At 41.3% G+C, this 51,818-nt stretch overlaps 1 protein-coding gene across 3 annotated transcripts; it reads right to left on the bottom strand.

The window, feature by feature from the left end:
- Positions 1-23,163: 23,163 nt before the first annotated feature.
- On the bottom strand, positions 23,164-49,237 carry SOX30 (SRY-box transcription factor 30). Of its 3 annotated transcripts, XM_033180467.1 has the most exons (5): positions 47,907-49,237; positions 45,489-45,728; positions 43,479-43,658; positions 35,023-35,515; positions 23,164-24,207 (listed from the first exon to the last, which is right to left on the bottom strand). In XM_033180467.1, the coding sequence occupies exons 1-5, from the start codon at positions 48,871-48,873 to the stop codon at positions 23,826-23,828; spliced, it is 2,262 nt and encodes a 753-aa protein (XP_033036358.1). In that variant the 5' UTR covers positions 48,874-49,237; the 3' UTR covers positions 23,164-23,825. The 3 variants fall into 3 exon arrangements, with proteins under 3 accessions (XP_033036358.1, XP_033036360.1, XP_033036361.1); XM_033180469.1 differs by lacking the exon at positions 43,479-43,658 and having other exon boundaries at positions 23,783-24,207; positions 47,907-49,231; XM_033180470.1 differs by lacking the exon at positions 35,023-35,515 and having other exon boundaries at positions 24,089-24,207; positions 47,907-49,231.
- Positions 49,238-51,818: the final 2,581 nt, after the last annotated feature.

Raw genomic sequence — 51,818 nt, 5'->3', positions numbered from 1 at the left:
TCAAACCGATATTGATGAGCCTGTATGTTAGACCAATTGCCAGAGCAGACAGCAGGAGGTGATGCTGAGGGCAGAGGAAGCGGGTAGAGGGAATTTACTGTCCGTGGTGGGTGGTTCTCCATGCACCACATTTCAATGATTCATACTACTGCCTGGGCCACGGTTCTCCTCCATAACCACACATCCTTTTTCACAGACTGTGAGTGATTTCAATAGTATACGAAAACCATGACTCAGAGGCTGGAAATCAGAGGGTTTTCTTTGAAAGCCCGAAAAATTTCATCTGAAAGAGAGTGCAACAAATGCACAAGGTAGTCTTTTTCTCTGAAGAGAGACATGGGTTTAAAATTAGGAACAGTAGGCCGGGTGCAGTGGCTCACGCCTGTAATCCCAGCACTTTGGGAGGCCGAGGTGGGAGGATCACGAGGTCAGGAGTTCGAGACCATCCTGGTCAACACGGTGAAACCCCGTCTCTACTAAAAATACAAAAAATTAGCCGGGCGTGGTGGCGGGCACCTGTAGTCCCAGCTACTCAGGAGGCTGAGGCAGGAGAATGGCGTGAACCCGGGAGGCGGAGCTTGCAGTGAGCCGAGATGGCGCCACTGCACTCCAGCCTGGGTGACAGAGTGAGACTCCGTCTCAAAAAAAAAAAAAAAAAAAAAAAAAAAAAAACTAGGAACAGTAAATGACACAGGCACAGAGAGGGGGAAAAAGCCACTTCGTAGATATCTTGAAAGTGCATTTGGCTCACGGAGGGTCTCCAGGGACCACTTAAGCCCATCATTTCCATCCCACCTCTTGAAGCTTGTTGATCAGTACAGTTGCAAAACCCTTCCCATGTGTTCTCTGTAACCAAAGTTCTCTAAGTAAAAAGCCAAACCAAGGAAACAGCTTTAAAAGGAGAAGTTTATACTAACCGGGGCTGAGCAGTAGCTTCCTCCCAACATCAATATTCCTCCAAGGCTTAAGGATTGGGATCCCATTTGAAGAAGCACTTGTCGGAAGAAATAATGATTTTCTGTCTTTTTCAAAGAGTCGGAAACCTTTGTGATGACCGAAGTCATCATTAAAGATCTTCAGTTCAGGATTGCACTCACAGTTTGATAGTTACAGATGACTGAGGAGAAATTTCCAATACCAATTACATGGAGCCTTTTTCTTTCTTTCTTTCTTTCTTTTTTTTTTTTTTGAGACAGAGTTTCACTTTTGTTGTCCAGGCTGGAGTGCAGTGGGGCGATCTCGGCTCACTGCAACCTCTGCCTCCTGGGTTCAAGCGATTCTTCTGCCTCAGCCTCCCGGATAGCTGGAATTACAGGCATCTGCCACCAGGCCTGGCTAATTTTTTGTATTTTTAGTAGAGATGGGGTTTCACCATGTTGGCCAGACTGATCAAGAGCTCTTGACCTGAGTTGATCCACCTGCCTCGGCCTCCCAAAAGTGCTGAGATTACAGGTGTGGGGCCTACGTGGAACCTTTTTCATTTAACAAACAAGCAGAGAGTTAAGATAATATTCTAAAAAGGCCTTAGAGTTCCAGATGAAGGGACCCTGCCCAGGCTGACTTAGACTATATTCCACTCTCTCCCCCATGTCACAGGTAAGATCCACACCTTGGAAGTTAGTCAGGTAGTTTTTGCCCTGAACATCTTCAGTAATCAGCTTGAATTTTCTAAATGCAACTTCATCATTCTGCAAATCAGCAAGACTCACTTTAAACACACGACCCTTAAGACTACCAGGTGTAATTTTGGTTCCCTGGGTCCTGGTGACTAGTGTCTTTCCAATATTTCTTGCACTGAACATAGCATGTGCTTTCACATCATACCAATCTTTCTTAGAAAATGGATCAACCAGCCGGGGGTGGTGGCTCACACCTGTAATCCTAGCACTTTGGGAGGCGGAGGCAGGTGGATCACCTGAGGTCAGGAGTTCAAGAGCAGCCTGGCCCAGATGGTGAAACCCCATCTCTACTAAAAATACAAAAATTAGACTGGGCGCAGTGACTCACGCCTGTAATCCCAGCATTTTGGGAGGCCATGGAGGGTGAAGCACCTGAGGTCAGGAATTTGAGACCAGGCTGGCCAACATGGTGAAACCCCGTCTCTACTAAAAACACAAAAACTTAGCCATGCGTGGTGGCACATGCCTGTAATCTCAGCTACGTGGGAGGCAGAGGCAGGAGAATTGCTTGAACCTGGGAGGCAGAGGTTGCAGTGAGCCAAGATCATGCCATTGCACTCTAACCTGGGCAACAGAGCGAGAGTCTATCTCAAAAAAAAAAAAAAAAAAATTAGCCAGGCGTGGTAGCAGGCACCTGCAATCCCAGCTACTTGGGAGGCTGAGGCATGAGAATCGCTTGAACCCAGGAGGCAGAGGTTGCAGTGAGCTGAGATTACGCCATTGCATTCCAGCCTGGGGATAGGGCAAGACTGTCTCCAAAAAGAAAAAAAAGATGGATCAGCCACTTCTTGGCTCCCTTTTTGCTGTCTTTCGTAAGGTGCTTGTTCTTGCCAACCACCATGTTGCTGCTCAGAATGATCTTTTCAATAAATGTTACTGAAACAACTGGACATCCATATGAAAAAAATGAACTTTGACCTTTAGCTCACATCATACAGAAAAATTAAATTGAAATAAATAATAGAGATAGAAGTTGTGAAAATAAATATATTCAAAAGCTGTTGGAACCCCCAAAGCACTTTTTTTCTGAGGCAAAGTCCCACCTTAGCCTTGACTAGCTGGGACTACAGGTGCGCACCACCACGCCTGGCTAACTTTTTTGTATTTTTTTTGTAGAGACAGGGTTTCACCATGTTGCCCAGGCTTGTCTTGAACTCCTGAGCACAAGCAATCAGCCCACTTTGGCTTTTCAACTTGCTGGGATTATAGGCATGTGCCACTGCACCTGGCTTCCAAAAAGACTTTAAATCTTGAGAGAGAACTGACTGTGATTGGAGTCACTTAGCATGTAGTTGCAACTTCTGCTTCTTAGATTATAGATCAACTCTCTTTTCTCATTGTTCTTGTGCTATAAATGACTGGGAGAGACCAGAAACCAGATGTCCTCCCCTTCTAATCACTGACCTTTGTTATAGATTGTCTCCTTCATTATTCTGTACCTAACTCAAACCAGATGGCACAAAAGACCTCATGACTATTTCATCTTCAGTGTGGAATGTTAAGTGTATCTTTCCTGAAAGAAAAAGATGACCTTCACCAATCAGACCATTGCAATTATGCATTAAGCCTTACATAAGGCCGGACATGGTGGCTCACAGCTGAAATCCTAGCACTTTGGGAAACCAAGGTGGGAGAATCACTGGAGCCCGGGAGTTCAAGGCCAGCCTGGGCAGCATGGTGAAACCCTGTATTTGTAAAACATTGACTGGGCATGATGGCACACACCTGTAGTCCCAGCTACTCAGGAGACTGAGGTGGGAGGATCACCTGAGCTCAGGAGGTGGAGCATGCAGTGAACCCTGATATGCCACTGCATTCCAGCCTAGGTGGCAGAGTGAAACTCTGTCTCAGGAAAAAAAAAAAAAAAAAAAAAAAAGCCTTATATTTTAAAAAAGTTAAAATTCTTGGGTTTTTTTCCCCCTAAACTTTGTCTATATAAACAACCCTAAACTTCTGCACTTCAGAACACATCAGTACAATTCCATCTTTGGAATTTGTGCTTCCTGAGTGGCTGTCCTCAAGCTTTGTGCTAAAAAAAAACTCTACGTTTAATCATTCTTTCTAAATTTTATTATTTTAGGTTGACAAAGTAAAAGCTAAAACTATAAAACTTCTAGAAAAAAATAGAGGAGAAAATATTCACAAACTACAGCCTTGAGGTAGACAAAGATTTCGTGGACAGGACACAAAAGTTTAAACCATAAGAGAGAAAAAAAAGATAAACTAGACTTCATTAAAATTTAAAAATTACCTGTACTTTGAAAGATACTATTAAGAAACTGAAAAGGCAGGCCACAGTCTGGAAGAAAAGATTTGCAATGCAAATATTTAAATAAAGGACTTGTACCCAACACACATATAAGAACTCTTAAAATTCAATGAAAGAAGGCAACTCACACACACACACAAAGATTTGAACAAACCCTTCAAAAAAGATGATACATGAATGGCCAGCAAATACATGAAAAGATGTTCAACATTATTAGTTATCAGGGAATTGCAAAGTAAGGCCACTATGAGATACCACTTAGAAGAATATTCAGCTTTAGAAAACAGTTTGGCAGTTTATTTATCCCTTACCCTATGACCCAGCAACTCAACTCCTAAATATTTATTGGCTCGAGAGAAATGAATCACCTAGGCCCTTTATTTAGCTTCCCACAAATTCACTGATTCACTCTGTGACACTGCCCAGGTTCTTCCCATCTCTGGCCCTGTTTTCCATCTGTGGAAAGCAGATGCATGGGTTGGGTTAGGTCAGGGATGGCAAACGACTTTTATCTTGAGTACAAACTCCTTATCACTGCCAGGGACTGACCAGACCACCTCTGTGATGAGAAGGAATGTCTGATAGAAGGTGAGAGCTCTGTGACCCACTAACAATGTCTGCTAGAAACAAGAGAATGACCCAGAAAGGCCACGTACTTCCTATGTGCTCTATGCCCACAAAAAGATTTGTGCATGAATGTGCGTAGCAACTGTATTCATAGCAATTGAAAACTGGCAACAACTCAAATTCCAGATACATTGTGGTACATCCACACAACAGTTTATTACTCAGCAATATGAAAGCTATTAATATATGCAATAACATTGATGATTCCTTTCTTCATATTGAGTGAAGGAAGCCAGAAACGACTCTATAAGTCAATGTATATGAAACTTCTAGAAAAGGCAAAACTAAGCTATACTGACAGGAAGATCAGTGGTTGCCTGGGATTGGGGTGAGAGAGGGGACTGGATGGAGGTGGCAGGAGACTTCTGAGGGAATGGAAATGTTCTAAATTTTGATTGGGGCAGGTGCACACATTTGTTAAGATTTATCAAGTCGTGGCGGGGCACAGTGGCTCATGCCTGTAATCCCAGCACTTTGGGAGGCTGAGATGGGCAAATGACTTCAGATCAGGAGTTTGAGACCAGCCTGGCCGATATGGTGAGACCCCATCTCTACTAAAAATACAAAAATTAGCCAAGTCGGTGGTGGGCACTTGTAGTCCCAGCTACTTGGGAGGCTGGGGCAGGAGAATCTCTTGAACCCTGGAAGCAGAGGTTGCAGTGAGCCAAGATTGAGCCACTGCACTCCAGCCTGGGTGACAGAGTTAGACTCCGTCTCAAAAAAAAAGGATTTATCAAGCTGCATGTGCACTTAAAATGAATGTATATTAATATATGTCAATTATACCTCAAAAAATGATTTTTACAAAAGTAGCCTTGAAATGTAATGAACTATTCCTTGAGCACGTGGCAGGAAGAGGGCCTGCTGCCAGACATACTGTGGGAGAAACATGGAAGTGAGAAAGGACAGGGCACCTTCTGAAACACATTAGTTGGTAAAATCGCTCTCAGCTTTGCCAAGACTTTTCAGGTGCACTCAGAGAGGCGGGCCAATTGCTTCTCAGATACCCTGTTAGAAATTTGACCATGGGCCTAACAGGAACAGGGCTGCCACGGAGCATGGAGAGAGGGCCTGGAGCCCAGGATAGATCATCTGACTTGGTTCTGAGTTCTCCATAAAAAACCTCATGGCCTCTCTCCTCCTCCAGCCTCACATGCCCCACCTCACCTCTTTAAGAATCTAGGCTCACAGCACTTAGGCAGGCAGCTGTCAACTCCGAGCCCCTTCCCCTTCTCCTTCGGGTAGAGTCCCAGTGTTCAGACATTGTCATAAGTACTGTTCTTTTAAAAAGCTGGAAAGTTGGGTTGAGGAGTTTGGGGCTATTATTAGTGCCAAACACTATAAAAAGGAAATGCCACTGATAATCTTAGATGGCTGTATTTTCATACGGGAATAATTCAAGCTTCCTTCTTAGAGTTCTTAGTCATAAGAAACCCTTCATAAAAATACTCCCTCGGGTCATAGCCTCAAACCTAGCATTGCTCAAATCCTTTGGGACCATTCAAGTTAGGACTGACTGGGAGAGCTGGCATTTTTTAGCCCATTTTTATGGCTGCCTCCTTCTGAGTTGCTCGTGTTGTTCTACTGGAGGAAAATAACGAATGATTCAACCTATGCACAAATATTTATTTGCACTGCTTATATGGAGGCGGCATAGCAAAAGGCCTTAGGGGGCAGGCTCCTGTCAGATTTAGCTGAGCTCTGTCCCTGTGTGGTGTCAGGTAAGTTGCTCATCCTTTCTGAGCTTCTCCTAAAAAATGAGCTGTCAACCAACCCTAGGAGCTAATGCCTGGTGGCTGCCACTTAGTAAACTCTACGCGAATATTAATTTGTTATTATTATCACTGTTATGCATTCAGTTATACCATCCACCATGGGTACAGCAAAAATGCTGTTTCACCTTTGAGAATCCTACATTCTACCTTGCTACACAAAGCATAGAGACAGGAGAATAAGAGAACAACAGAAGTGATGACACCCTACCCTGTGATGGAGAAGCTGCTAAAAAGCATCTCCTTTCATCTTTCATACACTGCTGGTCCCATGCTTTGAGTGTTATTGAGAAGCAATGTGTCAATATGTGTCAGAATTCTTTAAAATGTGTTTGCCCTTTGACCCAGATTCCCTCTAGAAATTTTCATAAGAAAACAATTAAATCCATGAGCAGAGATTTCTCCTGGATATTACTAAGAGTAGCAAAAATTTGGTAACAGTCTGTCTGAATGACTAACAACGGATGTTAAATGCATATTTAGACATTGTGATTGATCAACATTTATGTAAAGCAGGTCACAAAACAATATGTGCAGTGTGGGTCCATTTCGAGGGTATGACCTGAAGTAGGATTTTAAAAAATTGATACATAATAATTGTGCATATTTGTGGGGTACATATAATTTGATACAGGCTTATAATGTGTGATGATCAAATCTGGGTAATTAGAATATCCATCATCTCAGACGTTTATCATTTCTTTGTGTTGGGAACATTTGAAATTTTCTCTTCTAGCTATTTTGAAATATGCAATAAATTATTGCTAACTGCAGTCACCTTACTGTGCTATTGAACACTAGAACTTATTACCTTCTATCTAACTGTATGTTCGGACCCATTAGACAACCTCTGTTCATCCTCCCCTTCCCCAGAAATAGTGGTTTGTTTTTTGTTTTGTTTTTTGAGAAGGAATCTTGCTCTGTCATCCGGGCTGAAGTGCAGTGGCGCAATCTCGGCTCACTGCAACCTCCACCTTCTGGATTTAAGCAATTCTCCTGCCTCAGCCTCCCAAGTAGCTGGGATTACAGGCATACCCCGCCTGGCTAATTTTTGTTTTTTTTGTTGTTTGTTTTGTTTTGTTTTTGTTTTTTCAGTGGAGATGGGGTTTTGTCATGTTGGCCAGGCTGGTCTCAAACTCCTGAACTCAAGTGATTCGCCTGCCTCAGCCTCCCAAAGTGCTGGGATTACAGTCATGGGCCACTGTGCCTGGCCTGAAATCATGTTTTTATTAACCAGAAACTCTAACAAGGAAGCTTGAATTGTTTCCATATTACAGATGATATCTATATACATATAAGAGAGAGAAAAGCTATATAGACCTTACTCACCAATGGTTTTATTATGTGTGAGTATTTGAGTGGGTTTTTTTCATTTCATTTATTTGTACTTCTATAGAGTATTGCTTTTATATAAGAAAAAAAAACAGAAAATTATTAAAAGCCAATTCAAATAATCTAGAAAACCAAAAGAGAGAACAAATACAGCACAATACGCAAAGTAAGCAGTCATGTGATTTTTCCTTGACATTTGTAAGAATTCTAGGCCTTTTATTTAGCTTCCCACAAATTCACTGATTCACTCTGTGACATTGGCCAGGTTCTTCCCATCTCTGGCCCCGTTTTCCATCTGTGGAAAGCAGATGCATGGGTTGGGCTAGGTCAGGGATGGCAAACGACTTTTATCTTGAGTACGAACCCCTTATCACTGCCTGGGACTGCCCAGACCACCTCTGTGATGAGAAGGAATGTCTGATAGAAGGTGAGAGCTCTGTGACCCACTAACGATGTCTGCGAGAGACCTGAGAATGACGAATGACCTAGAAAGGCTATCTACTTCCTGTATACTCCATAATGTAAAGGGCTTGTACAACTCGATGAGTCTGGCACATCTTTAAGCAAAAATATGAACCTGAATTTGGAAAGTCATAGGGTTGAGGGGTACCTAACTACATGTATTCGTTTTTGGTTAGGTTGCACTGAATCACTAATTTTCCATCTTACTTCACAGACCCCGAGACATAACTTAGGATTTACTAAAGCAGAAAATGGCCGTGGTGGTGGCGTCTCAATTGTATTTGCACCCATTATGTCCCATCCCAAGGACAAGGAATAGATCTGCAGCTGTTGTTTCAGCCTCTTCAACCTAAAACAATCTGAAAGTCCCAGCTGTTGCAGGCATAAACCTGATCCTGGCTTTGTCCTTGGTTTATGTCTCACGTTTTGGGGAACTCCGAAAGCCACTCTTCTGGGGTTGATTCAGAGAAGGCCACCTTTAATTATTACCCTCCTGGAAAGTAGAAGTGCTAAATGCACATTTGTTAGTGGACTTTCCAGCATGGAGTGGGACCCATTCCTCTCTTGACTCAAGGCCTACAGAGGAGAGATGACATTCCTAAAATCACGCATGAAGTTCAATCTACACCCAGCTTTGCCTGCAGGCAAGCAAACATGGATTCTTTGGTAAAAACCCACATCAGGCTGTCAGCGGCTTGCTATTTGGAGGAAGGGGCAGTCTGGAGGGCTTGACTGCATCTCAACTGAACCACACTAATCTACCATAGCTTCCACAGAGAACAGCAGGCTGTATTCAGGGATCTCAGCAACAGCTGTGCCTTCCAAACCAAGACACTTCAGAAAAATGATCTGAAAGTGGGCCGGGTGTTTCAGCAGGATTTGGTGGGACTTTCCTACTCAAATGGCCCTTTGTGTGCTTTTAAAAGACAGGGCATTAACCTCACGCATGACTAAAGCATGATGGATGACTTGGAGTTCTCTATTTACATTTGGCTGGTGGCCACAGCGGAACCGTCAAAATGCCTGGGTATCCCATGGACAGTACCCGGCTTGTTCAGACTTGTCTCTGATGGAGTGAGTGGATCCCAGGGCTTTTGCTCTGCCTAGGTTTGATAAACTAAACATGGCCAGGCTGTTAAAAACCTGACTCCAGTGTTCCTCTCACGGCAGCAAAATTCAGTGTCCTGAATCCATAGCCTCTTTAATCATCTTTGTTTATATTCAGCATCTTTATCTACTTGGGGTTACTCTGATCTCTGCCCATTTGTTGCAAGATGTGTGTGGTCCTGCCCAAGACTTGGGCATCAGGAGCACAGGGCCTGTGCTCATGTTGCTTCTACCCAGCTCCATGAAGCCACCTGCTTGATCTTTTTCCCTTCCCAGTAATATGCTTGGCAAGTGAGAGTGAATCTGGATTCGTCAGTTCTCCAGACAATCTTGTCAGGCCAGAGGGAGCCAGAAGTTGACCCTCTGCATCATGCTGGCACCATTACATGAGAGTATGCAGCACTCGCAGGCAGGAGCTAGCTAGGGTAAATTATTAGGCTCTTTTCTGGCAGACCTGGGTCCTGCTCTTCCGTTAAAGAGGAGCTGTTTAAGTCAATTGCTCCTCACTGGGCCTCAGTTTGTTCACCTTTCCTTTGTGTTTTTCATGAAGCTCCAAGGAGAAAGCAAAGTGTTCTGAATGACTTTATACAAACATGAAGAGGTGGTAGTGGCCAGTACGCTCCTAACAATCGTCCCATCATATCTTGAGGAAAGAGAGACGCTAAACACTAGCACAAGTGGACACTTAAGTAAGATAAACTTATTTCCCTTCTAATCATTTTTGCAAGCTTGGCCTTGTTGTAGCAGCTTGGAGGATTTCAACTGGGTGTCCCAGAGACATATAAAATAGAGCAAAGAGGGGATGCATTGCTCTATTGCTAACAACACAAGAGGGAAACACTGGGACATAACTACTGCTAATAATAATGACAAACACGTTAGTATTTATTATCACCCAACACTGTGTATAATCATTAACCTTCCACAGCAATCCTGTGAGGTATGTATAATCATTATTCTTATTGTATGGAAAACTGAAGTTCAGAGAGGCGAAGTGACTTACACAGTGTCACACAGCCCTAAAAGTGATGGAGTCAGGAGTCTTTCTCAGATATGCCTGATCCCAAAGCTGATAGGTGAAAAATGTGCAGTATGAAAAGCATTCCCTGGGCTTCAAGATGTTGACTGGCTTCTTTTTCTTCTTTTTTTTGTTTTTGTTTTGGTTTTTGTTTTTAATCGTTATTGGGCAGTCTCTCATCCGGAGTAGGCTCAGAGACTTCCTTGACTGACTTCTTGTATCACGTGAGGGGCCTGTTTATATGTCCCTGTGTTTGTCGAGACAAATTCGCAATAAATAAAAACCCACTATCACCACAACCAAAAAAACAACCTTGAACTAGCTAACTGTTCGAGAACCAGTGAGGATGAGCCCTGCAGGAAATGGAACCAAAGACTCAAACAGTGTCGGGCTCTATGTCTTCCTGTCTCTGCTTCCGTGTTGCGATGATTTGCTCCTCCCAAAGATGGGCTTTACCCAAACCCCAGAGAACATGGCCAGAAGTAGATCCAAACTCACATTCTTAGAGAATCATTTTCCCAGAGGAAAGCAAAGTTGCCTGCCCCGGAATGTCCACTTAGAAAAATCCTTGTGAAGGCTCTGACTGGCCTGCTGGGTAGGACACCCAACCCTGGGCCAGTCGCTGTGACTGGGTGTACTATTGTGATCAGCCGCACCAAAACTGAGGATCTGTCAAAGTAACAGGCAGGAATGGGGGTGGTTATCACAAGCAGACAGGCAACATAGCAGGGATCCATTGTGCTCTGGCAGGTGGTAATGGAATAAGGCATGTGTTGGTGGCCCGTTTATTCTTGCAGCTACCTTTCATGTTTTCTTCCAACCTAAGCTAGCTCAGGATCTGGACAGGGTGTTCGTATCTACGGAAGGAAGGACTTGGCCTAAGAGTTCTACTTGACGTAGATCTTACCCCAGGATTGTTTGCCGGCAAGGTTAACGTGGCAGAGCAGAAAGACTGCTGAATTTGGAGGCGGACAGACTTGAGTTCAGGTCTTAACTCTTCCATTACTTGCGGGGTGGTGTTGGATAAGTCGCTTCACCTCTATGAGTCTTCGATTTTTTCATTGGCTAAATAAAGATGATAACACCTATTTACAAGCTTGTTATAAGGACTAAGTGAGATAATCACATAAACCATCAGATACAGTGGCATATACTAGGTGCTCAATAAAGTGTACCTTCTACTAATTAATTCAACAAATATTTAATGAGCATGCAATACATTGCAGACACAGTGGTAGGTGTTAGGGATAATGCATCAAGCAAGAGATATAATGTTCCCATTCTTTTGGAGCTTCTAGTAGTGGGGGTTGGTGGGGAAAAAATAAGTGAGAAAGTAAGACAATTACAGGTAATAATGAGTGCTTTGAAAAAAAGAAAATTTTTTTTTTTTTTTTTTTTTGAGACAAGGTCTCACTCTTCTGCCCAGGTTGGAGTGCAGTGGCACAATCTCAGCTCACTGAAGCCTCTGCCTCCTACACTCAAGCAATCCTCCCACCTCAGCCCCCTGAGTAGCTGGGACTACAGGTGTGTGCCACCATGCCTGCTAATTTTTGTAGTTTTTGTAGAGATGGAGTTTCACTACATTGCCCAGGCTGGTCTCAAACTCCTGGACTCAAGTGATCCACTTGCCTCAGCCTCCCAAAGTACTAGGATTACAGGCATGAGCCACCACTCCTGGTCAGGAAAAATGAAATTATTTTTATGCTTATATTTGTTATTAGTGCGGAAACCCTCCTGCGACGATGTTTGAACCTCCCTGTTCAGTCTCTCACCACCCATTTATCTATGTATTGGAAATCATTCTCAGAGTGCAACAATTGCTTCGAGCTTGACTTTGGAAAGGGACTGAACTATTAGCTCTTAAAGTGACATGGAAGAAAGGAAAGGAAAATGGAATGTAGATGGGAGGAAAATCCCGATGTTATCCCTTAGCTCCCAAATTCCTTTTTTTTTTTTTTCTGAGATGGAGTCTTGCTCTGTCATCCAGGCTGGAGTGCAGTGGCGCCATCTCCGCTCACTGCAACCTCCACCTCCCAGGTTCAAGCAATTCTCCTGCCTCAGCCTCCCGAGTGGCTGGGATTACAGGTGCGTGCCACCATATCTGGCTAATTTTTATATTTTTAGTAGAGATGGAGTTTCACCATGTTGGCCAGGCTGGTCTCAAACTCCTGACTTTTCGATCTGCCCACCTCGGCCTCTCAAAGTGCTGGGATTACAGGTGTGAGCCACTGTTCCTGACCCCAAATTCCATTGTGTAAATCATTACCTGGTGGGTTTCAAGATCACCTCGGAAGCCTTTAAAAGATACAGATTCTTAGGTTGCATCCTCAAATATTCAAATGCCAGTGGTTCAGGGAATTTCTTTTTTTCCTCTTTCTTTTATTTTTAAGCTTCATGGTAATTTATATGGGCAATCACACATAAGAAGCACTGCTTGCCAGCCAGCCTATGAATTCCATTTGTCAGGTTTAGAATACAGGGATGCATTTGTTATTCTGCTAGTCAATGTATACTTTTTTTTTCTAGTTTCTAGGAGAAGACATGGGTCATGGTTGGCCCCCAAGGAGCTTAGAATCTAGGGGGAGATATAAACAAAGTTGCTATGGGAACACAAAGCAGGAACAATTAGTCTTTGAAAATTAGAGAATGCTTTCCGGAGGGAAGAATTCTGAATGAGTTAGATTTGGTTCAGCTGCATGTGACACAGAATACAAAATTATAGTGGATGAAACTAGGTAGAAATACATTTTTCTCTCATATAAAAGTCCTGAGGAAAGTAATCCATTGCTGGTATGATGCTCCCATCTTGTTTTTTGACCCTTGTCAGCATGAGTCCTATGTGGTCCAAAAGGGTTGCTCACATTCCAACCATCACTTCCATATTCCTGACAGTAGGAAGGACAAAAGGGCAGAGAAGGGTATAATGTCTTCCTTTAAAAATATTTTCTGGAAGGTGCACATGAAAATTCCATTGTAATGTTATAGTCCAGAACTTAGGTGCTTGGTCACACCTTGCTTCAGGAGATGAAACAAAGTCTTTATTCAGAATGGCCATGTACATAACTAAAAACTCAGGTTCTATTACTAAAAAACAAAAGGAAAGCAGCCATTGGGAAACAACTGGTGGACCTCTACACTGAGATATGAAGAATGAGTAGCAATTAGGCAGGGGAAGTCACATAGCAAAGACTGTCCAACAAGGAGAACTAATGCGTATCATGTTCCCCTCGGCAGGACGGACACCAGGAAGCACCCTTCTTCCCACATCTTCGTTGTCATCCTTCATGTTGTGATCTAAAGCCCTCCTGGATAGTGAAACCCCGTCTCTACTAAAAATAGAAAAAATAGCTAAGCATAGTGATGCGGGCCTGTAATCCCGGCTACTTGGGAGACTGAGGCAGAAGATTACTTGAACCTGGGAGGGAGAGGCTGCAGAGAACTGAGATCGCTCAACTGCACTCCAGCCTGGGCAACAGAGGGAGACTCTGTCTCAAAAATAAATAAATAAAAAACAAAGTCCTCCTGAGATGAGTCTGCTGGCCCTAGCTATTCAGTGCTTGGATTTACAATGACTTCAGCACAATTCTGACCTTAAAGCCCTTCATGTCACTGGAATGATGGCTGCTTCAAGAAAACCCCTCCTTTTCATTTGTCAGTAAGAGAACTCACTCTAAGATCTCATCATTGACATTTACCAGGACAAATTTCTGAAATCTCTTTAGAAGAAACTACAATCCCAACTCTTTGATATGATTAGTTATGGCACATCTGCCTGAAGCAATATTATACAAACATGGAAGGTGATCATTTATGAAAGCATAGAGTATGAGAAACAGCTCATGACAAAATATTGAGAAAATGCGAGACTGTTTATGTGCTGTGATTATAATCGTGTAAAAGATGTGTGTGTATATAAACAAATATTAGAAAGAGCATCATAAAAAATGATTGTTGGATGGTTAAAGGCTTGTTTCTCCTTGGAAAATTCCCTTTAGTGTGGTTATGTTGTTTTCATACATAAAATTTGAAAATAAGTCTTGCAAACATTACATGTTGTCAAAAAAATTTTATGGTGTCAATGGTAAATATACATAAGAATCACCTGAAAAGCTTACTAAAAATGCATATTCACAGGCTCCAGCCCAAGATATTCTGATTCTATAGGTCTGAGGAATGGCTGCATTTTTAACAAGCATTCAGAGTCATTTTGTTGGAGGTGGTGCATTGACAACATTTGAAAACCACTGCCATAGATGGTGTCTCAGAGACACGTAAAAATAGAGTTAGTACATTATCTGTGCCAAAACAGCCTAGCTTTGTGTTGCATCAAAGACTCTAGGCCAGGCCGGGAGCAGTAGCTCATGCCTGTAAGCCTAGCACTTCAGGAGGCCGAGGTGGGTGGATCTCCTGAGGTCTGGAGCTCGATACCAGCCTGGACAACATGGCAAAACCCCATCTCTACTAAAAATACAAAAATTAGCCAGGCATGGTGGTGGGCGCCTATAATCCCAGCTACTTGGGAGACCGAGGCAGGAGAATCACTGGAACCCAGGTGTCGGGGGACAGAGGTTGCAGTGAGCTGAGATTGTGCCACTTCACTCTAACCTGGGCAAAAGAATGAAACTGTGTCTCAAAAAAAAAAAAAAAAAAAGAAGAAAGAAAAAAAAGAAAAGAAAAAAAAAAAGACTCTAGGCCAATATTCCTCTATCATTGTTGGAGAAACAGTATGAAAATTTAAAACAAAAACTCCATGTTAAGAAAAATGCACTCTATCCCTGGTTTGTAAAGTGAAATATCACTAAAAGGTACAGCTTTGATGATTTTTCTTTGAGTCTTCCAAGTAAACTTAAACGTGTCTGATGAAAGCAACCCAGTTTTGAACAGTTACCTTTCTCCAGTTCACTTAGAGTCCCACACTTCCTATATCTTATTCCATGCCTTCCTAACAGGCCCCACACAAATTCAGCTGTAATCTGCCTTCAAGTGTAAGGCATGGTAATTTCAAGTCCTACAGCTGAATAACATACTCTGCATAAGCCAGTTTTCTGAATAATTCAATATTCATTTTCTTTATTAGTGGTGTAGGATTTTTCTTCTCGGTCACTTTGCAAGCTGGGGACCCCTGGCTGATGACGCCCCGCCCAGATGTCGCTCAGCCACGCTGGCATGCCCCAGCTCACCTGTGTGATAGTTTGTGCCTGCATTGGGCGCTTCTTGAGCTCTCGTACCACGCCCAAGAAGAATGAAGATAGGCAGGACATTGAAGGGTGAGGAAGACAGAGAAGAATTTTATTGAGTGATAACACAGCTTTTAGCAGAGAGGGGACATGGGGCTGGTTCCCCTACCTCAAGACGGGAAAGTTCTTCGTGTGGCTGGGTCTGCCTTTTATGGACTCAGAATAGGGCTTATGTGCTGATTGGTTTGTTAGTACGCAAAAATGTTTAAAGCAAAGATACCACTCAAAGGTGGGCTTGATAGTGTAGAAAGCCAATTAGGAAAGTGTAGGTATATATAAAATAGGTGAAGGGTAGGACCAATCAGAGGAAAGTGGGCCAAATGGGAAGACAATTTCTCAATCCAGTCCGACGATTTAACTTGTAGCTTGGCTTTCAGGCTTTAAACTGTCTCCGGCTTTGTGTGGGGTTTCACCACAGGCCCACCCCTATCTGCCTAGGCATTTGGCACTCGCTCTCATTAGGGTGACCAACTCATCACAGTTTGCCCAGGAGTTTCCTGATGTTAGCACCGAAAGTCTTATGTTCGGGAACCCCTGCGCCTCAGTCCTGTGCAAACCAAGACCCAGACAGTTGGTCACCCTATACCTTCCACACAGCTTAAAAGAAGACATTCTCCAGGAGGAGTAGTCAGCCTCCACAGTGTGCCCAGGGAGCACAGGCAAAAACTTAGCTTTCTAAAGAAAAAAAAAAAAAATACAGGTAAGGTGCTGAGATATACATACATATATGTGTGTGTGTGTGTGTGTGTGTATAATTTATTTATTTAATTATTTTTTGAGATGGAGTCTCACTCTGTCACCAGGCTGGAGTGCAGTGGTGTGATCTTGGCTCACTGCAACCTCCAACTCCCTTGTTCAAGCAATTCTCCTGCCTCAGCCTCCTGAGTAGCTGGGATTACAGGTGTGCATCACCATGCCTGGTTAATTTTTGTATTTTTAGTAGAGACAGGGTTTCACCATGTTGGCCAGAATGGACTCGATCTCCTGACCTTGTGGTCTGCCTGCCTTGGCCTCCCAAAGTGCTGGGATTATAGGCGTGAGCCACAGGGCTGGACATACTGATCATTATTTTAAGAAATAGGACATTTTGGACTGGGTGTGGTGGCTCACGCCTGTAATCCCAGCACTTTGGGAGGCAGAGACAGGTGGATCACTTGAGGTCAGGAATTCAAGACCAGCCTGGCCAACATGGTGAAACCCCATCTCTACTAAAAAAATACAAAAATTGGCTGGGAGTGGTGCCATGTGCCTGTAATCCCAGCTACTTGGGAGGCTGAGGCAGGAGAATCACTTGAACCGGGGAGGTGGAGGTTGCAGTGAGCCGAGATCATGCCACTGCACTCCAGCCTAGGCGACAGAGTGAGACTCCATCAAAAAAAAAAAAAAAGAAAAGAGAAGGGGAGGGGAGGGGAGGGGAGGGGAGGGGAGGGAAGGGAAGGGGACATTTCGGCCGGGTGCAGTGGCTCACGCCTGTAATTCTGCCTGTAATCCCAGCACTTTATGTAGCCAAGGTGGGCATATCACCTGAGGCCAGGTGTTTGGGACCAGCCTGGTCAACATGGTGAAACCCCGTCTCTACTAAAAATACAAAAATTTAGCCAGGCATGGTGGCACGCACCTGTAATCCCTCCCAGCTACTCAGGAGGCTGAGGCAGGAGAATCGCTTGAACCCAGAAGCAAAGGTTGCAATGAGCTGAGATCGTACCATTGCACTCCAGCCTAGGCAACAAAAGCAAAACTCCGCCTCAAAAAATAAAAAATAAAAATAAAAATAAAAGAACATTACCCTTAAGTGGTTTCAGAGAAAGAGCCAGAGATGTAAAGGTGTTGCAAGCAGCCCTTTCCCATTCCCCCCCCCTCTTCTTACAAATATTCATTACTTTGAGGAAATTTTACCAAGATTTGTGCATGTTAAACTCATCATCACAAAGGAGAGATTTGTAAAGTTGAATCGGGTGGTCTGAAAGCAGAATTCAGAGATAAAGGGTAAATCTGTCAAGAGGATGTGAAATTTCTCATTAAGTAGAATTTGATAAAAGGCAACTCCTACACTTGTTTTTAGATAAGTAGTTTTATTGTGATGCCTTTGAAAATTCTCTTAAATCCTAAAAAGTTAAGATGAACCAGAAAGCTAAAAAAAGTGTCCCTGCAAAATCTGTTCCAAAATGTAAGACAAAAAATTTTCAGAATTACTCTGCCCCCATCAAAATCATACTACTTTAAAATATTGCAAGCAGTTCATAGAATCTCCAGAAATTCATTTCAAAATCAGTTCCAAACTACAATTTTCAAAAGCAGTTCATATTTTTTGCCTCAGGAGTAATCTTACCAACAGCTGTTTGACACAGTGAAAAACATACTTGTGTATCTATTTAGCACATTTGCCTAGTTGAATTCTTGGGTGCAATATCAACTTTCCTTAAAAAACCAGTTTAAAGCCGGGCGAGGTGGCTCAAGCCTGTAATCCCAGCACTTTGGGAGGCCGAGACGGGCGGATCACGAGGTCAGGAGATCGAAACCATCCTGGCTAACACGGTGAAACCCCGTCTCTACTAAAAATACAAAAAAATTAGCTGGGCGAGGTGGCGGGCGCCTGTAGTCCCAGCTACTCGGGAGGCTGAGGCAGGAGAATGGCCTGAACCCGGGAGGCGGAGCTTGCAGTGAGCTGAGATCCGGCCACTGCACTCCAGCCTGGGGGCAGAGCGAGACTCTGTCTCAAAAAAAAAAAAAAAAAAACAGTTTAAATAGAAAAAGAGGGACTCCTCCCTAACTCATTTTACGAGGCCAGAATCATCCTGATAACAAAACCTGGCAGCGACACAACAAGAAAAAGAAAAATTTCAGGCCAATATCCCTGATGAACATCAATGCAAAAATCCTCAATAATATACTGGCAAAACGCATCCAGCAGCACATCAAAAAGGCTATCCACCACAATCAAGTCGGCTTCATCCATGGGATGCAAGGCAGGTTCAACATATGCAAATCAATAAACATAATCCATCACATAAACAGAAACAATAACGAAAACCACCAATAAATGCAGAAAAGGCCTTCAACAAAATTCAACACCCCTTCATGCTAAAAACTCTCAATAAACTAGGTATTGATGGAATGTATCTCAAAATAATAAGAGCTATTTATGACAAATCCACAGTCAATATATTGCATACTGAATGGGCGAAAGCTAGAAGCAGTCCGTTTGAAAACCGGCACAAGACAAGGATGTCGTTTCTCACCACTCCTATTCAACACAGTATTGGAAGTTCTGGCCGGGGCTATCAGGCAAGAGGAAGAAATAAAGGGTATTCAAATGGGAAGAGAGAAAGTCAAATTGTCTCTGTTTGCAGACTACATGATTGTATGTTTAGAAAACCCCATTGTAGCAGCCCAAAATCTCTTAAGCTGATAAGCAACTTCAGCAAAGTCTCAGGATACAAAATCAATGTGCAAAAATCACAAGCATTCCTATACACCAATAATAGAGAAACAGAGAGCCAAATCTTGAGTGAGCTCCCATTCACAATTGCTATGAAGAGAATAAAATCCCTAGGAATACAACTTATAAGGGATGTGAACGACCTCTTCAAGGAGAACTACAAACCACTGCTCAAGGAAATAAGAAAGGACACACACAAATGGAAAAACATTCCATGCTCACTGATAGGAAGAATCAATATTGTGAAAATGGCCATACTGCTCAAAGTAATTTACAGATTCTGTGCTATCCCCATCAAGCTACCATTGACTTTCTTCACAGAATTAGAAAAAACTACTTTAAATTTCATGTGGAACCAAAGAAGAGTCCGTATAGCCAAGACAATCCTAACGAAAAAGAACAAAGCTGGAGGCATCATGCTACCTGACTTCAAACTATACTACAAGGCTACAGTAACCAAAACAGCATGGTACTGGTACCAAAACAGATATATAGACCAATGGAACAGAACAGAGGCCTCAGAAATAATGCCACACATCTACAACCATCTGATCTTTAACAAAGCTGACAAAAACAAGCAATGGGGAAAAGATTCCCTATTTAATAAATGGTGTTAGGAAAACTGGCTAGCCATAGGCAGAGAACTGAAACTGGACTCCCTCCTTACACCTTATACAAAAACTCAAGATGGATTAAACACTTAAATGTAAGACCTAAAACCATAAAAACCCTACAAGAAAACCTAGGCAATACCATTCAGGACATAGGCATGGGCAAAGACTTCATGACTAAAACACCAAAAGCAATGGCAACAAAAGCCAAAATTGACCAGTGGAATCTAATTAAACTAAAGAGCTTCTGCACAGCAAAAGAAACTATCGTCAGAGTGAATAGGCAACCTACAGAATGTGAGAAAATTTTTGCAATCTATCCATCTAACAAAGAGTTAATATCCAGAATCTATAAGGAACTTAAACAAATTTACAAGAAAAAGAAACAACCCCATCCAAAAGTGGGCAAAGGATATGAACCGACACTTCGCAAAAGAAGACATGTATGCAGCCAACAAACATATCAAAAAAAATCTCATCATCACTGGTCATTAGAGAAATGCAAATCAAAACCACAGTGAGAAACCATCTCATGCCAGTTAGAATGGCAATCATTAAAAAGTCAGAAAACAGATGCTGGAGAGGATGTGGAGAAATAGGAACGCTTTTACACTGTTGGTGGGAGTGTAAATTAGTTCAACCATTGTAGAAGACAATGTGGCGATTCCTCAAGGATCTAGAGCCAGGAATACCATTTGACCCAGCAATCCCATTACTGGGTATATACCCAAAGGATTATAAATCATTCTACTATAAAGATACATGCACACATATGTTTATTGCAGCACTATTCACAATAGCAAAGACTTGGAACCAACCCAAATGCCCATCAGCGATAGACTGGATAAAGAAAATGTGGCACATATACACCACGGAATACTATGCAGCCATAAAAAAGTATGAGTTTACGTTCTTTGCAAGGACATGGATGAAGCTGAAAACCATCATTCTCAGCAAACTAACACAAGAACAGAAAACCAAACATCGCATCTTCTCACTTATAAGTGGGAGCTGAACAATGAGGATACATGGACACAGGGAAGGAAACATTACACATTGGGGCTTGTCAGGGGATGAGGGGCTAGGGGAGGGATAGCGTTAGAAGAAATACCTAATGTAGATGATGGGTTGATGGGTGCAGCGAACCACCATGGCACACGTATACCTATGTAACAAAACTGCACATTCTACACATAAATCCCAGAACTTAAAGTATCATTTAAAAAGCCAGTTTAATAGCCAATAAATTAACAATGATAAGTTTCAGTTTTTCAATCTTTTAAGACCATTAAGATACAATGAAGAAAACTTTATTCAGCCAGTGCTTTCACTAAGGAGTTTGAACTACCCAATGCAGAAAACCATATGCGAAGTCAACAATTATTAAACCAAAGCCACCAGCTATTATTGTTTTCTGAAGTGTGCTCTGTGAGATGTTAGTAGGTGATATGTTAACACAAAAAGTTGGGGGGAGTTCACACTAAATAAGATTGAGAAATGCTGAAATAGAGTTTAACATGTTTCTTTACTGTAAGACTTTTGAGACATAACAATAATAATGGACACTGACACTCTTTAAGGTGGGGTGTGACATGTTTTTTCCAAACTTATTTGACCAAATTTTGTCAGAATATCTAAAAGGCTTGGATCTCACTGACAAATGTGGAGAAATACTGCTCTTTTCCTCCTAAATTTGGTAACTCAGCTCCTTGAAAGTTCAGACTAACTCTATTTTCAGTCAATTTGCAGTGAAACTAGTTTTCATTTGCAAATAGCCAGAGCAGTTTTGCCCAAAGCATAGAACAGCTGAGTGACATTCTAAACATATTGAGATTTCAACATATTTTGAGACTACTCGTATAACAAATGTCATTACTTAACAAACAAGGCAACGAGACCTATTAGAAAGTTCTTCTGGCTTTGAACTTGGAGAATTTCACTTGATGACTTAGAAAGGCAGATGAATTACTGCCAGTGGGGCAGGGCTTTGTTTGGTCTGTAGATCTCTAGTCGGTGGTTTGAAAAGATGTAAATGATCAGATATGGGCATTTGTAGTTGGGAATGCTTATCTGCAATTAGGTACTTTCTAAATGAAATACTCATATTTCCCAGCCCAAATCGTACTGTGGATCTAAACAATCTAAGCTCCTGGCTTCTGATCCCAGCACTGAGGAAGAGGAGGAAGAATAAAAGAATTGCCCAGCGTTAGCCATTAAAAGAAGAGTTTAAGGAAAGAATTGGAGAGGGGCAGGGCTACCCTACAGACAGGCAGTTAGGATATACTGACCTATGCTTTATCTCATTCACTGCTTTATACAGTGATTCCACCAACCAATTTGTCTACAATAAGGTCTATGGTAAAAATTCAGTTAGTCACAAAGGTGCTATTAAATGAGATGAGGTAAAATGGGTCAAATTGTTGCATACATTTCTCCTTAATGGTATAGATATCAAATGTGTAGGCAATCAAATGTTACTTTAGTTCAGATGTGAGGTGACATAATGTTTGCTTTCTATCACCAAGAAATTCTAGTTTTGCTCTTTAACGACATCAAAATGGCATTGAGCAGAGTAATAAAGAATAGAAAACCATGAAAACAGGCCGGGCGCGGTGGCTCACGCTTGTAATCCCAGCACTTTGGGAGGCCGAGGCGGGCGGATCACAAGGTCAGGAGACCGAGACCACAGTGAAACCCCGTCTCTACTAAAAATACAAAAAATTAGCCGGGCGCGGTGGCGGGCGCCTGTAGTCCCAGCTACTCAGGAGGCTGAGGCAGGAGAATGGCGTGAACCTGGGAGGCAGAGCTTGCAGTGAGTGAGCTGAGATCCGGCCACTGCACTCCAGCCTGGGCGACACAGCGAGACTTCGTCTCAAAAAAAAAAAAAGAAAACCATGAAAACAAAATTTGTATTGGGAAAGGAAATGTCATGTACAATAAACGTAAGTCTGATGAAGTATATTACATTAAGAAATTTTGTTTAAGAAACAAATACAGGTTTAGTAAAGGAAGAACGTGGAAGCTTAGAAGAGATTTCCACGCACAATTTCCACACTGTTTTAAGTAGCAGGATCTCAATTTGCATAAATTATATGGATAATTGAAGGAAAAGTGTATTGGTTGGTGACTATTTCCATTGCCCATCATCAATTCACTTTGTACCTTAGAGATCTTTTACCATGATCTCCACTCTGGCAGTCCTGATACTGTTCTAAAAAGGCCTTCTCAATCCCTAACTGGGTACTTACCAGGAGGTTATGTCACAGGTAGGGTTTTTTTTGTTGATCGTGAATTAAATAAATTCCACATGCTCTTAAATAAACTTCACAGTTTTCAAGACAGCTGCTTGAGCCAAATCTGGAAGAGCTCTTCCATTCTGGGACGTGGTTAAGTCACGTGTACATATGTGTAAAGGGTTTGGAAATGGTATCAGAATGTGTGCACATCTTTGTTGGTACATGTTTAAGTCTCATGTGAGCTAATAGAATCTATGCAATTCTGGAGACTATTAGGTAAAAATGAATATCCGTATATGGTATAGAAAATAATCTTCTATGAATAATATTCTGTTTGCTTATTTCTATCCCCCAAACAGAAATCATTCAACAAGAACAATTTTATCTATGTTTATTTAATTACAACAAAGAACAATGTATGCCAAATGGAAAAAAATACTTTAAAATGATAAAATATTTAGAAACAGAAATGACTAAATTTAGCTGAAGGAATCACTCCGCTGCCATTAAAACACATTTGGAAATTGTAATCTGTTATTAGTGTAAGTTAAATTTAGCAACCGAGTCCAAGTTCACTAAGAGTTGTCAAAATACTTTCAAAATGTTACATCAAAAATTGACAGCATCCATAAGTATTACATAAACAGCAAACAAAAAATCATTTAAAAAAATGTATCCTGAGATAAAATAAAAATCACACTATGCTAGATTTATACCCCTTTCCCCCTCACATACAATTGTGAAGCTTCAGTATTTTGCATGTTCCAGGATAAAGTAATAATAATATATATTGATGCAAATTTCAGCCATTAAAAATAAACTACTTAATAACTTAAATATTCCTACAATGAAACATCCAGACTCTAGTTTCACTAATGAAAAGTTTATGAAGACATAAATTGCATTTGGTTTTAACTCCTCAAATCATGACTGAAAAAACTTTCAACAAAGAATTCTAGGCTTTTTTTTTCTCATACCAACTGACCCAGAATGTATTTTAAGAAATGTTTATTTTCTGTGCACATTTTTTTTAAAATTATAAATCCCTAAGCACTTTTTCTTTTTCCTCCTCATCACCGTCAGTGACATTGACTTGCTGGATGCTGGAAGGAGTTGATGTCGGGGCTGTGAAGACATTCTCCAAGACTCCAATGTCCAGTTGAGGCACAGGGTTTAAGTATTCTTCCCCACTGTGGCTATGATTGTTATAGAAAGAAGTTCCATTCATGTTCTCACAACTCCAAGAATTTTCGCTGTGTGCGCGTTCACTTGAGTAGTCTCTAAAAGAATAGTCTCTATTTAAAGCTGAAAATATATCCTCATGTTTTTGGTACCTGTCTTCATAATAACCAAGGCATTCTGGCATTGAACTCGGAAAATTTCCATAGCCAAAGGGAGGCCGACTGTAAGGGCATGTACTGCAGCAGAAAAACACAAACAAGGAATTAGATCTTGCCCACATACTGCCTTGCATACAGACTAACAGAGCAAGTTAATGCATCCTCTTTGGGGCTTGGAAAGTTCCTTTCTGTAACCACTTCATGTATTCCTCTGCTCTTTTCCCACTGCCCAGTCCCCATGCACAAAAAACCAGCACTGTTATCTATCATTAGCCTCAGGCTTCTTACCTTCTGATAACCATGATAACAAAATTGCTTATTCTGGTCTTTCTCTCATGATGCCTCATATCACATAAGGTTTTGGAAATGCAGATGTGTGTTGAGCTATGCTAAGAATTGACACTTAGTGGCTGGGTGTGGAGGCTCACGCCTGTAATCCCAACACTTTGGGAGGCCGAGGTGGCCGGAACATGAGGTCAAGAGATTGAGACCATCCTGACCAACACAGTGAAACCCCATCTCTACTAAAAACACAAAAAATTAGCTGGGCGTGGTGGTGCGTGCCTATAGTCCCAGCTACTCAGGAGGCTGAGGCAGGAGGATCGCTTGAACCCAGGAGGCAGAGGTTGCAGTGAGCTGAGATTGCGCCACTGCACTCCAGCCTGGCGACAGGGAGACTCCGTCTCAAAAACAAAAACAAAAACAAACAGAATTGACACTTAGTAAACAATGCAATGGCGCAATAGTTGTTTTTCCTGGTATTTGAAAGGAAGCTCATGGTAGGGGGTGGGGAGGGAATGTATAACTAGATTGAAATCAAGAGATCCGGAATATTGAGGCACTGAAACAGAAGACAACTTAAATTTTTTCACTGACATTCAACAATAAAGTAAATTTAAAACACTGTTACTACTAGAAGGATTTAAAACTGATAGTAAACTATGGTCTTAAAGGTCTTTTCCAAAACATTTTTTGGAGAGCAGGAATGTGAAGAATCAAAAAGACATTTTGCAGTTTTACAAATTACGGTTTTTTGGCCGGGTGTAGTGGCTCACGCCTGTAATCCCAGCACTCTGGGAGGCCGAGGCGGCCGGATCACAGGGTCAGGAGATCGAGACCATCCTGGCTAACATGGTGAAACCCCATCTCTACTAAAAATATAAAAAATTAGCCGGGCATGGTGGTGGGCACCTGTAGTCCCAGCTACTCGGGAGGCTGAGGCAGGAGAATGGTGTGAACCCGGGAGGCAGAGCTTGCAGTGAGCGGAGATTGTGCCACTGCACTCCAGCCTGGGCGACAGAGCAAGACTTCGTCTAAAAAAAAGGCAAATCCAAAATGTCTGCCATTTGCTGGGCACAGTAGTGCATGCCTGTAGTCCCAGCTACTCAGGAGGCTGAGGCGGAGGATCACTTCAGCTCAGGAGTTTGAAGCCAGCCTGGGTAATATAGTGAGACTTCATCTAAAAAAAATAATTTTTTAAAAAGATTACACCTCAAAAATTCTGCTACTCAGACCCATTTGTCAATTTTTTTAAAGTATTATTCTCTTTCAAAGGCATAGAATAGGAATTATAGGAAGAGGTAGAGTCCAACCATCTAGTGACAGATAACATAAACATAATGACCATACTCATCAGCAAAACCCATGGCAAGTTAAGTGTTTCGTTTCTTGCCTTCACACACACACACACACCCCAACTTTGTTTCCGTACTTTTAAAAACCTAAGTATGACAGACTAGACTTTATCTCAAATTCTGAAACTATGCCCTACCCCCAAATCTTCAAGTACTAGGTACCTTGCTCATGTTAATTATAACAAATGAGGTAAAGTTTCTAAAATTTTTCAGGTTTCCATGCCTACTGCCACTCTTAGTTCAGGCATTTTAAATTTAATACACATGTCCTGAATATACTGTGCTTCTTTTTTATTTATTTATTTATTTTTTTGAGACAGAGTCTCGCTCTGTCACCCAGGCTAGAGTACAGTGGCATGAAATTGGCTCATTGCAATCTCCGCCTCCCAGGTTCAAGCAATTCTCCTGTCCCAGTCTCCCAAGTAGCTGGGATTACAGATGCCCACCACCATGCCCGGCTAATTTTTGTATTTTAGTAGAGATGGGGTTTCACGATGTTGGCCAGTCTGGTCTGGAACTCCTGACCTTAGGTGATCCATCTGCCTCGGCCTCCCAAAGTGTTGGGATTATGGGCGTGAGCCACCACATACCGCCAAATACACTGTGCTTCTGGCTAGCACAACTTTGCTCATATAGCAGGTCTCTCCATCCATTGAATTCCACAGATAATTCAAGGATGAAAAGAGGCTGACTAATGGGTACAAACATACAATTAGAAGATATAAGTTCTAATGCCCAGTAGCACTGTAGGGTGACTGTAGTTAGCAATAATGTCCTGTGTATTTCAAAGTAGCTATAAGAGAGGACTAAAAATGTTCCCAATATAAAGAAATGATAAATAATGAAGGTGACAGATAACCCAAATACCCTGACTTGATCATTACATATTTTATACATATTTATGACATGTACCCCATAAATATGTAAAATGTTATGTATCAATAAAACAAAAATCTCTCCCTTCCACAAAGCCTTCACTTCAGCTAGAAATAATTCACCCAATAACTATCTTTTTCAGGACTCAGTGTAGGCAAGATGCTATGTAAGGTTTGGTAGATAATTTTTAAAAAAACATAAAATCTAGGCATATATTAGACATGTGCTAAAATTTATAATGCCAGCATTATAGTGACTATTTTGGTTTGGTAAAGACGAGTTAGTGTTATGTTCAGAGAACAAAAAGATCAATTAAGACAAAGGCAATCCTAGAAGGTTACATGAGTGAAAGTAAAAAACTATAAAAGTATCATGGTGTAGGGAGAAAAACATTACTTAGAAGAGTCCAAATAATAATACTATCCAATAGGTAAGCATTTACTATTTTTTAGGCATTGGCCAAGGAGTGTATATGTTATTTCAATATAACACTGAATGACACTCAGAATGACCCTAAGGGATAGATACTATAAATATCTCCACTGTACAGATGAGGAAATGGAGCTTTAAAAAGGTGAAATAACTTGCTCAAAATGATAGAATTAGTTAAGTAGTAGACAGAATCAGCCAATTTGACTCCAGAACTTGTTCTCCTAACTACCATGCCATCCTACCCAGGCTCTAGTTCTAGCTATGCCACATAAGAACCTGGTAAACTTAAGCAAATCTTACTTTATCTGATCCTTGTATCCTTCTTATATAAAATAGGGATAGCAATGCCTGTTCTGTCAACCTAAAAGGTCTGTCATAAGGAACAGGAGAATATAAGTAATGGAAACTAGAAACACTATTTCAATGTATGACTGGTAAGTCTTAAAAGAAGTTATTGCAATCTTTAGCTTGAGGATTTGTATTTGGTTCTTTTTTTTATTTCTATCTCCGTATTGATATGATATATTTGGTAAGAAATTGTTCTCCCGGTTTCCTTTACTTCTTTGTCCGTGGTTTCCTTTAGTTCCTTGAGCATATTTAAAACAGCTGATTTCAACTGTCTAGTAAATCCAATGTCTCACCTTCCTTGGGGATAGTTACTACTACTATCTTTTACTTGTGAATGCCCTACTTTCTTGTTTCTTTGTATATCTTGTAACTTTTTGTTGAAAACTGGATGTTTTGAATATTATAATGTGATGCCACTAGAAATCAAATTATTTCCCTTATCCAAGGTTTGTTGTTGTTGTTTGTTTGGGGTTGTAGTTGTTTATTTGGTTTTCTAGAGTATTTTTGTAAAGACTGTATTCTTTGTTATGTATGGTCATTGAAATCTCTGTTCAATTAGCTTAGCGGTCACAAATTTGATAGAGATTTCCTTAAAAACCTATAAACAAAAACAAAACAAAAAATATTATCCTGGTCTTTGCAGATTGGCTTTGAGTTGGGGCACTCCTTACATACTTAGCCAGGCTGTTTTCAATTCTGCCTTAGTCTTTACTTCCTGCTTACACAGAGCCAACAGATCAGTCAGAGTTAAAAGCTCGGGGTCTTTTCGTGTGTTTTCTGAACATGGGTCTAGTTCTGGATATGTGTGTGGCCTTCTGGATTTCATATATATATATAATATTATCATTACTTATATATATATTTTATATATATAATTTAAGAGATGGGATTTTGCTCTGTCACCCACGCCGGAATGCAGTGGCATGATCATAGCTCACTGCAGTCTCAAATTCCTGGGCTCAAGCAATCTTCCTGCCTCAGCCTGCCAAGTAGCTGAGACTACAGGTACACCACCACACCCAGTAACTTCCAGAGACTTGAATGGTTGGTTTTTAAAAATAGTTTTCACCAGTTACGCTTGTTTGCTAGAGACTAGGTCCATGGAGCTCCCTGTGCTGCCATCTCAAAAATGAACTGTATTCTCGCTTACCTTTTTAATCATTTGATTCTATTTCTATTCTTAAGCTTTGCTCTTGGATGCAGTTAAATAACTTAGAAACAAGTTGGTCCTTTCAGGTCTTGCTTTTAAGAGTTTTGAGCTAAGCATGGTGGCTCATGCCTGTAATCCCAGCACCTTGGAAGGCCGAGGCGGGTGGATCACCTGAGGTCAGAAGTTTGAGACCAGCATGGTCAACATGGTGAAACCCCGTCTCTACTAAAAATACAAAAATTAGCTGGGCGTGGTGGTGCGGCCTGTAGTCCCAGGTATTCCGGAGGCTGAGGCAAGAGAATTGTTTGCTCGAACCTGGGAAGCTGAGGTTGCAGTGAGCCAAGATTGTGCCACCGCACTCCAGCCTGGGTGACTGAGTGAGAATCCGTCTCAAAAAAAAAAAAAAAATTAGAGCACAATGGCTCATGCCTGTAATTCCAGCACTTTGGGAGGCCAGGAGCTTGAAATCAGCCTGGGCAACAAAGTGAGGCTCTGTCTCTACAAAAAAAATGAAAATATTAGCTGGACATGGTGGTACACACTTGTAGTCCCAGTTATTCAGGAGGCTTAGGAAGAAGGATCGCTTAGGCCCAGGAGTTCAGGGCTGCAATGAGCTATGATCATGCCACTGCACTGCAGCCTGGGTGACATAGTAAGACCCACCCCGTAAAAAAAAAAAAAAAATTTTTTTAGTTGTGACCATAGCAACATTTAGGCTAAGGCTATCTGAAGCAAGACCCTTCTGAGTACCAAATGTTCTGTGCCCCATAAAAGTTTTCCAGTCTAGTTGGTGGGACTATTCCCAGCACTGTGTTAGTGCATGATTGTCAGATACTGTTTTCTCTAATCCTTTCAGGTGGTTCTTTCGCTGCCTTGGGTTGTTTCTTCACAAGCATTCACCAATTAGTACTTCACTGAATATTCAAGAGGGACCCTACACAGTCATTTGGAGTTCCCTCTGCGTGTAGCTCTTTTCTCTGGTACTCTATTCTGAAAAGTCTAGCTAATTAGGTCTCACTGGACTTGCAGTAGAGACGGGTGAAACCCCGTCTCTACTAAAAATATAAAATTAGCTGGACGTGGTGGTGGGCACCTGTAATCCCAGCTACTCGGAAGGCTGAGGCAGGAGAATCACTTGAACCCAGGAGGCAGTGCAGTGAGCCGAGATTGTGGCATTACACTCCAGCCTGGGCAAAAAGAGCAAAACTCCATCTCAAAAGAAAAAGAAATGTGTGCATCCAGTGGATAGGATGATTTTAGACTCTGAACCAATGTGTGAAACACCTTGGGAATTTTATTTCTAATGAAAGTCACATAGAGCCCTGGGTAAAAACAAGATTCTTCTGTGCTTTACCTGGATCAATGACAAAAACTTTCTATTCCTTTTATCAAGGTTAAAAAGTCCTTCCAGCCCGGTGTGGTGGCTCATGCCTGTACTCCCAACACTCTAGGAGGCCAAGGTGGGCAGATAACTTATGGCCAGGAGTTCAAGACCAGCCTGACTAACATGGCAAAACTCAGTCTCTACTAAAAATACAAAAATTGGCCAGGCACGGTAGCATATACTTGTAATCCTAGCTACTCAGGAGGCTGAGGAACAAGAATTGCTTGAACCCTGGAGGCAGAGGCTGCAGTGAGTTGAGATCACACCACTGCACTCCAGTCTGGCAAGCAGAGCAAGACTCTGCCAAAAAAAAAAAGAGAAAGAAAAAAATTCCTTCCAGGGTCTTGGCTTTATAGAGAGGTTTTAGTTTCAGTACCTATCACCACCTTGAACAGGGGAGCAGAACAGGGTCAAGACCTCATCTCTATTCCTTTCGCAGACATTAAAACTCAAGTTTATGTTTTTTTCTGTTTTTGTTTTTGTTTTAGAGACAGGATCACAATTTGTTGCCAAGGCTGGCCTTGAACTCCACCTCAGCCTCCCAAGTGGCTGGGACTACAGGCGCATGACAGCACATCCAGCTTAAAACCCAAGTTTATAGCCAGTGTAACTATTTCTGAATCTGAAAATCATCTCCAGGAACATTATAACTAATTTTCAACTTGTTGATTATTTTTGGCACATAGTGAGTTCCCTGCTGGTGAGTTCACGTGGGTATTAAATTATTCATATTTAAATTCAACATTTCTAGCTAGTTACAGCAGAAGGTATTCTATGTTAACGAAGTCTATCATGTTTTAGGACTGTAAATTTCCCTACTCCATAAAACTTTAGGCAAAAGTTTTATGTATATGTATGTAGATATGCATTATTATGGAAGGAGTCTATAACTTCCATCAAATTCTCAAATGGGTCTCTGACCCAAACAAAGGTTAAAGAGAATTGCATTTAATCTTTTATTCATTTGCCTAAAATTTTACAATTTTGATGCTATTTTACAAATCCAGGAATTCTTTAAACTTCCCCTACCATATATATGAGTGTATTTTCCATATATTTCAAGCTAGTAAATCCCCATTTGTCTTCATATCTTTTCTTTATCCCTAATTACAATAGATTTTAAACACATATTTTTTACTCAATGGCCAACAGAATGAAGATCCTATGTATTGCCCTTGAATATGAAAGCCCAATATACTGCAAGAAGAAGAAAGAGGAAGGGGTAGGGAGAAAATAACTAGTCTGAAGAATTGATGCAGTACACAGAAAGAGAGCATTTTGATAAACATAGTATGATGATGGTTAAGATCTGAAGGCAGGAATAAGATGTTAGCCCCAGAGATGGGGAGCAGCACTTCTGAGTGTCCATCTGTTTTGTAAAGTGACTCCTTGATTAAATCACCTAGCCTACTTGATTTTTACGCTACACAGGGCAAAATGAACTGTTTAGTAAAAAAAAACATATTTTGGTTTTTTGAGACATGGTCTCACTCTGGTGCCCAGGCTGGAGTGCAGTGGTGTGATCTTGATTCACTGCAACCTCTGCCTCCCGGGTTCAAGTGGTTCTCTGCCTCAACCTCCCAAGTAGCTGGGATTACGGGTGCCCCCCACCACACCTGGCTAATTTTTGTATTTTTAGGAGAGACGGGGTTTCATCATGTTCACCAGGCTGATCTAAAACACCTGAACTCAGGTGATCTGCCCGCCTCGGCCTCCCAAAGTGCTGAGATTATAGGCATGAGCCACTGCACCCACCCAGAAATATTCTTTATAGGAGATTCCATCATCAATTAGGAGAAGAGAAAAACTGACAGAGAATCAATTAATTTTGGCATTTAGAGTTTACTAAAATATACTATCTAGACAGTCATAAATAATCTATTTCTTTGGAAAAATTATCATCACATGCAGGTGTAAGTCAGAAAAACAATTGAAAAATATTATAATTCATAAGGCTAGTGTACTTTTCTAAAAAACTATGCATAGCTTAATGTTTATAATTGACATACTGCTCTGACATTCTTAAATGAAATAAAATTCCATATAATAACTACTTAGTCACTTCATTTGGTTCTTCCAATAGCATTATTATTAATTAGCAATAATAGTATTAACGAAAAAGGTAGTTTTTGTCTTCTAAGAACTTACTTTTGGGCGGGCACGGTGGCTCATGCCTGTAATCCCGGCACTTTGGGAGACTTAGGCGGGTGGATCACCTGAGGTCAGGAGTTCGAGACCAGCCTGACCAATATGGTAACACCCCATTTCTACTAAAAATACAAAAATTAGCTGTGCATGATGACAGGCACCTGTAGTCCCAGCTACTTGGGAGGCTCAAATAAGAGAATTGCTTGAACCCAGAAGGCAGAGGTTGCAGTGAGCCAAGCTCATGCCACTGCACTCCAGCCTGGGCGACAGAGCAAGACTCTATCTCAAAAACAAATAAACCAACAAGCAAACAAAAACAAAGAACTTACTTTCAAGAGCTTCCTTTTAAAATGTTCCTTAAAGTGTCAGATAATTTATACATTAACAGCCAAATCTTACAAGCCTTGTCGTGAATGAGTAAGATAGACTTCTAGGATTTAATCTATGTAATATGTAAGGAAACATTACCTGCCCCAACGTCCACTTGACTATGTGAGTTTTTTACTCAAAAGCATATTTTTTTCCATATGATTCTCTGCTAGCAACTAACAGCTGTCAATCAAGAGGAACCATCATAAAAGAAGTCTTACCGATATAGTAAAAAAGACAAATATGAAATTCAAAATCAATCAAACCTGAATTTGACTATTGGCTCTGCCACTGTATAATCTTGATGAGGCTATTTATTAATCCATTTACTAATCCCATTAACTGAAAAAGTAGAGGAATATTATACCCAAGTCACAGGATTGTTATAAAAACAACATGTAAAAATTCTTAGATCTTCAAAACACTAAAACGAAGAAAAATACAACAAAGAAAAAACTAGTAACAGCTAGAGTGAGATTGTGGTACACAGCCCATTGTAATTGACTCTTATTCGCCTATCCTGTGAGAAAATAGGGTCCAAGCATTTCCCGTATTACAAAATTAATTATGTAACAAATATAATTTCCACAATTTTTGTTATAGGCCTCAAGGCTCTAACTAAGGCCAAGTGTTCCCAAATTTATTCATTTATTAAATTCAATCTACATCCTTCATATTATTCTTATATCTAGGAAAAATTTTGTAAAATTCTCCAAAATTCCTGTAAAATCCTAGATCCTAGAAGATAGCAATGAAAACAGATTATCAACCCCCCGGCCTTAAATTAAAAGTCTCTTGAGGTTTGATCCCTTGAACTAAAATACTTAAGGCCGCAAAAGATAAAAAGATTCTACATAAAACAAAACAAACCCTAGATAACAAAATTCTCCCTTTCTCCTGATCTAATCCTCTGGTTCCACTTTTTTCCAGTCCTGAGCTAAGGACCCAAAAGCAGGCAATCCCATTATAAATTGAAACAACATAATATATACCTCAAAAGTTGTTTCTATTGAGGTGTAGGTATACCCTAGTGGGAAGTAGATTTACTTGTTAAGTAAGGAAGGAAACAAAAAAAGATTGGTGTTAGACACTTTAATACTCCCGTCTCAAAAGAAACCATCTCTGTCTACACATTTAACAGTAATTGAAAAGTAAAGGCTAGGCCGGGCATGGTGGTTCCCGCCTGTAATCCCAGCACTTTGGGAGGCTGAGGTGGGCGGATTATCTGAGGTTGGGAGTTCGAGATCAGCCTGACCAACATTGAGAAACCCCGTCTTTACTAAAAATACAAAAAAAACAAAAAAAATTAGCCAGGCGTGGTGACGCATGCCTGTAATCCCAACTACTTAGGAGGCTGAGGCAGGCAAATTGCTTGAACCCGGGAGGCGGAGGTTGTGGTGAGCCGAGATCGCGCCACTGCACTCCAGCCTGGGCAACAAGAGCAAAACTCCGTCTCAAAAAAAAAAAAAAAAAAAGGAAAGTAGAGGCTAATACCACTCTATCAGAATACTTTGAAGGGAGTTAAATTTCTATCATTCCAAAATGAAGTTACACATTTGTTTTCCCTAGATACTTCCCTATGAAAACGAATTCCTTTATTGGTAATTTACATGGGAAAATTTCTAGTTTGGTAAAAAGGGCACAAAGAGGTAGTATCACTTTGGTCTTGTCATTTAACCTAGGTAAATAAACAATTTTTCACTTAGACCAAATGCCCTCCTCTATATCCTTGCTATTCAAAGTGTGGTCCATAAACCAGCAGAATTGGCAATTGGGAGCTTGCTACAAATGCAAAATATCAGGCATACTATACCCCCATATAGGATACCACTATACCCCAGACCCAACGAATCAGAATCTGCATTTTAACAAAATACCACGATTTATATACACATTAAAGTTTGAGAAGCATACCCTCTATACAATAAGCACACCTCTATACATTTGACTAAACGATCTTAAGGTCCCTTATAGTTATTTTGCATGAAAAATTCTATCTGACAACATTAACGCCTATATTCTTTTTCTCTTTTTTTTTTTTTTGAGATGGTCACCCAGGCTGGAGTGCAGTGGTGTGATCTCAGCTCACCGCAACCTCCGCCTCCCGGGTTCAAGTGATTCTCCTGCTTCAGCCTCCTGAGTAGCTGGGATCACAGGCACATGCCACCATGCCTGGCTAATTTTTGTATTTTTAGTAGAGACAGGGTTTCACCATGTTGGCCAGGCTGGTCTCAAACTCCTGACCTCAAGTTACCCACCCACCTTGGCCTCCCAAAGTGCTGGAATTACAGGCATGAGCCACTGCACCTAGCCTGAAGCCTATATTCTTACATAACAAGAGTCAGCTGGAGCTGAGTTAGAGCATGCACTCTCTCTAGCTCCCCCAGTCCTCACCTGGCCCCCTCCATCTATTTATGTTAACTGCTTGTCTCCTATTCAGCAGACTTGAAGAAGTCCCCTTTTAAGTATTTAAAAACAAACAAAAAATGTTATCACAGGTAAAAACTCATCAGTTGAATGTTTAGGTAAAAGGGAAAAAAATGTTAATTTACCTTGATGGGAAGTAGTGAGGTCCGGGTAGGAAGTAAGGATGATGAAAAGAGAATCTTGGTGGTGTCCCGAACAGTGTGGCTGGATGGCCAAGGGGAGGGGGCTGGTAGACATGTGGGTGTGGAATGGGAGAAGCCTGGGGGATTGGAGCACTTCTGGGACAAGGGGAAATGCTGGAATACTCCTTAGGAGGCTGGATGGTCGAAGTTGCAAATCTGGCATGGGCAGTACTTGCACTGTTTGAAATCCTGTTGGTGCTCTCTAGAGAGACAGGGGTGGGTTGCTTCACAGTGTGAGTGCCTTCAGAATGCAGCTGATGAGTGTCTGTTTGGGAAGGCCCAGCAAAGTGTTGGGGCGGGAGTGCTGGATAGAGCGGCAGACTTGGATCGTGGACAGCCACCTGAGCAGCACTGGAGACGCTGGGCTGGAAAAGTGTGACAGGGCTTGGGCGCTGGACTGCAGGTGTGGGCAGCTGGATGGCAGGTGAGGTTTCACCTTTAGAAATAAAAATAGCATAAATCAAGAATCAACTGAGTCATTCCATGTTTTTCTTCTTTCAGTGAAGTTTAATAAATTGTATAAGCAGAGGCCTTCATCAACCACCTTACCTAACTGCATCATCACATCAAACCACTCTGTTTCATTTGCAGCATTTTGAACAAACTGAAGTTATTTTATTTTCTTGTTTATTTACATGTTTTGTCTCTCTCTCCCAACTAGACTCTAAGTGCCATGAGAAGAGCAACCTTTTCTGTTTTGTTTGCTGTTGTATCCCCAGGGTGAAACATTCTGTCTGGCACAGAAGAGGCCCTCAACAAATATTTTTTAGATGAATAAACAAATGAATAAAATTATTGATAGATATACTAAAAGACCGAAAACAAATAAATGCTGGTATGCATATACACATTTAAAAATAATAATAATATGAAGCTATTGACACTAGTTACCTTTAAGGAGCCATGATCTAAGACAGGGGACAGGGCAGTGGGGCAGGAGGAAAAGCTAGACTTTCATTTTATACCTACTGGTACTATTTGAATGTTCTGTTTACCTAAATATATTAATCTTATTTTTAATATTACTAGGGGTTTCAGAGTAGCAGTATGGGTCATTTTTCTTTTCTTTTATAAACTTCTCTATATTAAACTAAATTACAAATGACACAATTTTTTTAGCCGAAAAAACTTAAACAACAAAATTATTTCATTCTATTGTATTCAATATGAATACGAAAGGAAATTTCCAAGTGAGAACAGGACTTGCCACATGTCAACCACTGGTGACAGATATAAAAGGAATACTATTGCAGCAGAGCATGAAAGATATGGCAGAATTTTTAAAGGTAGGTGAAACAATTATGTTTTAGCTTTCTGTTCCTGAAGAAGACAGGACTACTGATTGAGCTGCTAAGTGACCCAAATGACACACCTAGCCTAAATTTAATTCAACTTTCCTGATGAAAGACAGATGGATGCCACAGCAAGAGAGTCATGATCTAGTGTATTGCAATACAGTTCCGAATCCATTAATAAAGAAGATGCAGTTCAAGAAATTCTGTGCTTGGACATGTCTCTGTCAGAGACTGAAAGAAATGTGGATCTTTTTCCAGCCTCATCCAGGTGACTTCCCTCTCCTTCCTTTTCTCCAGATAAAGCAGATAATACCCCTCTTAAAGCAGGAAGTAGGGAATTAAAGGACATAGCCATCTGTTTGAAGATGGCCTCTGACCCAGTGAAGTAGAGAAACAGGATGTAATGATGCTGCCCTGATTCTCACCTGATGAGGTTATATGGACTAGCCCTCCTATCTATGAGGCACAGACCCTACTCAGGCCCTTCCTGATTTATCGAGCACAGCTTAATTTCCCTTGTCCACGTTCCCTCCAAACTTCGTAAATCTATCACTTATCAGGAAATAGTGTAAATTTTTGTGATTATTTGCATGTCTGCCACCCCAACCATGATCACCAAACTGGGAGACTGAGAGCAGGAACTCTCAATTCCTATTTGTATCCCAGTATCTAGCCAGAACCTGGTTAATAAAAAATAGTTAAGAAAAGTATGAATGGATACAGCTTTTATAAAAGTTCCAAAGCCTTTAAATGAATAGGAATACTCATATAAAAGGAGGATGCTGGCATAACTGGCATCTAAGACATGTAATCAAAGATCTGAAGAGAATTCCAGACTACCATGCTATAAGCGAGACAGGGTAGTGGGATGGGGGGGGACTCATCTCATCTTCACTTACGTATTTTTTCCATACACGCCCACTGACCACCAGACCTTGCAGCACCACCCGCACTGACACCATACCCATTGGCTAGAGAGCTTGCAAGCTGTCTGAAAAAACTAAGCAGCATTCCACCATAAATCTCACTCAAGGGAGTTAACTCTATCGCCTGCATGTGAGAATGGCCTCCTGGTGAATTTTATAATGACAATCTAGAATTAGAATGACAATCCTAACCCCTAGGATTGTAACAGTAAAATTTCTAGGATTGAAATACTAAAATCTCCACCCAGGGAGATTTTCTGATCATGATCAACATATGAGTTAGCATGATTCCTTACTTGTCTGCACACCCTGCACTCCAGCCTGCATATGTAATGACACTCACCTGCCTCATGAATTACGCATATCACCCTCCTTAAGACACCACAGTGCACTCCCTTGGAGAGCCAGCCAGAGAACCCTTTCTCCTGTGCTGTCTCTCTTAATGCCCAATCTTTCCAGGCATAAGCCCTAACAACCCCTGTCTAGGAAAAATTTGCCTGGTCTCTTGTTAATTTCTGTTACACTGAGAGCCAAGAACCTTGTGCCAGTAACATAAGCACTTTCAGACACTAGAAACAGGTTGGGTGCCACGGCTCACATTTGTAATCCCAACACTTTGGAAGGCCAAGATGGGAGAATCACTTGAGTCTGGAGTTTGAGACTAGACTGGGCAACCTAGCAAGACCCCATCTTTACAGAAAAAAAAAGAACTAGAAAGAGAAGAGGAGCTTAGGAGATAGTACTAAATGTGAGTGACAGAGTAAACAATGCACCAGACATAAAAATAATACCAGACAAGGGTTGGGCGTGGTGGCTCACGCTTGTAATCCCAACAGATAGATGGAGGGAGGCTGAAGCAGGTAGATTGCCTGAGGTCAGAGGTTCAAGACCAGCCCGGCCAACACGGTAAAACCCCATCTCTACTAAAAATACAAAAATCAGCCGGGCATGGTGGCATGCACCTGTAATCCCAGCTACTCGGGAGGCTGAGGCAGGAGAATTGCTTAAACCTGGTAGATGGATGTTGCTGTGAGCTGAGATCATGCCACTGCACTCCCACCTGGGTAACAGAGCACAACTCTATCTCAAATAATAATAATAATAATGCCAGACAAGACAGATTCTATCAAAGAAATAGTAAAAGTAATTATATCTATAATTGCTACGACTACCTTATTAACTCTTTGACAGCAGAGACTATAAAAAATTTTATATATTGTTCCTAGCAGAGTTTGCCCCATAATAGGATTTAATAAACCTTAGTAGTGAAGGCAGCAGGTAAGCAGGCATACAAACGTGCCACTGGAATTCACTCAGAAGATATCTGAGATAAAACTCACTGTCACAGGGGAGAATACCAAATTAAACTGCCACAATTCACATATATTTACTGAATATCTTAATGGGATAAAAGTGTACTGGGAAGATCTAGTACAGGACAAGTGATTGATTAGAACAAAAAGGTTTGGTAGAATACCCAGTAAAATGAAATCAGCTTGAGGGCTGGGTGCAATGGCTCATGCCTGTAATCCCTGCACTTTGGGAGGCTGAGATGGGCAAATTATTTGAGTCCAGGAGTTCGAGACCAAGCTGACCAATGTGGCGAAACCCCATCTCTACTAAAAATACAAAAATTAGCCAGGCGTGGTGGCACTCGCCTGTAGTCCCAGCTATTCAGGAGGCTGAGGCAGGAGAATCACTTGAACCTGAGAGGCGGAGGTTGCAAGGAACAGAGATCATGCCACTGCACTCCAGCCTGAGAGACAGAGTAAGACTCCCTCTCAAAAAAAAAAAAAAAAAAAGAAGAAGAAGAAGCAGCTTGATTGAGAGCCAAATAATGGAGAAATATTACTAGAAAATCCATTAATTCAGTGTGTGAAATATTATGCAGTAGTAATCACAACATATTTAAATTTATGATCCTGGTTAAAGAGAAAGTCAAAAAAATCTACCCTGGGGTTATTCAATTTTTGGAATATTGATACTGGCTAGGGAAAAGGCTGATAGAGATTAAAATAAAAAGTTCATAGAAAAATGGAGATTATTTTACACAACAATGCTAAAAACACAGAAGAAAGAAATGTGCCTCAAAGTCACAGTTACTATGGCTAACTGGCAAAAAATAAAAAAATGATAACAAAAATAACAACAAAAACAACAAAAAAACCTTCAAAAGCTTGTCCAAATGTACAAATAAGCCCAACTGCGGTGAGGCAAATGCAAAAACGTTAGGCAGTCCAAAGGAAAACAGAAGGAGCCACATCTGAGAGACCTCAAAGTCAATACCAATTGACTCCAAATATTTTTACAAAAAGGAAAGAATCAGTGGAATTATTTAGTCATTACGGTATAAACAGCAACTGAAAGAGAAGAGACAGACTCAATCAATTCTTTCTACTAAAGAAGACCTTAAGAAGGTTTCTGAACCCTAATTTCAAAGCAAATAGCTTAAAAATATTAGATCAACTACCGTATTCAATTGACAAAAAGAATATAAATAGATCTTAGATGGCATTCACCTAAGACTTTTTTTTTTTAAAGGAAGAAAAAGAAAAAGAAAAAAAAAAGACAAACCTCTGTCCAGGCATGGGGGCTCACAACCTGTAATCTCAGCACTTTGGGAGGCAGAGGTGGGTAGATCACCTGAGGTCAGGAGTTTGAAAAACCAGCCTGGCTATCATGGTGAAACCCTACTAAAAATACAAAAATTAGCCGGGCATGGTGGTACATGCCTGTAATCCCAGCTACTAGGGAGGCTGAGGCAGGAAAAGCACTTGAACCCAGGAGGCAGAGGTTGCAGTGAGCTGAGATTGCGCCACTGCACTCCAGCATGGGCAACAGAGTGAGATTTCGTCTCAATTATATATAAATACAAACATTAAAAATTTTTTTTAAAACCTCAAGGTAGAACTGAGAAAATTTTAGACAAAGTAGGTACAAATGGCTTCTGCCAGAGATTTTTAGCAAGTTAATATGACTTCCAGCTATTGAAACTGGTGACCTTGAGAACTCTAGCTTGGTGAGTCTATTATCTACACCTGAAATGGTGGTGAAATCTATACAGTATGATATTAATGCACAAAGCTTGCTACAGAAAAAGAGCAAATTGTTTCTATATGAGAAAAATCACATACCTCACTATCTTGGTATCTTTCTTCCATGGAAATAAAGCAAACATGCTTGAAAAACAAAATTATCATAACTTCATATTCAGAATATGAAATTACTTGAAACAAACAAAAAAGTATATAAACTAACATCTGCACATGACAAGATATTAAAATTATGATTCCCCAAGATTATAGCACACAAGAGATGTGCTATAATCTGTTCTAAAAGCTTCACAAATGATTTAGAATATTAAATATACAGTGAAATTTCCAAATTTGCAAGTGATACTGACTTCTCTAAGTAATATAACGCCAAGTTGATGAGAACAATCTATAAGAATATATTTCAAAGCTATATGATTGGGGAATAAAATAGCAGATAAATTTCACGATTTATTATTAAGGTGTATATCTTAATAATTCCCAAATTATGCTTATAAGATAATGTTCTTTGTTTATCTTTTAAGATGCAAGAAATAATTTTGTTTGTTTTTAGAGACAGGGTCTTGCTATGTTGCCCAGGCTGGTCTTGAATTCCTAGGCTCCCAAAGCACCAGGATTAAAGGCATGAGTCACCACAGCTGGCCCAAGAAATGAATCTTTACTGACACTATATATCACCAGAAATAAGGGATACTGTAAAAAACAAAACAAAAAACTAAGCACAAACAAAAAAATAATTGTTGTCTTAGATCTGATTACTGTTGTGCATAGCTCTGAAATGCTTCCTATAATTCTGCCTACCATACTTAAACACAACATCATGGAGAAAGAACCCTGCCAACATTCGAAAAAATTTTCCAGTTTCTACTCAACCCTTATCTTTGCTCAGAATGGCATAAAATATATCAAATGTCAGCTGCTTCAAATAAGAACACTGTTAATTCTATTTCTGGGAAGAGAAAATATACAGCATTTAACAGTGGGTAGAAGCAGATGTAAGTGAGGTCTTGGAAAAAGGGATAAAAAGAAGAAACTTATATTATGAAAACAGAAATCATAACATAACACAGGCTGGGCATGGTGGCTCACACCTGTAATCCCAGCACTTTGGGAAGCCGAAATGGGTGGATCACTTGAGGCCAGGATAACATGGTGAAACCCCATCTCTACTAAAAATGCAAAAATTAGATGGGCATGGTGGTGTGCACCTGTAGTCTCAGCTACTCGGGAGGCTGAGGTGAGAGAATTGCTTGAACCCAGGAGGCAGAGGCTGCAGTGAGCCAAGATCGGGCCACTACACTCCATCTTGGGTAATGGAGCAAGACTCTGTCTCAAAAAATAAATAAATAATGTAACAGAAAAACAAGGTAAGCGAAAAAAGTCATAATTAAGCCTGTGTTGAAATACAAGATTAAAGAAGTCACTACCAAATAGTGAAGACTGAGAGTCCCTGACTGTGCTAGGAGAGAACAGGGCTATAGGATCAGCTTTCTGCATCTTTCTCTTGAGTCTAGACATCTGGAATGTAGCTTGTTGCTATCAGTTGCTAAAATGATACATTAAAAACAACAACAACAACACTGAAAATGCCTAAAATTCTAATAAGTCAGTTTCCAAGGCATCTAAAACTCTCAGCTCATATGGGTGGCTTTATTACCAGAAGGATTTAAACAGGTTAAAAAAAAAAAATAGAAAAAGCAAGTTTAAGCAGTCTTAGTAGTTTCAAGAATGTGGGCCAGGTGTGGTGGCTCACACTTATAATCCTGACATTTTGAGAGGTCAAGGCTCAATCACTTGAGCCCAGGATTCAATACCAGCCTGGGCAACATGACAAAACCCCATCTCTAAAAAAATACAAAAATTAGTTGGGCATGGTGGTGTGCACCTGTAGTCCCAGCTTGAGGTGGGAGAATCATTTGAGCCCAGGAGGACAAGGCTGCAGTGATCTGTGATCCTGCTACTGCATTGCAGCCTAGGCAACATAGTAAGACCCTGTCTCAAAAAAAAAAAAAAAAAAAAAAAAAGTGACAGCAAGTAGTGAATGTATAAAGCTCTCCTTTAAAAATGGTTAAAACATGTTCTGGGGGCCAGGCATGGTGGCTCATGACTGTAATCCCAGCACTTCGGGAGGCAGGGCAGACAAATCACCTGAGGTCAGGAGTTCCAGACCAGCCTGACCAACATGGAGAAACCCCATCTCCACAAAAAATACAAAATTAGCCGGGTGTGGTGGTACATGCCTATAATCCCAGCACTTGGGAAGGCTGGGGCAGGTGGATCACCTGAGGTCGGGAGTTCCAGACCAGCCTGACCAACATGGAGAAACTCCATCTCCAGAAAAAAATACAAAATTAGCTGGGTGTGGTGATACATGCCTATAATACCAGCTACTCAGGAGGCTGAGGCAAGAGAATTGCTTGAACCCGGGAGGCGGAGGTTGTGGTAAGCTGAGATTGCACCATTGCACTCCAGCCTGGTCAACAAGAGCGAAAACTCTGTCTCAAAAAAGAAAAAAAAAAATGTTCTGGAAAAACAAACCAATGATGGATAGCCCTATAACAAGTTATTAAGATATTAGCATCTCAATTTTTGGTTCTCAAAATCAATAACAGGAATGTAAAGAACTCAGAGGAGACATTTAGAAAGATTAATATAATGAACCAAACAAATATTTGTTAGAAAATAGATTACTTCCACTGCTTTTCTAGAGCAGTGAGAGAACGGTCTCAACAAATCAGTATCATTACTAAGTTCCAGGACAGGATGCCTCATACCCCATTATCAAGACATTCTTTTATGCTGTTAGTAAAAAGACTCTCCTTTTTCCTATTGAATTACCTCAGTCATTTCCTGCATTATCTGCCTAATCTATGGGCCCATCCTGATTTGCTTAAAAGGTCTGAGGTTTTACACATGGATTATTTGCTACTCTGGCAAACCAAGTGTTTTGATCTCTACTGAAATTTTTCCTTCTCCTATTTAATGTTCTCCCTTTCCCTCTTCTTTTTTTTCCTTAATATTGTTGTTCCAAATTCTTAAGACTAACAGAAAGAAAACTTCAAACTTGAGGTAAAATTTTCTTGCAGATATTTAAAAAATAGTAATCTACAATAAAACTAACTCACCAACTGGATGAGTGATGGGATTCTGTAGGCTGGGAATTACCACAGAGTATGTAGGTGAGCGATAAGGATAAACTGTTGTAGGATTTGTAGAGATGATATTCTGTGTGGTACCAGAAAATACATTGGAAACACTTAGAGGGAATCGTTTCCGCTTCCCTGGACGAGGCTGATAAACCCAACCTATAGAAGACAAAATATGTTTAAATGTGTAGCCTCTATTTAGCCTTTAAATAATTTTTTTCATACTAAAATGCAAAGCACTTTAAAGTGTTTTAAAAACAAATTATTGTCTAAAGTATCTTTTCCAGTTCCGGGATATTATTTCAGTGAATGACTTCTCCACTGTGTATTTTAACATACATATCCAAATAGCTCCTGACTAGCGACCAATGTTATAACTCATAATTGAAAGGAAGAGGGTCATTTTTTTTTTTTTTTTTTTTGAGATGGAGTCTTGCACTGTTGCCTGGACTGGAGTGCAATGGCGCAATCTCGGCTCACTGCAACCTCTGCCTCCCAGGTTCACGTGATTCTCTTGCCTCAGCCTCCTGAGCAGCTGGGATTACAGGTGCATACCACCACATCTGACTAATTTTTTGTATTTTTAGTTGGCCAGACTGGTCTCGAACTCCTGACCTCGTGATCTGCCCGCCTCGGCCTCCCAAAGGGCTGGGATTACAGGCGTGAGCTACTGCGCCCAGCCAAGGGTCAAATGTTTTATAACCAATGATACAGAATGAATCTGTAGTACAGTCAACATCAAAACCACTGTACTTGAATCCCAAAGCCTTTCCTCCACCTTATCAAACAATGCCTCACTATGACATTATTCATCTCCTCATTTCCTCACTTTCTGTAAGATACAATTGTCTATATCTTACAATGCAATAGTCACTAATGACCAGTCACTATTTTTTTTTTTTTTTTGAGACGGAGTCTCGCTCTGTCGCCCAGACTGGAGTGCAGTGGCAAGATCTCAGCTTACTGCAAGCTCTGCCTCCTGGGTTCACGCCATTCTCCTGCCTCAGCCTCCCAAGTAGGTGGGACACAGATGCCCACCACCATGACTGGCTAATTTTTTTTTTTTAAATGTATTTTTAGTAGAGATGGGGTTTCACTGTATTAGCCAGGATGGTCTCGATCTCCTGACCTCGTGATCCACCCGCCTCGGCCTCCCAAAGTGCTGGGATTACAGGTGTGAGCCACGGCACCCAGCCGATCAGTCACTATTTTTATGCCTAGTTCAAGAAAAGCCACTCTCCCAAACTCAGCAATCTCCAAGTCCACAAATAACTCAATTTCTTCCAAAGTCAGACCAGTGGAACTATGGCATTTGCAGCCACTGTGTAATCAGAACAATCACTGGTTCCCTACAGCTGCTGCCTCTGACCTTCATTCCTAGAACCTCTCTCCCAATATTTCAGAAAATAGTAAGTTTTGTCCCACCTTGCACAGACATGCTGGCCATACTTGTATTTTCCCAAGCTTAATCCCTGTGTTCTCACTGCTAGGGAGAAATCAGATTTATTTCACACTATATCATGACAGGGCTAAATCTGTCAATCAGAAGGCAGGACTATGTTCTGACAATCATATGTTAAAATGGAATATGGTGACAATCCCTGCATTCTCATTAAGTGTAGACTGCATTTTTTTTCTGTTGCTATCATTTTAACACTTCTATAGTTTACTTGCAAAATTATAACCTAAAGCTTTTGAGATGTACTTTCATTAAATTTATATCTATCTAAATCAAAATCACAATGAAACCGTGTGCGCTCTGATTTGTATGGGTTGGTGAATATGAAATCAGATATCCCTTTGCTTGGTTCCATTTAAGGAAACTCATGCCCAGTGTCATGTCAATTGTTGTTATATTAGTCATTCTTCTCTTTTTTGTACATACCAGAAAAAAATTATACATTTTTGTCTTTCAAATTCAACCTACCCTAATCTTTAACTAAATAAATTCATTTAAAAGAAGTAAGAGGCATTATTTCATTTGATTACCAGGAAATTCCTCTCTGTGCTTTTCTTTAATCTTTTGTGCTTCATCGTAATAGGGTTTCTTTTGTTCTTCACTAAGTTTGTTCCACTCTAACCCAAGCTGGACACTGATTTCTGCATTGTTGGCTGCTGGGTTAGCTTTGGCTAGTGCTGGTCGGTGGATCCTTGCCCAAACCATAAATGCGTTCATGGGTCGCTTCACATGACCATTTCTGTCCTTACTGAAGGGAGTGTCTGGTATGCCTACATGACAAAAATTAAGAGGCTAAATTAATGTGCCACACACACACACAATTTTAAGGTAAAGTGCACCTCCGTCTATACTTATTTTTGAAATATGTGGAGGAAATGCACACTTCAGTATAACCAAAAAAACATGCCAGTATTCCACAATTCCTTACATCCCCTGAACTCGCCATTCTGAACTGTAGTTTAGAATGACTCCTTTTCCTCAAAGAGAATAATACTGTTGAAGATACTGTGGAAATAATCATGTTGAAGAGAGTAAATTGTTGGCTTATTACTTCTTTGATCTGTATTATTAGTACCTCTAACAATAATTAACATTTAGTTTATTTACCAATAAAAATATTCTATCATTAAGGGACAGGAACCACACATTACTTACTCATGACTATCATCTTAGCTAGGTAGAGGTTCTCTAAACATTCACAGGAACTCATCTACATGCTGCTCTTGTGTCCTTTCAAGCAAAAATATTTATCAAATTATAATACTATATTAGTTGTATTTCACTATGAAGCTGACGCTCCCACCAAGTGGAATCATCAACACTAGTCCTGTGTCCTGGGAGAAAAATGAGAGAAAACAATAAAAATAATTTTTTGGGTCGGGCCTGGTGGCTCACGCCTGTAATCCCAGCACTTTGGGAGGCCAAGGCAGGTGGATCACGTGAGGTCAGGAGTTTGAGACCAGCCTGGCCAACATGGTGAAATCCCATCTCTACTGAAAATACAAAAATTAGCTGGGCGTGGTGGCTCATGCCTGTAGTCCCAGCTACCTGGGAGGCTGAGGCAGGAGAATCGCTTGAACCCAGGAGGTGGAGGTTGCCGCGAGCTGAGATCATGCCACAGTACTCCAGACTGGGCAACGGAGTGAGACTCGGTCTCAAAAAAAGTTTTTTGGAAGTCACAGAAGGCAGGTGCAATGGCTCACATTTGCTTCTGACCTTCGTTCCTAGAACCTCTCTGCCAATATTTCAGAAAAAAAATGAGAGAAAATAATAAAAGTAATTTTTTTGAAAGTCAGAGAAGGCAGGCACAATGGCTCACACCTGTAATCCCATTACTTTGGGAGGCCGAGGCGGAGGACTGCTTCAGCTCAGGAGTTCGAGACGAGCATCTCTTTTTCATAAAATAAAATTTAAAAGAAGAAAGTCACGGAGCCAGTTGAAATTTCAACAAAGGAAGCTATCAAATTCACATCTCTCATGTATTTTATCAAAAATAACTGTCCATAAATTTATATTTTAGGATTGCCTGATATATTAAAAATTTCATAAAAACACTAAGGATGAAATAAGTAGTATAAAGAAAGCTTTCCCTTTCCTTTAGAAAACAAAAATCTAAAAAATACTAAAGAGAAAAGCAACAGAGTGGAGTGGAGAGGAAGAATCAACACAGAAAATTTAAAAAAATAAACAAACATAAAGAAAATATGAACCAAAGATTAATATGACTTTCCAAGATGTTCATCGGCAAAGTGTTCTGTGTGAACTAAATCGTAAAATAAGAATTTGCTAACTTTATATCTGGAAATACTGGATAGAAATAAAAACATCTATTTGTACTTGTTACCGCTGCGACTAGTCATTTCTTTAAAAACAATATTTATGGCTTATTCTACCGTATTATTTTCAGTATTTCTTTAAGTCCTTACCTTTCAGAGGAATAAACACCAAAATATGACATCGAACCACGTACTGTTTTCTGCTAGAAGAATGTTTATTGCTCATTTTTAAAGATAGCCTCTATAATGGGTATAAACTTTCCTATTTAATTATAATCACTTTTTTCATTAAACACCACTTCTTCTATCTTGACACATATAAAAGTACTGAGCTATTATAGCATTTTTAATCTTGATTATTTGTAGCATATAAACTGAGGGCTCTGTGCTGTCTAGAAAATACCTCTATTTTTGTGTACAAAAATTAGTCCTATCTAAATACTGGGCCTTAAAATCGATTTTTTAAAAACTACTTGAGAATCTTGAAGGCATTCGTGTATTCTACTGCTATATATGCAAGTCGATCAGAAGTGATACCTGTGCAGACTCTGCCCTGAAAATAATCGGTTCCATGACTTTACTTTTGTAGTTTAGACTTGGGAACTGCTGACCAAACAGCTATGGGCAACACAGGTGCAGTTTTGAAAACCCCTCTCCCCTGCTGTCTAATACCTGCATCTGAGGGCAACACGGTGAGCGGCACATCTTTGGTTTCGATTTTTACAGAAGGCTCCAGTAGGGACTGCATTTTAATAGGCACTGGTGTAAGGGGGACTTTGGTCAATCTTATCAGCTCTGAAGGCGGAGCTCCCTGAAACTGGATCCGGGCCCCAGGGGGGACCGAGTGGAGAGTCAAAGGGATCCTGAGGTCTTGCTGGTGCGGCCCAAAGGCACCGGACGTTGGGGCCAAGATGACCTCTGCGCTGCCATGAACTAGGCCATTGGACGCGGGCTCTGCGCCGAGCCTGCAGTCCTCGAGGAGTCTCTCGGGTTCCTCCGTTTTGATCACACCTTCTCGGATGGCCGCCGGGCTTTTGCCTTCCCCGCCTTTCATCGCGTCTCTCATGACCTCCTCGGCCTCCAGCTTGCCCTTCTCGTTCCCTCGGAAGTAGCCGAGGGCCGGTCCGGGGCCTTCCAACTTTACCACCCTGGAGGCTCTAGGACCGGTCTCGACGCCCCCACGAGGACCCAATGACGGGTCCAGGCCGGGCCCCAGCTCCTGCTTCTTGGCCTTGAAGTGCAGCGCCCGGGGCTGCACCGGGTGCAACTCCGGCCTGGAGGGGGCGCCCTCGCACGCTGACGGCGGCGGCAGGAGCCGAAGGTCGGGCCTGAACTGCAACAGCCGCGCCTGCGCGGGCGAGGCAGCGGCTTCCTCTTCCCGGGCCTGAGGCTGTGGTAGCAGCAACACTTGCTCTGGCTTCACCTGCAGCAGCCGCCGCACCGCGGGCTGTAAGCCGGACGCCACGGACTCCCCGCACGACGAGGCCAAGGTCGCACTGGCGGCCGCGCTTAGTGTGGGAGGCGACGGAGGGGGCTCCACGGCCCCTGCCCAAAAGGTGGTGCCCCCGACCGGCAGCGGGGACGGAGCGGGATGCAACGGGCGCTGTTGCGGCGGCGGCTCCTGTCTGGCTCTCTCCATGGGGGAGGGGGACGCCCAGGCCTGGATTGTGAGCTCAGCCGTTTGTTGGCGACCTTCCCCCTCCCCCTTTCGGTTAAGACCCTTGCAAGGCCTTTGCTACCCAGAATCCTACGCGGTTCAAAACGCAGCTGTCTGTTTGGGCCTCACCAATCACAAGCGACCGATACCCCTGGAGGGCCAATCACAGGCGGGCTTTCCGGCTCTTCCCGGTCCCTACTCTCGCCTCGTGCTGAGTCCTCGAATCACCTGCTATGGCGGAAGCCGCCGCACTTGTTGCCCATTTTCTCTGACTCTCCCTCTCTTGTGGAGTTCTCTCCTGGCCGTTGTCTTTAGTTATCCCTACCCCGCCCGGAGCTGCGACAATGGCGTTGCCCAGGAAACGCTGCACTTCCAGGCCACTGACGTCCCTGGAATAAAGTCTTGCGTCACAAGGCGAGCGACGCCTTGTGGGCCCGCTCTGTGCGGCATGAGTAATCTGTCGGCCCTGAGTATCACCAGGGCTTTTGAATCTTTGCCAAGGGAGAATGGTGAAGATTTTGCAACTTATCAATAACCCATTAGCTGATCTTGCTGGGGAGGCTCTTCGACTTTGTGTGATTATTATGTAAAAGTTTCAGTTAATCACCAGGCCCTGTGGTCCTACTTCCAAAATATTATACATCCCAAATTCGTCCACTGTTTTGTGTTTCTACCTGCCATTATCCTGTTCCAGGCTCCCACCATCTTTCACTGGGATACCGCCTTAACCCTGTACATAGTCTCCCTGCTTGTCACTCTTGCCCCACTACACTCCAGCTGCCAGTGATCTTTCGAAAACGCAAATCTAAGGTTGCCACACTTTTCCTAAAGCTTTCCGTGGCTCCCCACTGATTATGTGATGAAAGTCTAAAATTCTTAGCAAAGCCTTAAAAATCCCCCAATGGCTTGGGATCTAACCTACTACTACTACTATTAGATTGGGGCAAAAGTAATTGTGGCTTTTGCTCTTAAAATTTGTTACTGAGTCTTTGGGTTTCAGCCACATTGGCCCCCTCATCATTCTTTTTCTACTGTGGGGTCTGTAAACATGCTCAGCGTGCTACTCTTTCGTTTGTGTCTCCTTAATTCCTCCTTGCCATTTTTCAAATTGCAGCTCAACTGGGACTTCTTCAAAGAAGCTTTTACTGACTCTGAAAATCAGATCAAATCTTGGTCTACTTATACCTCTATCACTTCGTTTGCTTACCACGATTTGTAATTAGAATTTTTATGTGATGATTCTACTGCCCCTCTCACTTGACTATAAAGTCCTTGAAGTCAGAACTGTTTGTGTTTTGCCCATCACTGAATCCCCAATGCAGACCATTGAGCCTGGCATATAGTACTCAATAAATACTTGTTGAATAAATAACTGAATAGCAACTGTGATAGGGTAATAATAAAATAGTAATAATCACTACCTGTGTTAAGGGCTTACTCTTATGCTAGACACTGTTCCAAATCCTTTCCATGTTTATGATTCTCCTTTTACTAGGATTGTGTTTATTTCCATTACACATCACCAAGAAAAACAAAAAGAAATCCTGTATTAACATTTGTTGCATTTCTAAATGACATTCTGGCCAAAAGCTATAGTTTATCTTGACGTAGATGATTTTTGCAATCAAGACAAGTTATCACTCAAAGAAAACCACTCCAATTCATTGTCTAATCCTCTGGTAACAAATGTGGTCAATAGGAGTTCTTACACCTGGCAGATAGACAAGGGCAATGGTTTTCAAACTTTTATCTCAAGAACTCATTATATCCATAAAAACTATTGAAGATCAAAAAAAAGATTTTGTTCATGTGGATTTTATCTATCAATATTTACCATGTTGTAAATAAAAACAAATGTTAAAGATCATTACCAACTCACTTAAAACATCAACAATAAAACTGTTATGTGGTAACACGTTTTCATAGGAAAAAAATATATTTTACCCACATTATGCTCACAAGAGAACGAAGTGAAAAGAGCAAATATTACATTAGGATTATTATGAAAATAGTTTTAACCTAGCCGACTTTGAAAGTGTCCGTCCCCATACCACATTTTGAGAACCACTGTACTAAGGTTTAAATGGGAAAGGCAACTGTATGCATGAGCAAAAGCTGATAAAAGAGGCAAATAAATTAAGTTGTCAGAGGTGTGTGAACCAGAGCAACTCCATCTTGAGTAGGTGCTGGGTAAAATGAGGCTGAAACATACTGGGTTGCATTCCCAGACAGTTAAGGCATTATAAGTCACAGGATGAGATAGGAGGCTGGCACAAAATACAGGTCATAAAGACCTTGCTGATAAAACGGGTTGCAGTAAAGAAGCTGGCTAAAACCCACAAAAACTAAGATGGTGACGAGAATGACCTCTTGTCGTCCTCACTGCTACACTCACTCTGGCAGCATGACAGTTTACAGATGTCACTGCAATGTCAGGAAGTTACCCTATATGGTCTAAAAAGGGGAGGCATGAATAATCCACCCCTTATTTAGCTTATCATCAAGAAATAACCATAAAAATGGGCAACCAGCAGCCCTTGGGGTTGCTCGGTCTATGGAGTAGCCATTATTTTATTCCTTTACTTAATAAACTTGCTCTCACTTTATGGAGTCGCTCTGAATTCTTCCTTGTGCGAGATCCAAGAACCCTCTCTTGGGGTCTGGATCTGGACCCCTTTCTTGTAACATCTTTCTGGTGACCCAGATGGGATTATACTGCGTAAGCCCCCAGTAAGTGGCAAGGTCCTATAACATCTTTCTGGCAACTATGGAATGGACTCTATTATGGAAACCCTGACCCAAAGGCTAACTTTGGGTAAGTGTTGGGGTCCGGTAACGTCTTTCTGGTGAACCCTAAGGGGACAATACTGACGAGACTCCTGACTCAAAGGAAATAGATTACAGCACTGATTGGACAACTTTGGGTA

The sequence above is a fragment of the Trachypithecus francoisi genome, unplaced genomic scaffold, assembly GCF_009764315.1.
Source record: "Trachypithecus francoisi isolate TF-2019V2 unplaced genomic scaffold, Tfra_2.0 Lachesis_group2, whole genome shotgun sequence".
In the NCBI taxonomy this organism is placed as follows: domain Eukaryota; kingdom Metazoa; phylum Chordata; class Mammalia; order Primates; family Cercopithecidae; genus Trachypithecus; species Trachypithecus francoisi.
Note: the sequence above shows the minus strand (reverse complement) of the source record. Positions and strands in the feature narration are given on the sequence as shown.

What these genes read in the sequence shown, in the direction of transcription:
- SOX30 (XM_033180467.1), bottom strand. Translation starts at nt 48,873, where the DNA reads ATGGAGAGAGCCAGACAGGAGCCGCCGCCGCAACAGCGCCCGTTGCAT. An exon ending in CGTGTTGCCCTCAGATGCAG is followed by an intron (nt 45,729 to 47,906) that starts GTATTAGACAGC and finishes TTTGTCATGTAG; the next exon opens with GCATACCAGACACTCCCTTC. An exon ending in CCTCACTACTTCCCATCAAG is followed by an intron (nt 24,208 to 35,022) that starts GTAAATTAACAT and finishes TTTCTGCTGCAG; the next exon opens with TACATGCCCTTACAGTCGGC.